We start from the raw sequence: 59,482 nt of genomic DNA on the forward strand, positions 1-59,482 counted from the left end.
AAACACTGCTTATTACCCTTGAGATCATTGCTTAAATGTCTCCTGAACATTTCAGTCAACATACACCTCCTTCATAACTCATGGCCCAGAAAGTCAATATATTCATTTAACAGCATGTCTTAATCTGTATGTACCCAATGTATGCTCTGTATGTACCCAAGAATTACTAAGACTTCAGCATTGAAAAATAGCTAGTTTTCTAACAAGGAACTCTCACCTCCAGAAGTGTTATCATCCAATCAAAGGCTACCCTCTCTCCACCCTACTCCCATCACTTCCTCCAACTAATTTCCTAATAGTAAAAAAAAAAAATTGCACCTGATGAATTGCAAAGGTGTGGGGTTACTTTTTATTATTGTTGCTTCATTCATCTATTTTTTCTTAGTTTTAAAAAGTAGATTTTAATTTAAATTCCATTAACAATTTAAAGGATTAGCTATATAAATAATAGCAAAACAAATTATTTAAAAGTTTAAAAAGATGATTATATATGATTATGCATATAATTATGTTTCCTTTATTTATTATTAAAAGAAGCTAAAGATGTATATATTAACTTCACCAATGAAATCTAAGTCTCAAAGCCCATTGGTATGGACTTCTCTTCTTATTGGTGGAGAGATACAAAATCCAAATATGCCTAAATTTGTGTGAGGAGTCAGTGAAGTTGGAAAAAATGGAAGAGAGGAGAGATTCAGTCCTTTGACTTTGAGTCTCTTCCGTCTCTTGTGTCCTGAAGTTACTTTGGGGGCTTTGAAAGAGATGAACAATATCAACTTCAGGCAATGAAGGAAGAATAACATTTGGGAAAGAGCCATCAAGAAAGGTGCTAACTTACAGTACTAAATGTACTTCTGGGAATTTCCCCTTTGGCTGAGATCTGGGACTCCTCTTGGTTGAACTGAGATACCTCTCTCCTAGTGGGAGATTTCCTTCACTCTATATTGTCTGGTATATATTCTCATATATATGTCTTCTCTGATACCTGTTTTGCTAATAGACTTAGATAGTGGACTTAGATAGTGGACTTTTGTTACTTGCTATGTGTCTTCTTTGTAAATCTCTTTGCCTCATTTCTTTCTTACCTAATCTTAATCATTGAATGGGCATTGCCTTAGTCAAACTAAAACCTGTTAAAGACTTTAGATCCAAGGTCTTCCATTGCATCCAGGACTATCTCCAGTCATGCTGATCCATATCTGGCTACTAGACCCAGATGGCTCCAGAGGAGAAATTGAGGTTGGTGACTCTGCACAGCTCCCCCTCTTCCCAATCTCTCACTCACACACTTAAATCCAATTCATTTGCATGTCATGGGCTTCTTTAAAAATAAAGTACAGGGGCCAGCTAGGTGGCGTAGTGGATAAAGCACAGGCCTTGGAGTCAGGAGTACCTGGGTTCAAATCCGGTCTCAGACACTTAATAATTACCTAGCTGTGTGGCCTTGGGCAAGCCATTTAACCCCATTTGCCTTGCAAAAACCTTAAATAAATAAATAAATAAATAGATAAATAGATAAATAAATAAATAAAAATAAAGTACAAAAAAAACAACAAATAGTATGTGGTGGTAAGGAATTAAGCTCTGGATATGAACTTAGGTTCTCCTTTCCCCTGATAACCATATCCCCTAGATTAATATTATTTAAGGGAACAGATACATAGAAATCTATTCTGGTATCCCCCCCACACACACATACTCTCTGAGAAGAACATAATGGTTAAGCTCCTGGCTCCAACCTCCTGCTTAAATTCCTGACAGAAATTAAAGTCTTTCTTGGAGAAAAGTTGAGAGAGAGAAAAGACTAGAGAAGTCTATTCTACCTTCTCTCAAGTTATGCAATGACATTTCCATGATACATGTTGGGACAATGTAGTCACATCTAAGTAGTAATAAAGTTGCTCTATATATTTAGAATGAATTTTATTCCTGCTAGTGCTGTCTTTATTTACATTGTGTTAGTCAATGTGTATCCTACTCTTGTGCTTAGGTTTTCTAAACTGCATAAATTCAGATATCTTCCCCCTATTTCTTTCATTCTTAATATTCATCATTTTTTACAATATATTCATGTATAGTAATTTATTCAGTCATTCCAAATCATCAAGCTCATAGTTTGTTTCAATTTTTTTTAAACTATTAGAAATGATGTTGCTAGGAATCTCTTTGTAGAGATAGGTCATTTCAATTAGCCAATCCATCAATCAACAACCCTTATGTTATGAAGTACTTATGTTCCAGGCCATGTGCTAAGCTCTGAGGATAGAAAGAAGGCAAAAAAAAAAAAGCAGTACATGCCCTCAAGGAATGTAATTTTAATGAGAAGACAGTATGTAAATTAGGCATATACAAGAGCTAAGCAGAATAAATGAAGGTAATCTAAAATCAGGAGTCATTAGCAGTTAAGAATATGAGGAAAGGTCTTCTACAGGAGGTAGGATTTAATACCAGTTTTGAAGGAAGCCTGGTAATCCAAAGGACAGAGGTAAGGGAGTAGAGTTTGAATCCTGTCATCTAATCAACAACTCCAAGTTTCCTCTTGCCCAAGAAGAACCTCTAGCTTCCAGGTGGCTTGAGTAGTATGGAGCAGAGTGAGGAGAGAGGGAAAGCTCAGTAAACATGGCCCAAGACCCAGAGTTATTAAGTAGGCACATTGAAAAGAGATGAAGAAAGGAGCAAAGTGAAAAACAGACAAAGAAGAAGTCTTTGGAATTGGTTTTATGCCCATATGCTTTAGGCTCTCTTTTTCAGGATAAGATCAATCTCTTACTATGGTTACAAACCAAGAATATTTCTGAAAATTTTGGGGGAAAAAGATAAAATCATTTTGAGAAGTATGTGAGTTTCCTGAGCAGCCACCAATGTAACTTGTCGCAACAACTGCAATAGATATGAAAAACTTTTAAGCTGTGAAAATGCCTTAAGTTGAAACACGACTTGGCCAATTAAGGGATACTTCCATTGGTTTAAAAGCATATTACCCAATGTTTCTTGCTATTGTTCTCATATAATAAAGGTAAGTCCAATAACTGGAATAATTTACCAAGAGAGAATATAAGATCTCCCTTTCAGAAAACATCCTAAGACTTGAACTATAAACTATAAACTAATTAAAAGGGAAGAAAAACGTACCAAGAGGGCAATTTAAATGATGACAACAATTGTGTAAAGTAAAATAAAATTGAAAGACTTCACAAATCTGATTAATGCAGTGGTCAATCATGACTCCAGAAGACTGATGATGAAACATAATTCAGTTCTCAGTATAAAAATATGAATATAGAATGAGATATCTATTCAACCAGTACACTGATATTTTTTCTTTGTATTTATTTGATTCAACTCTGGGTTCTCTTGGAAGTGGGAGCAAACATTGAAAAATCATAATGATATTTTTAAAAAAGAAAAGATCATCAATTAAATACTATAAAAAATTATAAGAATGAGAGAGAGACAGAGACAGAGAGAGCCTATTCTCAGAGATACATAACTAGGAACACTTCTATCATAACCTATTAAACATACTGGAATAGTGTTCATACCTTTTGACCCAGAGATCTCACTACCCAAAGAAATTATGGCATCTATTTAAAAAACCATGAGTACATAAATATTAATAGCAACATAGTTTTTAATAACAAAAAGCTTAAAGCAAAATATACATCCAACAATTGAAAGATATCTGAACAGTGGCATATAAATGTGATGTAATTTTTTTTTCTGTTGAAAGATTTTTATTTATTTTGAGTTTTACAAATTTACTCTTATTTTTGCTTCCCTCCCCCCACCCCCCAGAAGGCAGTCTGTTAGTCTTTACATTGTTTCTATGATATACATTGATCTAAGTTGAATGTGATAAGAGAGAAATCATATCCTTAAGGAAGAAAAATAAAGTATAAGAGATAGAAAAATTACATAGTAAGATAACAGGTTTTTTCCTAAATTGAAGGTAATAGTCTTTGGTCTTTGTTCAAACTCCACAATTCTTTCTCTGGATACAGATGGTATTCTCCATCGCAGATAGCCCAAAACTGTCCCTGATTGTTTCACTGATGGAGTGAGCAAGTCCATCAAGGATGATGATCACCCCCCTGTTGCTGTTAGGGTGTATAATGTTTTTCTGCTTCTGCTCATCTCACTCAGCAGTTCATACAAATCTTTCCATGCTTCCCTGAATTCCCATCCTTCCTTTTGTCTTTTTTTTGGATAATATGACTTTATTTATACATTACTAAAATATTCTTATTTAAGAGTAAACATAATACCTCCTCCCCCACAAAAATATAGAACCTCATGGTAAAAAAAAGTAAAAGAAAGAGGAAAAAAATGTGTTTCAGTCTGTGTTCTGATACCATCAGCTCTGTCTTGGGTAGTTTACATTCTTTATCATAAGTCCATCACAAAAGTTGCTTCCATATTTTTCCACAGTTGCTGTTGCTGATTGCAATTCTCTCCATTCATTCTTCCCCATTACCATATTATATTTTCTCTCTTCTTTCACTCTGTCCCTCTTCTAAAATGTACTGTAGGGTAGCTGAGTGGTGCAGTGGAAAAAGGACCAGCCCTGGGGCCAAGAGGTCCCAAGCCCACATACCACCCTCAGAGACCCAGCAACCACCCAGTCCAATAATCCTGGACAGGCCACTCAATCCCAGTACCTTGCAAAAAGTAAAAAAGAAAATGTGTTATATCAGACTATTCTCTCCTATGATCTACCCTCTCTTCTATCACCCACATCCCCCCCTTCCCCCTGTCCCCCTTCTCTCTTTTTTACTCTAGATGTCTATACCCTATTGAGTATGCATGCCATTTCCTCTCTGAGCCATTTCTAATGAGAGTGGTTTCTCTCACCCCCTTGCCTTCCCCCTTCCATATCATTACAAAAGCTCATTTCAAAAAAAAATATATCTTTTATATGAAATATCTTAGCCTATTCCATCTCTTCTTTCTCTTACTCCCAGTACATTTCCCTTTTAGCCATTGACTACATTTTTACAATATATCTTCAAATTCAGCTCTCTCCTGTGCTTCATCTATAAAAGCTCCTTCTACCTGCTCTATTAAATAATAAGGTTCAGATTAATATTATAAGTATCATTTTCTATGCAGAAATACATGCAGTTCATCATTATTAAGCCCCTCATAATTTACCCTTCTCCTGCACTCTCTATGTTTCACCTGGATCCTATACTTGAAGGGCAAACTTTCTATTCAGCTCTGGTCATTTCAACAGGAACATTTGAAATTCCCCTGTTTCATTGAAAGTCAATCTTTTCCCCTGGAAGAGGATGTTCAGTTTTGCTGTGTAGTTGATTCTCGGTTGCATTCCAAGCATTTTTGCCTTCCAGAATATTATATTCCAAGCCTTACGAGCCCTTAATGTAGTTGCTGCTAAGCCCTGTCTGATCCTGACTGCAGCTCTGTGATTTTTGAATTGTGTCCTTATCACTGCTTGTAATATTTTTCTTTGACTTGGGAGTTCTGGAACTTGGCTATAATATTTCTGGAGCTTGTTTTTTTGGATTTTTTTTATGGAGGAGATGGGTAGATTCTCTCAATTTCTATTTTGCCCTCTGCTTCTAGGATATCAGAGCAATTTTCCTGTAGGACTTCTTTAAAAATGAGGTCAAGGCTCTTTTCCTGATCATGACTTTCAGGTATCCCAATAATTTTAAAATCATCTTTCATGGATCTGTTTTCCAGATCAGTTGTTTTTTCAATGAGATGTTTCACATTTTCTTCTAATATTTCATTCTTTTTGTGTTGAAGTATTGTATCTTGATTTCTCATAAAATCATCAGCTTCCTTTAGCTCCATTCTACATCTGAAGGATTTGTTTTCCTCAGAGACCTTTCTCATCTCCTTTTCTGTCTGGCCAGTTCTGCTTTTTGAAGTATTCTTCTCCTCAATAACTTTTTGAACTGTTTTATCCATTTGACCTAAACTGGTTTTTAACATGTCACTGTCTTCAGCAGTTTTTGGATCTCCTTGACTAAGCTGCTGGCTTCATTTTCATGTTTTTTCTGCATTTCTCTCCTTTCTTTTCCCAATTTTTCTTATATCTCCCATACTTAATTTTCAAAATCTTTTTTGAGCTCTGTCATAGCCTGAGCCCAACTTCCTTTTTTTGGAGCCTTTAGATGCAGAAGCTTCTTATTTCTTCATCTTCATATTGAATATTTTGATCCTCCTTGGAATCATAGACAAAGTATTTGTCAATGGTCGGGTTCCTTTTTTGTTTTGCTTACTCATTTCCCTAGCCTGTGCCTGGTTTTGGGGTGCATCCTGAGCTTTGGAGTTTTATTGGGACACCCCCACATGGACCTCAGTGTGTGAGGCTCTGACTGCTCTCCTGGTCTGTGAATGACCACAAGTGCACCCCTCTGCCACAGGGCTGGGGGGGAGGTCCCTGTTCTATGGGGGGTCTAGATTGCCATCAGGATCTGAATGTGGTCAGAGTCCTGGAGACCTGTTCTAGGGACAGAGGGCAGACCTAAGAAGTCTCCCTCCTCTCCCTTACCTTTGGTGGGCTGAGCACTCAGCTGCCTAGAGGCTCCTGTTTGCTGGCTCCACAGGGCCTGCTTCCATTTCCTAGATCTGGGCTGCCAGTACCGCATGAGTGTGCTGACTGCCGTAACCAGGCTCAGGGCCTGGGCTTTGCGCTTATTCTGACAGAGGAGGTCTCCCTGCTGATCTTCCAAGTTGTGCTTGGTTCTCCCTGGGGTACAGGTCAGGAAATGGCTTCTGCTGCCAGGAGCCAAGGCTCCCAGCTGCCCTGGGGCTGGCTGTTCCCAGGAGGCTGAAGTTTCTTCACTCTGGCAGGGGCTGCCCCTGTAACCCTATGGAACAGAGTTTTCCACTATTTTCCAGGTTAACTTGGGCTGAAGAATTGCCTCACTGGATCTTTTTGTGGGTTCTGTCTCTCAAAAATTTAGTTAGATACATAATTTTAAGATTTTGGGAATATTTTGGAGAGAGCACCTAGGAGAAGTTCTTCTCCTGGCCTCCATCTTGGCTCTGCCCCTCTGCCTAATCGTGATGTAATATTATTACACAAAAAGGAGTAGCTTTTATGATGATATCAGTGAAGCACTGGAAGATTTGTATGAAATGTGCAAAATGAAAAAAACAGGGCCAAAAGAAGAATATACACAACCCATTCTCAAAGCATAGGGAAAGAAATATTTAGTTTCCACTATAGTCTTTCTTTTCTTCAAAAATTTGCCAGACCCAATAAATATAAAATATAAATATAAAAAGATAAATATAGAAAGGACATAGATATTATATACAGTAGATTAAATACAATATACAATGACCATACTCAAATAGACCTCACATGAACTTCATTATTTGTGTGCTGTTCTTCCTAAAATTCAGTATGCTGCCCTGTGTTGGTATAAACCTTGTGGTAGCATTATCCTTCATTCTCAAAGAGGACCAAAATGACATCACTTTTTTGGAGTCAAGGTACTATGTGTCCCACTGCGGCTGATCAGACCAATTTGAGCTCAGAAGACTATACCACAAGTTAGGCAGAAATAATACACATCACACATTTCTTTTGAAATATTGCAATATTCTTTTGCTCATAGAGCACAGCACCTTCTTTGATGTGGACACTACATACTGGGTGGTCCTGTGCATGTGTCTACCATCTCTCACAATGCATTCCAAACTTCTTCAAAGAGACCCTCAGGTGTCTGTTTATTGCTTCTTCTGACTTCTATGTGAGTACTTGTCCTGTGTGAGCTCTTCATAAAATAGTCTGTTAGGCAAACATGAATTTGGCAATTGAACATTGTAACCTTCCCATTAGAGTTGCAGTAACCCTCTTTGCAGTAGGGTTTAAATGTTTGGCATTTTAGAAGTATAGAAGCAGAGCCAAGATGGCGGAGAGAAGCCAGGAAGTTCCCTGAGCTTTTCCCAGTTTCCCTCTGAAACAATTTTAAATGAAGCCTCTAAATAGACTCTGGAAAGACAGAACTCACAAAAAGATGGAGTGAAACAATTTTCCAGCTCAAGAAATCTTGGAGGGACTTCTGGAAAAATCTGTCTTACTTGGGTCAAAGGAAAGCAAAGTCAGTCATGGAATTCAAATAAATTAACACCTGATTCGCTGCCCTATTGACCATTTTAACTATACATAAAGATATACTGAAAGGTAGTTTAATATTTCATGCATTTAATACTCAAGAACAATAACAGAGTTACACAAAACTAGATTACATCATATCACTCACAGTAAGCAAACATATCTTTATGGAGTGAAAGCAGCCACATGACCACAGTAGTCAATGTTAGAACATATGCAGAACCAAAACTCATTCTACTTATTCTAACTCTTACTTCCATGGCTTTCAAAATGAGTGATGAGATAATCCTTGAAATCCCTATTTCCATTGGTTCATTTCGTCCCAGTTTCCTATTGATTTCACCATTCAAGGGAACACCAGTGCACTCATAATATCTCAGGGGCATTTTTAGACCAAACACAAAGTGGAAACAAATGACAACTTGTCACCCCTTTGTTGTCTGGCACTTTTTCTCTTTACATTATGTTTGTTTACTGAAGTAACAAAAACAAGGGAATTAAAATGTTATATTTCATCAAAGGTATAACGAATTTTATGAAATGAATAAGCAACTATTACAAGCATAGCATTATCAATTTTTTTCACCTATAAACTCTTCTGAAAGCTTAGAAAATTCTGTTGCACAGATGAATATCAAAAAAGAGCAAGAATATAAATTTGTGATTTATAAATTTGGCAGCTACCCAGGTGCCCACCTAAGAAAGGACCTTGATTATAAGTGCCATTTAAACAACCGGTTTGCCAAGCTCAACAGAAAATTAGGTATCAGTTCTGCTGAACCAGTGCAAACCAGCTGAATTCCATACCTAAGCACAGCCCAGTGCGAAGCCAGTGGGAGACTGATCCATAGATCAGAAGCCAGATCAGAAGCCCTTGGGTCCTGGCTAAGAAGACCAGCATTCAGAAAGCTAGAATTGAGGACCCCAGTCCCAAATCAGATGGCATTTTGTGACCTCTAGAGTGCCAGTGCAACAGTCTGGACAAAGTTTGACTACACTAAGCACAGGAAGCAAGCTGCCAGCATATAAGAACCCAGTGTGGAAAGGCAGTGACCAGACCCATGGCTTCCAGTAGAAGCTTGAGGCTATGACCCTGTCTTCCAGAGCAGAGATCAACTTTAAAAAATGAACCAAAATCCTCCAAAAGCCCTAACCATAGAAAGCTGCAACAGGAAAAAAGCAAAATGCAATCTCATAAGAGGAAAGAGTGGTAAAATGCCTACATATAAAGTCTAAAGTAATTGATGTCAAATCTAAAAAGTCCTCTTGGAAGAGCTCAAAAAGGATTTTAAAAATTAAGTAAGAGAGGTAGAAGAAAAATTGGACTAAAGCACAAAAATTGTCTGAAGAAAACAACTACTTAAAAAATAGAATTGATCAAATGACTTAGATAGTGGACTTTTGTTACTTGCTATGTGTCTTCTTTGTAAATCTCTTTGCCTCATTTCTTTCTTACCTAATCTTAATCATTGAATGGGTATTGCCTTAGTCAAACTAAAACCTGTTAAAGACTTTAGATCCAAGGTCTTCCATTGCATCCAGGACTATCTCCAGTCATGCTGATCCATATCTGGCTACTAGACCCAGATGGCTCCAGAGGAGAAATTGAGGTTGGTGACTCTGCACAGCTCCCCCTCTTCCCAATCTCTCACTCACACACTTAAATCCAATTCATTTGCATGTCATGGGCTTCTTTAAAAATAAAGTACAGGGGCCAGCTAGGTGGCGTAGTGGATAAAGCACAGGCCTTGGAGTCAGGAGTACCTGGGTTCAAATCCGGTCTCAGACACTTAATAATTACCTAGCTGTGTGGCCTTGGGCAAGCCATTTAACCCCATTTGCCTTGCAAAAACCTTAAATAAATAAATAAATAAATAGATAAATAGATAAATAAATAAATAAAAATAAAGTACAAAAAAAAACAACAAATAGTATGTGGTGGTAAGGAATTAAGCTCTGGATATGAACTTAGGTTCTCCTTTCCCCTGATAACCATATCCCCTAGATTAATATTATTTAAGGGAACAGATACATAGAAATCTATTCTGGTATCCCCCCCACCACACATACTCTCTGAGAAGAAACATAATGGTTAAGCTCCTGGCTCCAACCTCCTGCTTAAATTCCTGACAGAAATTAAAGTCTTTCTTGGAGAAAAGTTGAGAGAGAGAAAAGACTAGAGAAGTCTATTCTACCTTCTCTCAAGTTATGCAATGACATTTCCATGATACATGTTGGGACAACGTAGTCACATCTAAGTAGTAATAAAGTTGCTCTATATATTTAGAATGAATTTTATTCCTGCTAGTGCTGTCTTTATTTACATTGTGTTAGTCAATGTGTATCCTACTCTTGTGCTTAGGTTTTCTAAACTGCATAAATTCAGATATCTTCCCCCTATTTCTTTCATTCTTAATATTCATCATTTTTTACAATATATTCATGTATAGTAATTTATTCAGTCATTCCAAATCATCAAGCTCATAGTTTGTTTCAATTTTTTTTAAACTATTAGAAATGATGTTGCTAGGAATCTCTTTGTAGAGATAGGTCATTTCAATTAGCCAATCCATCAATCAACAACCCTTATGTTATGAAGTACTTATGTTCCAGGCCATGTGCTAAGCTCTGAGGATAGAAAGAAGGCAAAAAAAAAAAAAAGCAGTACATGCCCTCAAGGAATGTAATTTTAATGAGAAGACAGTATGTAAATTAGGCATATACAAGAGCTAAGCAGAATAAATGAAGGTAATCTAAAATCAGGAGTCATTAGCAGTTAAGAATATGAGGAAAGGTCTTCTACAGGAGGCAGGATTTAATACCAGTTTTGAAGGAAGCCTGGTAATCCAAAGGACAGAGGTAAGGGAGTAGAGTTTGAATCCTGTCATCTAATCAACAACTCCAAGTTTCCTCTTGCCCAAGAAGAACCTCTAGCTTCCAGGTGGCTTGAGTAGTATGGAGCAGAGTGAGGAGAGAGGGAAAGCTCAGTAAACATGGCCCAAGACCCAGAGTTATTAAGTAGGCACATTGAAAAGAGATGAAGAAAGGAGCAAAGTGAAAAACAAACAAAGAAGAAGTCTTTGGAATTGGTTTTATGCCCATATGCTTTAGGCTCTCTTTTTCAGGATAAGATCAATCTCTTACTATGGTTACAAACCAAGAATATTTCTGAAAATTTTGGGGGAAAAAGATAAAATCATTTTGAGAAGTATGTGAGTTTCCTGAGCAGCCACCAATGTAACTTGTCGCAACAACTGCAATAGATATGAAAAACTTTTAAGCTGTGAAAATGCCTTAAGTTGAAACACGACTTGGCCAATTAAGGGATTCTTCCATTGGTTTAAAAGTATATTACCCAATGTTTCTTGCTATTGTTCTCATATAATAAAGGTAAGTCCAATAACTGGAATAATTTACCAAGAGAGAATATAAGATCTCCCTTTCAGAAAACATCCTAAGACTTGAACTATAAACTATAAACTAATTAAAAGGGAAGAAAAACGTACCAAGAGGGCAATTTAAATGATGACAACAATTGTGTAAAGTAAAATAAAATTGAAAGACTTCACAAATCTGATTAATGCAGTGGTCAATCATGACTCCAGAAGACTGATGATGAAACATAATTCAGTTCTCAGCATAAAAATATGAATATAGAATGAGATATCTATTCAACCAGTACACTGATATTTTTTCTTTGTATTTATTTGATTCAACTCTGGGTTCTCTTGGAAGTGGGAGCAAACATTGAAAAATCATAATGATATTTTTAAAAAAGAAAAGATCATCAATTAAATACTATAAAAAATTATAAGAATGAGAGAGAGACAGAGACAGAGAGAGCCTATTCTCAGAGATACATAACTAGGAACACTTCTATCATTACCTATTAAACGTACTGGAATAGTGTTCATACCTTTTGACCCAGAGATCTCATTACCCAAAGAAATTATGGCATCTATTTAAAAAACCATGAGTACATAAATATTAATAGCAACATAGTTTTTAATAACAAAAAGCTTAAAGCAAAATATACATCCAACAATTGAAAGATATCTGAACAGTGGCATATAAATGTGATGTAATTTTTTTTTCTGTTGAAAGATTTTTATTTATTTTGAGTTTTACAAATTTACTCTTATTTTTGCTTCCCTCCCCCCACCCCCCAGAAGGCAGTCTGTTAGTCTTTACATTGTTTCTATGATATACATTGATCTAAGTTGAATGTGATAAGAGAGAAATCATATCCTTAAGGAAGAAAAATAAAGTATAAGAGATAGAAAAATTACATAGTAAGATAACAGGTTTTTTCCTAAATTGAAGGTAATAGTCTTTGGTCTTTGTTCAAACTCCACAATTCTTTCTCTGGATACAGATGGTATTCTCCATCGCAGATAGCCCAAAACTGTCCCTGATTGTTTCACTGATGGAGTGAGCAAGTCCATCAAGGATGATGATCACCCCCCTGTTGCTGTTAGGGTGTATAATGTTTTTCTGCTTCTGCTCATCTCACTCAGCAGTTCATACAAATCTTTCCATGCTTCCCTGAATTCCCATCCTTCCTTTTGTCTTTTTTTTGGATAATATGACTTTATTTATACATTACTAAAATATTCTTATTTAAGAGTAAACATAATACCTCCTCCCCCACAAAAATATAGAACCTCATGGTAAAAAAAAGTAAAAGAAAGAGGAAAAAAATGTGTTTCAGTCTGTGTTCTGATGCCATCAGCTCTGTCTTGGGTAGTTTACATTCTTTATCATAAGTCCATCACAGAAGTTGCTTCCATATTTTTCCACAGTTGCTGTTGCTGATTGCAATTCTCTCCATTCATTCTTCCCCATTACCATATTATATTTTCTCTCTTCTTTCACTCTGTCCCTCTTCTAAAATGTACTGTAGGGTAGCTGAGTGGTGCAGTGGAAAAAGGACCAGCCCTGGGGCCAAGAGGTCCCAAGCCCACATACCACCCTCAGAGACCCAGCAACCACCCAGTCCAATAATCCTGGACAGGCCACTCAATCCCAGTACCTTGCAAAAAGTAAAAAAGAAAATGTGTTATATCAGACTATTCTCTCCTATGATCTACCCTCTCTTCTATCACCCACATCCCCCCCTTCCCCCTGTCCCCCTTCTCTCTTTTTTACTCTAGATGTCTATACCCTATTGAGTATGCATGCCATTTCCTCTCTGAGCCATTTCTAATGAGAGTGGTTTCTCTCACCCCCTTGCCTTCCCCCTTCCATATCATTACAAAAGCTCATTTCAAAAAAAAATATATCTTTTATATGAAATATCTTAGCCTATTCCATCTCTTCTTTCTCTTACTCCCAGTACATTTCCCTTTTAGCCATTGACTACATTTTTACAATATATCTTCAAATTCAGCTCTCTCCTGTGCTTCATCTATAAAAGCTCCTTCTACCTGCTCTATTAAATAATAAGGTTCAGATTAATATTATAAGTATCATTTTCTATGCAGAAATACATGCAGTTCATCATTATTAAGCCCCTCATAATTTACCCTTCTCCTGCACTCTCTATGTTTCACCTGGATCCTATACTTGAAGGGCAAACTTTCTATTCAGCTCTGGTCATTTCAACAGGAACATTTGAAATTCCCCTGTTTCATTGAAAGTCAATCTTTTCCCCTGGAAGAGGATGTTCAGTTTTGCTGTGTAGTTGATTCTCGGTTGCATTCCAAGCATTTTTGCCTTCCAGAATATTATATTCCAAGCCTTACGAGCCCTTAATGTAGTTGCTGCTAAGCCCTGTCTGATCCTGACTGCAGCTCTGTGATTTTTGAATTGTGTCCTTATCACTGCTTGTAATATTTTTCTTTGACTTGGGAGTTCTGGAACTTGGCTATAATATTTCTGGAGCTTGTTTTTTTGGATTTTTTTTATGGAGGAGATGGGTAGATTCTCTCAATTTCTATTTTGCCCTCTGCTTCTAGGATATCAGAGCAATTTTCCTGTAGGACTTCTTTAAAAATGAGGTCAAGGCTCTTTTCCTGATCATGACTTTCAGGTATCCCAATAATTTTAAAATCATCTTTCATGGATCTGTTTTCCAGATCAGTTGTTTTTTCAATGAGATGTTTCACATTTTCTTCTAATATTTCATTCTTTTTGTGTTGAAGTATTGTATCTTGATTTCTCATAAAATCATCAGCTTCCTTTAGCTCCATTCTACATCTGAAGGATTTGTTTTCCTCAGAGACCTTTCTCATCTCCTTTTCTGTCTGGCCAGTTCTGCTTTTTGAAGTATTCTTCTCCTCAATAACTTTTTGAACTGTTTTATCCATTTGACCTAAACTGGTTTTTAACATGTCACTGTCTTCAGCAGTTTTTGGATCTCCTTGACTAAGCTGCTGGCTTCATTTTCATGTTTTTTCTGCATTTCTCTCCTTTCTTTTCCCAATTTTTCTTATATCTCCCATACTTAATTTTCAAAATCTTTTTTGAGCTCTGTCATAGCCTGAGCCCAACTTCCTTTTTTTGGAGCCTTTAGATGCAGAAGCTTCTTATTTCTTCATCTTCATATTGCATATTTTGATCCTCCTTGGAATCATAGACAAAGTATTTGTCAATGGTCGGGTTCCTTTTTTGTTTTGCTTACTCATTTCCCTAGCCTGTGCCTGGTTTTGGGGTACATCCTGAGCTTTTGAGTTTTATTGGGACACCCCCACATGGACCTCAGTGTGTGAGGCTCTGACTGCTCTCCTGGTCTGTGAATGACCACAAGTGCACCCCTCTGCCACAGGGCTGGGGGGGAGGTCCCTGTTCTATGGGGCGTCTAGATTGCCATCAGGATCTGAATGTGGTCAGAGTCCTGGAGACCTGTTCTAGGGACAGAGGGCAGACCTAAGAAGTCTCCCTCCTCTCCCTTACCTTTGGTGGGCTGAGCACTCAGCTGCCTAGAGGCTCCTGTTTGCTGGCTCCACAGGGCTTGCTTCCATTTCCTAGATCTGGGCTGCCAGTACCGCATGAGTGTGCTGACTGCCGTAACCAGGCTCAGGGCCTGGGCTTTGCGCTTATTCTGACAGAGGAGGTCTCCCTGCTGATCTTCCAAGTTGTGCTTGGTTCTCCCTGGGGTACAGGTCAGGAAATGGCTTCTGCTGCCAGGAGCCAAGGCTCCCAGCTGCCCTGGGGCTGGCTGTTCCCAGGAGGCTGAAGTTTCTTCACTCTGGCAGGGGCTGCCCCTGTAACCCTATGGAACAGAGTTTTCCACTATTTTCCAGGTTAACTTGGGCTGAAGAATTGCCTCACTGGATCTTTTTGTGGGTTCTGTCTCTCAAAAATTTAGTTAGATACATAATTTTAAGATTTTGGGAATATTTTGGAGAGAGCACCTAGGAGAAGTTCTTCTCCTGGCCTCCATCTTGGCTCTGCCCCTCTGCCTAATCGTGATGTAATATTATTACACAAAAAGGAGTAGCTTTTATGATGATATCAGTGAAGCACTGGAAGATTTGTATGAAATGTGCAAAATGAAAAAAACAGGGCCAAAAGAAGAATATACACAACCCATTCTCAAAGCATAGGGAAAGAAATATTTAGTTTCCACTATAGTCTTTCTTTTCTTCAAAAATTTGCCAGACCCAATAAATATAAAATATAAATATAAAAAGATAAATATAGAAAGGACATAGATATTATATACAGTAGATTAAATACAATATACAATGACCATACTCAAATAGACCTCACATGAACTTCATTATTTGTGTGCTGTTCTTCCTAAAATTCAGTATGCTGCCCTGTGTTGGTATAAACCTTGTGGTAGCATTATCCTTCATTCTCAAAGAGGACCAAAATGACATCACTTTTTTGGAGTCAAGGTACTATGTGTCCCACTGCGGCTGATCAGACCAATTTGAGCTCAGAAGACTATACCACAAGTTAGGCAGAAATAATACACATCACACATTTCTTTTGAAATATTGCAATATTCTTTTGCTCATAGAGCACAGCACCTTCTTTGATGTGGACACTACATACTGGGTGGTCCTGTGCATGTGTCTACCATCTCTCACAATGCATTCCAAACTTCTTCAAAGAGACCCTCAGGTGTCTGTTTATTGCTTCTTCTGACTTCTATGTGAGTACTTGTCCTGTGTGAGCTCTTCATAAAATAGTCTGTTAGGCAAACATGAATTTGGCAATTGAACATTGTAACCTTCCCATCAGAGTTGCAGTAACCCTCTTTGCAGTAGGGTTTAAATGTTTGGCATTTTAGAAGTATAGAAGCAGAGCCAAGATGGCGGAGAGAAGCCAGGAAGTTCCCTGAGCTTTTCCCAGTTTCCCTCTGAAACAATTTTAAATGAAGCCTCTAAATAGACTCTGGAAAGACAGAACTCACAAAAAGATGGAGTGAAACAATTTTCCAGCTCAAGAAATCTTGGAGGGACTTCTGGAAAAATCTGTCTTACTTGGGTCAAAGGAAAGCAAAGTCAGTCATGGAATTCAAATAAATTAACACCTGATTCGCTGCCCTATTGACCATTTTAACTATACATAAAGATATACTGAAAGGTAGTTTAATATTTCATGCATTTAATACTCAAGAACAATAACAGAGTTACACAAAACTAGATTACATCATATCACTCACAGTAAGCAAACATATCTTTATGGAGTGAAAGCAGCCACATGACCACAGTAGTCAATGTTAGAACATATGCAGAACCAAAACTCATTCTACTTATTCTAACTCTTACTTCCATGGCTTTCAAAATGAGTGATGAGATAATCCTTGAAATCCCTATTTCCATTGGTTCATTTCGTCCCAGTTTCCTATTGATTTCACCATTCAAGGGAACACCAGTGCACTCATAATATCTCAGGGGCATTTTTAGACCAAACACAAAGTGGAAACAAATGACAACTTGTCACCCCTTTGTTGTCTGGCACTTTTTCTCTTTACATTATGTTTGTTTACTGAAGTAACAAAAACAAGGGAATTAAAATGTTATATTTCATCAAAGGTATAACGAATTTTATGAAATGAATAAGCAACTATTACAAGCATAGCATTATCAATTTTTTTCACCTATAAACTCTTCTGAAAGCTTAGAAAATTCTGTTGCACAGATGAATATCAAAAAAGAGCAAGAATATAAATTTGTGATTTATAAATTTGGCAGCTACCCAGGTGCCCACCTAAGAAAGGACCTTGATTATAAGTGCCATTTAAACAACCGGTTTGCCAAGCTCAACAGAAAATTAGGTATCAGTTCTGCTGAACCAGTGCAAACCAGCTGAATTCCATACCTAAGCACAGCCCAGTGCGAAGCCAGTGGGAGAATGATCCATAGATCAGAAGCCAGATCAGAAGCCCTTGGGTCCTGGCTAAGAAGACCAGCATTCAGAAAGCTAGAATTGAGGACCCCAGTCCCAAATCAGATGGCATTTTGTGACCTCTAGAGTGCCAGTGCAACAGTCTGGACAAAGTTTGACTACACTAAGCACAGGAAGCAAGCTGCCAGCATATAAGAACCCAGTGTGGAAAGGCAGTGACCAGACCCATGGCTTCCAGTAGAAGCTTGAGGCTATGACCCTGTCTTCCAGAGCAGAGATCAACTTTAAAAAATGAACCAAAATCCTCCAAAAGCCCTAACCATAGAAAGCTGCAACAGGAAAAAAGCAAAATGCAATCTCATAAGAGGAAAGAGTGGTAAAATGCCTACATATAAAGTCTAAAGTAATTGATGTCAAATCTAAAAAGTCCTCTTGGAAGAGCTCAAAAAGGATTTTAAAAATTAAGTAAGAGAGGTAGAAGAAAAATTGGATAAAGCACAAAAATTGTCTGAAGAAAACAACTACTTAAAAAATAGAATTGATCAAATGGAAAAAATCCATTGAAGCAAATAATAACATTAAAAGTAGAACTGCTCAACTGGAAAAGGAGATACAAAAGCTAAGTGAAGAAAATAAATCCTTAAAAATTAGAACTAGGCAAGTGGAAACTAATAACTCTATATGACATCAGGAATCTTCAAACAAATTAAAAGGAAAAATATTAGAAATATTAGAAAATGTAAAGTATATCATAGCAAAAACAATCTGGAAGACAGTTCCAGGAGAAATAATTTAAGAATTATTGACTTTTCTGAAAGTCATGATCATGGGACTGCTAGGTGGCATAGTGGGGGGTGGCTAGGTGGCGTAGTGGATAAAGCACCGGTCCTGGAGTCAGGAGTACCTGGGTTCAAATCCGGTCTCAGACACTTAATAATTACGTAGCTTTGTGGCCTTGGGCAAGTCACTTAACCCCATTTGCCTTGCAAAAAAAAACCTAAAAAAAAGTCATGATCAGAAAAAAAATGATATCTTTTAAGAAATTATCAGGGAAAACTGTCCTAATATCCTAGAACAAGAGGGTAAAATAGTCCTTGAAAGTATCCACTGATCACCTCCTGAAAGAGATTTCAAAATAGAAACTCCAAGGAATATTAAAGCCAAATTCCCAAATTATCAACTCAAAATGAAAATACTGCAAGCAGCCAGAAAGAAACAATTCAAATACCAAGGAGCTACAGTCAGGATTATGTAGGAAATTAGCAGTTTCAATGTTAAAAGGATCAAAAGGCCTGGAATATGATATACAGGAAGGCAAAGGAGCTTGGATGACAACCAAGAAGCAACTATTCAGCCAAAAGGAGTGCAATCATTCAGGGGGAAAGAGGAATATTCAATGAAATAGGGAACTTTAAACATTTTCAATAAAAAGATCAGAGCTGAAAGAAAATTTAATCTTCTAGTATAAGATTTAAGAGATGCATAAAAACAGAAAAGAAAAAATGTACTATTCAATATGATTAAACTGTTTATCTCCCTACACAGGAAGATAACTCCTGAGAATTATATTTTCATTAAGACAGTTAGGAGTAAACTGAGAGGTTGCGATGTGATGATACTAAAAAAACAAGGCAGGAACAAAGGATTGTACTCAAAAAAGAATAGGGTAAATCATATCCCATGAAGAAGCACATAGGACCTGTTATAGTAGAGAGAAAGAAGGGAGGGGAGTCAGCACTATTGAATCTTTTTTTTTAGCTTTTTGCAAGGCAAATGAGGTTAAGTGGTTTGCCCAAGGCCACACAGCTAGGTAATTATTAAGTGTCTGAGACCGGATTTGAACCCAGGTACTCCTGACTCCTAGGTCGATGCTTTATCCACTACGCCACCTAGCCACCCCTAGCACTATTGAATCTTACTCTCAATGGATTTGGTTCAATGAAGGAATAACATACACTCCCAATTCGGTTTAGAAATTTCTTACCCTACAGGGGAAGTAAGAAAGGGAAAGAAAAGGGAAGAGAAGCTAATAGAAGGGAGAACAAAAGTAAGAAGGGAAAGGGGAAGGGGGGGATCGATAGAAGGGAGGGCAACTCAACAGAGGTGATAGTCTAAAGTACTGGTGAGGAGAGATAAGGAGAGAAAAATATATAAATTGAGAAAAATAGGGTGGAAGGAAATACACAGTTAGTAATGATAATTGTGAATTCAAATGGGATGAACTCTCCCATAAAACAGAAGTGGATAGCAGAGTAGTTTAAAAATCAGAATCCTACAATATGTTGTTTACAAGAAATACATTTGTACATTTGAAACAGAGAGATACACACAGTGTAAAGGTAAAAGACTGGAGTAAAATCTACTATTCGTCAGCCGAAGTAAAAAAAAAAACAGGGGTGGCAAATCTGATCTTAAAGCAAAAATAAATAAATAAATAAAAATTAATTTAAAGAGATAATGAAGAAAACTATATTTTGCTAAAGGAACCATATACAAAGATTACTATCAAAATTAACCATATATGCAAAAATGGTATAGCATTCAAATTCTTAGAGGAGAAGTTAAGTGAATTATAAGAAATTATAAGAAATAGACAGCAAAACCATACTATCAACGTCTCTCTCTCAAAATTAAGATAAATCTTACCAGAAAATAAACAATAAAGAAGTCTGAAACACAATTTTAGAAAAGCTAGATATGACAGACCTCTGGAGAAAATTTAATGGGAATAGAAATGAATACAGATACAGATAAGATGCAGACAGGCAGAAATAGTAAATAAATTTCAGATCATCATACAATAAAAATTACATGTAATGAGGGGTCATGGAAAGTTAGACTAAAAATTAATTTGAAACTAAATAACCTAATTCTAAAGAATGAATGGATCAAACAATAAATTATAGAAGCAATCGGTTAATTTCATCCAAGAGAATGACAATAATAAGGCAATATACCAAAACTTATGAAATACAGCCAAAACAATGGTAGAGAAATTGTATATCTTTATATGCTCAGATGAATAGAATAGACAAAGAAGAACTCAATGAATTGGGCTTACATCTTAAAAGGATAGAAAAAGAACACCTTAAAAATCCCCAATTAAATGCCAAATTAGAAATCCTGAAAAATCAAGAGAGATTAATGAAATTGAAAGTAAGAAAACTATTGAAGTAGTAAATAAAACTATGAGTTGTTTTTAAGGAAAAATAACCAAAATAGATACATTTTAATTAATTTTATTTTAAAAAAAGGAAGATGAAAACCAAATTAACAAGATTAAAGCTGAAAAAGGTGAATTCACCAACAAAAAAAGAAGAAAATAAAGCAATAATTCAGCACAATTTTGCTGAATTCTACCAATAAATCTGACAATCTTAAGTGAAATGGATGAAAATGTACAAAATTATAAACTGCCCAAATTAACAAAAAAGGAAATAAAAATTCTTTAATAACTTCATTTCAGAAAAAAGAAATCAAACAAGCCATCAATGAACTCCTTAAGAAAAAAATCTCCATGGCCAGATGAATTTTCAAGTGAGTTCTACTAAATATTTAAAGAACAATTAATTTCAATTTTTTATAAACTATTTGTAAAAATAGATGGAGTCCCTTGGCAAATTCCTTCTATAACACAAATAAGGTGCTAATACTTATCCATAAAGAGTCAACATTGAGAAAGAAAATTATAGACCAATTTCCCTAAAGAATCACAATGTAAAATTGATAAATAAAATATTAACCAACAGATTTTACAATTATCATTATGGATAATAATACTATTATTTTGTACTATAATACATTATGACTTTATGGGATTTATACCAGGAATGCAGGGATGGTTCAATATTAGGAAAACAATCAGATAATTGACCATATCAATAGCAAAACAAACAGAAATCATATGATTATCTCAATAGACAGTTTTTTTTGTTTGTTTTTTCAAAGCAATGGGTTTAAGTGATTTGCCCAAGGTAATTATTACGTATCTGAGACTGGATTTGAACTCAAGTCCTCCTGACTCCGGGGCTGATGATCTATCCACTGCACCACCTAGGCATCTCTCAATAGATGTCAAGTCGATAGAAAGGATCTCAGTCTCCAGTATCTTATTTTTGCAGGTGATCTTCAGAATCTTCCTAAGACAATTGAAATAGAAGCAATTCAGTTTCCTGGCATGGCACTAATAAATATACTGTTGAGTTTTCATAGACATACAGCAATGAGGTCAGCTCGATGGCTCTGAAAACTTTCTCAGTTTGGTGAGCAGTCTAATACCTGTTCTCTCCTACACTTTCCTTCAGAGATTTCCCCATTACTAAACTAGCTCTGGCAATGCATGTGTCAATCCTCATCATCTATGTATACCTCTCTGGAAGGTATACTGCCAAGATAAGTGAACCTATCCATAGAATTTATCATTTCTCCATTTTCTGTAACAGATGTTGGTGGGGTGCTGGCTGGTGAGAAACTATGTTATTTTGGTGTTAAATGATAGTTCAAATTTAGCATAAACTGCAGAGAATCTGTGGCATCTCAGCCTCAGAGGCTGCATTGAGTGCACAATTGTCCGTGAACAAAAAGTCCCACACCAATTCTCCTTCCACTTTAGTCTTGGCCTTATCAAGTTAAATATTTTACTTTCAATGTAGGAACTGACTTTGATGCCATTTTTGTCTTAATTGAAGGCATCTAGAAACATTGCTGAAAACATCAGTCTAAAAAGCATAAGAGTTCTACTTCACTCCTCTGGTGACTGGGAAAGCATGGGAGCTTCATTAGTGATCCAGAATCTATGCAAGCATGTCATCATGAAATGGATGAACAAAATAGATTAACTTTTCTGGGCAATCAAATTTTGCCAGAATTTTCCACAAGTCCTTACAACTTGCAAATATCAAAGATTTTTTGATCATTGTATAGAGACCTCTGTTATGCTCCTGCCAGTTCTGGAATTTTCAGGCATCATCTCTCTGCTGTTTTATTGCATTTAGGTAAATGTTGGTAATGAGAAGATCATATGATGCACAAATCTTCATTAATAAGTAACCTTTGCGGTTGCTATTTCCAACTCCATTCCTCCCAAGGAGGAATGCCATGTCTGGTGCCTATGCTTATATTAAAGTCACTCACCTGATCCTCTTTTGGCACATTGATGATGAAGGTCTCCAGGTTTTCAATTAATTTTTCTTTGACTTCATTAGGATTTGTCATGATGGGAGGACAGGAATTTTCCTGCAAGTGACAATTGTATTGTTATGAGTGAACTGTCATTCACTCTTTTAGCAGGCATAAGTTTGTTGGCTAGAGTAGTTTTGATTGCAAAATCTACACCAGCTTCATGGTGCTTCCCTTTACTGTGGTCACTCCAGAAAAACTCCAACTTCAGTAAGCTGACTTTATTGCCAGCCTTATTTCCCTAAGAACTGCTATTTGGATGTGATACCTGCTGAGTTTGCTCATAACAAGAGCTATTCATCTTTCAGATCTACTGGATTTTTTGTTCTTTATGAGCATGCACATATTCCATGTACTGATAGTAAGTGAAATGATCTTTGCAGAAGTTTTTGGACTTTTTTTGTTTCAACTACAAGATAGGATCCCTGTCACAATAAGTAGGCCAAAGTTGGGTCGAGCAGACAATTTTTAGGGCACCTTTTCAAGATCCTTCCTCATACCAGGAGGCAAGAAGTATAGTTCTGGAAAAAAAAAGACTGCTCAGACATCTAGGAAACTTCTAAATCCTATTGCTACTTGAGTCCAGTTAGAAGACCAGACTGTGGTACTAGAAATGTGCAGTGTTGTGATTAAAGCTCTTAAGGCATTCATTCTTCACTTGCCTATCACCACAGGACTTTGAGATAGGCAAAAATCATGAAATAGTATGAGCAATGTCTTTTGATTCGAACATAAATTGGATTTAAGTGAGGCAGTTGCATGAAATTGTTGCCCTAAATCTTTCTCCCAGAGTCCTTGAAGTCCAGTAGCAAGAAAAAAATCAAGATGACTAGTGATGGCTTGAGATGCAATGGATGACCTTAGTGTCTTTGATGTCTGATCACATTCTTCGCACTCTACATATCTGCTTCAGCTGCCTTTATGGTTCTCGGAACAAATTGTCCATTCCACCAGGAAAGTGTTCATGTGCTTGAGTTAGACACCTCATTAATTCACTGAAAAGTTTAAGAGTAACCCCTTGGTTACTCTCAACTTGGTTAGCCCATATGCTGAAATGGTTTGTCTGGGTGTGGCCACTGTGTGGCCACCAACTTCTAAGAATAACAGTTGAGAGTTAGGTGAATAAGCTAGAAACCAGAGGTGGAAAAATATCCCTGAAAAGGATTTAACAGCCCTCACACCAGAAGTCCTAGACTTCCCTGAGCATACTCTATACCATATAAAAACCTATATGCTATACAGATGACATCCTTGCTCATTATTCCTGGAGGAACCTATGTTAGCTAGTCTTTAGTCATATAGTCAAATTCTTTATGCTGTTAGTTGGGGTCATTTCTGAATACTGACTATTTTCTGTGAAAGAAAAGCTGTCTTTGGGTACAGTGGCCAAAGACTAAATTCTTTGTCTGTGTATAAATAAGGGCAATTGGAACTATCTACTGCCTCTATGTAATTAAATGTTGTTATTAATGCTACAAGTGACCTCCTACAAAGGAGAACCAAGAAGAAAGGGGGCTGTCTCCAAATAAAGTGACAGTCTTCCACCAGGAAAAAGCTTTCCTAAAGATCAAGGTAGTTCTCACAATCTTCTTCCATAAAAGTTTCAATTTCTTTTTCTTCTTCAGAATCTTGACCATGATCAAGTCCCATATGGTCTTCATCTTCAGGTCTCTGTCTGGTAGACAGTCTTCATGGAAATGGGTTTCTTGATTCTCCTCTATTCCATTTAATTAGTAGTCTTACTAATAACCTTATGAAAAACAAGTGCTTGAGATGCATGATCTTTATAGGATCTTGACTTTTTTCGAAGTTTTGTTTTAGATTCATCTTTCTAGGATGACATAGTTTCTCCTTGTGTTTTTTACAAGGACACCAAGATTTCAGAGTAGCATTTTATTCTATGACTGGAGTGCTTGATAAATTCAATCATGTACCATATAACTGTCCACACTCTATTATTCTGAGATTAAGGTAGGTCTTTTTTGGTTATTTTCTCAGCAATATGAAATGTTGATCAGGGGTCTCAAGACTTCCTCTATCCTTTTATATTCCAAAGAAAAGCTCAATAGAATCAAATTTCTCACCTAAGCGGCAATATTCAGGTTAAATTCTATGTCAAAAATATTTCATTACATTTATATATCACTATTTGGCCAGGCAACCTCCAATCATCAAGTTTATATTTTGTTTGTTTTAATAATTACATAATGGTGTTTTGAAGGGAGACTAGAATAAAACAAACAGGACAACTTTGAAAGTTACATGGTTGATATACAGGAAAAATGAGTAGTTTATAAAAACTTGCAATTTCATGTACAATTCTCTACTTTCAACTTTTAAATGTTGTGAAAAGTGCTCCTTTTAATTGATATTATTAAATTCAGAATGAAAATAAAGTTTAAAAATAAGGCTGCTATGAATATTTTGTTCCTATGGATACTTTATTGTAATCATTACCTCTCTGAAGTAAAAGCTCATTAATAGGAACTCTAAGTTAAAGCCTATTAGCACTACACCAGCATGTTAAAAAACATATGCAGGAGGGACAGCTAGGTGGCGCAGTGGATAGAACACCAGTCCTGGAGTCAAGAGAACCCAAGTTCAAATCTGATTTCAGACACTTAATACTTACTTAGCTGTGCAATGCAGAGTAGTGAATAGGATATTGGATTTGAAGTCAAGAAGCCAAGTGTTCAAATCTCACCTCAGACATTTATTTTCTTATATTACCTTAGATAAATCACTTAACTTCTCTAAGTGGACTTCTGGGGTGGGGGGGAAGCCAAGATGGCAGCATGAAGCTAACATGCTCTCAGAGCTTTTCCTTACCAAAAATAAATGAAGCCTCTATTCTGATATTCAAGCTACAGATTCCAACAAGAAAAAGAGAAGATTCAAAGAAGTCTTCAATGGTAGACATTGTGGAGGATCAGTGAAGTCTGTCTCTTTGGGGGAAAGGGGGAAAGTAAAGTCGAGAAGGGAGAGCAGGGAAAGCCACAGTGAAATCCAGATTCTTACAGTTTGACAACAGTAGAGGTCCTGGCAGTTAGATAGCAAGCTGGCGGGATTCCCAACCCCAAAGAAAGTCTGAACCTTGGGAACATCAGGGCAAAATCCAGGACTGGTTCAAGAACAGACCACTATTAAGTCAGAATCTGGACATAAAGAAGGAACAAATCTCTGCAAAGGCAAGGTCTGGATTGCATAGGCAGGCAACATCTTGGCCAACAACAAGCCAGGGATCAGACCCCAGCCCCAGAAAAAAAAAAAAAAAGCTTGGATTTGTACTTCCTGTACCGCAGGAGGAAAGCTAAAACAAAATTGAGCAAGAAAGCAAGAACAACACTCACTATAGAAAACTGTCCCATAAACTGTCCCATAAAAAGGAAACAGATAGCAGAATGGATTAAAAGCCAGAATCCTACAATATGTTGTTTACAAAAAAGCCATTTGAAGCAGAGAAATACACATGGGGTAAAGGTAAAAGATGAAGCAAAATATAATATGCCTCAACCAAAGTAAAAAAATAAGGGATCAGAAAAAGAGATCCTGATCTCAGATAAAGTAAAAGCAAAAATCAATCTCATTAAAAGGGATAAGGAAGGAAACTATATCTTGTTAAAAGGCACCATTGGTAATGAAGCTATATTGTTACTAAATATGCATGCACCTAGTGGTATAGCATCCAGATTCCTAGAGGAAAACTGAGTGAATTACAAGGAGACATAGAAAAACATTAATAATGGGAGACCTCAGTGTCTCTCTCTCTCTCTCTCCCTCAAATGGTCCTTTAGGTATAATTCCAAATTGTTCTCTAGAATGATTGGACCACTTCACACTCTACCAACAATGCATCAGTGAACCTATTTTAATATTTTTCTTCTAGCATTTGTCATTTACCTTTCCTATATTGTAAATCAATCTGAAAAATATGAGGTGTTATCAAAGAATTGCTTTAATTTGCATTTCTGTAATCAAAAGTGATTTCATATCCTTTGATCATTTATCATTTGGGGAATAACTCATATTCTTATAAAGTTGACTCCATTTTTTATATATTTGAGAAACATTGTAAACATTTTTCCTAGTTTTTGGCTTTCTCTATAATCTTGGCTGCATTGGTCTTATTTGTGCAAAACCTTTTTAATTTCATGTAACCAGAATGGTACATTTTACTTTCCATGATCCTCTCTTCCTCTCATTTGCTTATAAATTCATTCCTTATCCATAAATCTATCAGGTGAAAATTTCCATGCTCCCTTATTTGCTTATGATATCATCCTTTATGTCTAAAGAATTTACCCTTTTTTTACCTTATCTTCACATATTTACCTCATCTTCATATATATGCCATATCTTCATATGAAGTATTAGTCTGTACCTAGTTTTTCTCAAACAGTAATCTTTGGTAGATGATGATTTCTTTTTCCCAAAGCTTGGGTCTTTAAGTTTATCAAATGCTATATTACAAAAGTCATTTACTACTATGTAGTATGTACCTGATCTATTCCACTGGTCCACCATTCTATTTCTTAGCCAATATAAGGTTGTTTTGAAGATTGCTATTTTGCAATACAGTTTGAAATGTGTTACTGCTCTACTACCTTCCTTTATCTTTTTTTCATTGATTGCCTTGATGTTGCCTTTTGTTCTCTCTGATGAATTTTGTTATTATTTTTTCTAACTCCATAAAATATTTTTGATAGTTTGATTGGTATAGTACTAACTAAATCAAATTGGGCAGAAATGTAATTTTATTATATTGACTTGGCTTGCCTATGAGTAATTAATATTTCCCTAGTTGTTAATATGTTTTTATTTTTTGTGAAAAGTATTGCGTAACTGTGTTCATATAGCTTCTTGGTTTGTCTGGATAGGTAGTCTCCCAAGTATTTTGTCTTGTTTGTGTTTTTTAATGTAATTTTTCTTTTTATCTCTTCTTGCTAGACTTTGTTGGTAATATATAGACACGCTGGTGATTTATATGGGTTTATGGGGCAGCTAGGTGCTGCAGTGGATAGAGCACCAGCCCTTGAGTCAGGAGGACCTGAGTTCAAATCTGACCCCAGACAATTAATAATTACCTAGCTGTGTGACCCTGTTGCCTTGGGAAAAAAAGATTTATATGGGTTTATTTATATCCTATATCTTTAATAAAGTTGTATTAATCATTTCAATTCATTTTAGTTGATTCTCTAGGATCCCCTCTGTATCACATCATCTACAAGAGTAATGGTTTTGTTTCCTCTTTCATCATTTTTAGTACATAAATTTCTTTTTCTTGTCTTATTGCTATTGCTAGAATTTCTAATAAAATATTGAATAATAATGGCAGTAATGAACATCCTTGCCTCTCTCCTGTAAGACTTCTAACCTATCTACATTACAGTTTATGCTTGATATTGGTTTTAGATAGATACTACTTATCAGGGCAGCTAGGTGGCACAGTGCATAGAGCACCAGCCCTGGAGTTAGCAGGACCTGAATTCAAATCAGGTTTCAGACACATAATACTTGCCTAGCTGTGTGGCCTTGGGCAAGTCACTTAACCCCACTGCCTTAAATAAATAAAAATTAAATTAAATACTACTTATCACTTTAAGGAATTATTCCTACGTTTTATACTGGTTTTTTTTTTGTATTTAGTGTTATATTTTGTCAAAAGTTTTTTTATGCATCAGTTAAGATAATCATATGATTTTTTTGTTATTTTTGACAGTACTTTTCAGTGATATTCCACTTCAAGGTCAAAGACTTTAAGCATGTAAAAGGAAGTATGGAACACTTCAACTTTAATTCCCTAGCTAGAAAATATGATAGGTTTTATGTCACTGTTACTTCTCTGGTGATTCAAAGTGTAATAGAAAGAAAGATGTATGGTAGTTTTATGGAGGTTGTAACATATTACCAACAATGACTTGACCATAAAACACCATCCATGACATATATGATCTGAAGAAAAGAATTAAATATATAGAAAAAGCAAGCTATAGCAGATAGAAAGCCCAAGTGTCACAATGATATCTATCAAATAATAAAAGATTCAGAAGAAGGCCTTCATTTAGCCTATGAAGGGCTTATGTTAGCACAAGAATTATATAATATGAGAAAGCATGGATGGATAAGTAGCAGTACCAGCTCAGGGTTATCCACACTAATGAGATAACAGATTCTACGAAGCAACAAAATATTTTATATGCAATCCCAATTCATGTTTCTTCTTCTCCCTGCAATTTACATTTTTTAGCTTTATCTTATATTGGTGAATTTGTTCAAAAGTTCAAAGACCATTGGTAAACAGTGTAAGTATTGCTACCTCTAGGCAGAAAATTTTTTTGTTTTACTAAATAAAAAAAAATTGTTTTACTGTTATCTGGATAAAGAAAAAAGAAAAGAAATCATGATACAATCCAAACAATATCTCTTCCTCATATAGTATCATTCTGTTTTCTTATTATCACTATAAAACCTTAGTTCTCTGAAATCTACAAAGTATATTTTACAAACTATAAGATAGAGACTTTGACTTTTATTCCTGGTAAAATTCCAGAACATATAATTAAATAGATGTCTAATAATATATGGCAAAGAAAGCAGTGATCAATAGAATCCAGTATGACTTCATCAAGACTGAGTCATACCCAGACTCATCTCATTTCTTCTGGTAGATAAGGAACAAACTGCAAATATTGTATATCTAGATTTCAGTGAAGCATTTGACAAATTCTCTTGAACTTGAATAGTGAATTAGAGAGATGTGAACTAGACAATAGTACAGGTAAATGACCTGGAGTTTATTAAGTGATGAGATCCTAAGCTAATGGGTTCATTTCAATTTGGAAGAAGGTTTCTTATAGAGTAACCTTGTTTCTACCCTTAACTTTGTGCCATTTCTATCAATGTCTTGAAGGCATGTTTTTCAAATTTGTAAATAACACAAATCAGGGAGGGTTAGTTAACATACAGGATGACATAGCCAGAATCCAAAAATATCTCAACAAGTCTAGAAAAAATGGGCTGAATTTCATTGGAAAAATGAAAACTGCTATATTTAGGTTTTAAAAAATCAACTTCACAAGTTCAAGACGAAGGAGACATGACTTAGATGACAAACTATCTGAAAAAAATTTGAAAGTTTTAGTGAATTGCAAAATGCCTTGAGAAGACTTAATGATAAAGCATGCTTCCTTCTTCATGGCAGAGAGGTGATGGACTAGAAATTCCCAAACAGATGTACATTTATAGACATACCTAATGTGTTGGTCAGTTTTTTAAATTAATTTTTATTAAAGATATTATTTGAGTTTTACAATTTTCCCCCCATCTTGCTTCCCCCCCCCCCCCCACACACATAAAGCACTCTGTCAGTCTTTACTTTGTTTCCATGTTGCACTTTGATCCAAATTGGGTGTGATGAGAGAGAATCATATCCTTAAAAAAGAGAAGTCTAAGAGGTGACAAGATCAGACAATAAGATATTTGGGTTTTTTTCTAAATTAAAGGGAATAGTCCTTGAACTTTGTTCAAACTCCACAGCTCCTTATTTGGATACAGATGGCACTCTCCTTTGCAGCCAGCCCAAAATTGTTCCTGATTGTTGCACTGATGGAATGAGCGAGACCTGCAAGGTTGAACATCACTCCCATGTTGCTGTTAAGGTGTGCAGTGTTTTTTTGGTTCTACTCATCTCACTCAGCATCAGTTCATGCAAATCCCTCCAGGCTTCCCTGAAATCCCATCCCTCCTGGTTTCTAATAGAACAATAATGTTCCATGACATACATATACCACAGTTTGCTTTGCCATTCCCCAATTGAAGGACATTTACTTGATTTCCAATTCTTCGCCACCACAAACAGGGCTGCTATAAATATTTTTGTACAAATAATATTTTTACCCATTTTCCTCATCTCTTCAGGGTATAGACCCAGTAGTGGTATTGCTGGGTCAAAGGGTATGCACATCTTTGTTGCCCTTTGGGCATAGTTCCAAATAGCTCTCCAGAAGGGTTGGATGAGTTCACAGCTCCACCAACAGTGTAATAGTGTCCCAGATTTCCCACAACCCTTCCAACAATGATCATTATCCTTCCTGGTCATATTGGCCAATATGAGAGGTGTGAGGTGGTACCTCAGAGAAGCTTTAATTTGCATTTCTCTAATAATTAATGATTTAGAGCATTTTTTCATATGGCTATGGATTGCTTTGATCTCATCTGTAAATTGCCTTTACATATCCTTTGACCATTTGTCAATTGGAGAATGACGTTTTTGTTTTAAAAATATTACTCAGTTCTCTGTATATTTTAGAAATGAGTCCTTTGCCAGAATCATTAGTTGTAAAGACTGTTTCCCAATTTACTACATTTCCTTTGATCTTCGTTACATTGGTTTTATCTGTGCAAAAGCTTTTTAATTTAATGTAATTGAAATCATCTAATTGGTTTTTGGTGATGTTCTCCAACTCTTCCTTAGTCATAAACTGCTCCCCTTTCCATAGATCTGACAGGTAAACTAATCCTTGATCTTCTAATTTGCTTATAGTATTGTTTATTTATGTCTAAGTCCTGTAACCATTTGGATCTTATCTTGGTAAAGGGTGTGAGGTGTTGGTCTAATCTAAGTTTCTTCCATACTAACTTCCAATTGTCCCAGCAGTTTTTATCAAAGAGGGAGTTTTTATCCCAGTGGCCGGACTCTTTGGGTTTATCAAACAGCAGATTACTGTAATCATCTCCTGCTTTTACACCTGGTCTATTCCACTGGTCCACCACTCTATTTCTTAGCCAATACCAAACAGTTTTCATGACTGATGCTTTATAATATAATTTTAGATCAGGTAGTGCTAAGCCACCTTCTTTTGCACTTTTTTTTCATTAAGCTCCTGGCAATTCTTGACTTTTTATTTCTCCATATGAATTTACTTACAATTTTTTCTAACTCATTAAAGTAATCTTTTGGAATTTTGATTGGTAGGGCACTACACAGATAGTTCAGTTTTGGCAGAATTGTCATTTTTATTATATTAGCTCTACCTATCCATGAGCAGTTGATATTTGCCCAGTTATTTAAATCTGATTTAATTTATGTGAGAAGTGTTTTATAATTGTTTTCAAAAAGATTCTGAGTCTGTCTTGGCAAATAGACTCCCAAGCATTTTATATTGTCTGAAGTTACTTTGAATGGTAGTTCTCTTTCTAGCTCTTCCTGCTGTATCTTGTTAGACATATATAGAAAAGTTGAGTATTTATGAGGGTTTATTTTATAACCTGCAACTTTGCTAAAATTGCTAAATGTTTCCAGTAGTTTTTTGGATTATTTCTTGGGATTCTCTAGGTAGAGCATCATGTCATCTGCAAAGAGTGAGAGTTTTGCCTCTTCCTTCCCAATTCTAATTCCTTCAATTTCTTTTTCTTCTCTAATTGCTGATGCTAACATTTCTAATACAATATAGAATAGTAGTGGTGATAATGGGTACCCTTGTTTCACCCCTGATCTTATTGAGAATGCCTCTAGCCTCTCCCCATTGAATATAATGCTTGTTGATGGTTTCAGATAGATACTGCTAATTATTTTAAGTAACATTCCATTTATTTCTACACTCTCTAGTGTTTTTAATAGGAATGGATGCTGTATTTTGTCAAAAGCTTTTTTGGCATCTATTGATATGATCATATGATTTCTGATGGGTTTGTTGTTGATATAATTGAGTATACTAACAGTTTTCCTAATATTGAACCAACCCTGCATTCCTGGAATAAATCCTACTTGATCATAATGTATTATCCTGGTGATGACTTGTTGTAATCATTTTGCTAAGATTTTATTTAGGATTTTTGCATCTATATTCATCAGGGAAATATGTCTATAATTTTCTTTCTGTGTTTTAACTCTTCCTGGTTTAGGTAACAGCACCATATTAGTTTCATAGAAATCAATCAAACAATTCAATTCAACAAACATTTATTGAAATCTACAATGTGCCATCCACTGGCGCTTCAAACATATATAAAAAATACAGTTCCCTTCTCCTTGAGGAGTTTATATCGTATAGAGTAAAAGCAACACATACATATATGTAGATAGAGATTAAGTAAAACTCCTTGTATTGTGATGGACCCAGATATGGCAAAAAAGGGTAAATTTTCACTCCTGCCAGAAAGGGAAGAAGGAAATTAGGACCATATTAGCCCCTTTAAATGTTATGGTCTCAAGGATAAGATCAAGTTAGAGATAACTTTTGTTGCTTTTCTCATTTCTTGGGGTATAGGGTATCCCAAGCTCTATATTCAACCAGTTCCACAATAAACACACAACATGAATAGTAAAGAAGTCCATTTATCCAAATCAGAGAAGGTATTCATAGGAGAGTATATATACTCAATATAGAGTGAAGAAGCTCTCCTACTGAAAGCATGATAACTCAGCTCAAGCGAGAGAGAGTCCTGGATCTTACACAAGGGGAAACCCACCAGTCTCTAGTATAGCAAGTTAGGAATATGGACATAATGTTGGCTTCCAGCTTCTCTCATGCCTTTTCAGAGTCTTTTTCTTCATCAACCTGAGATGGGAAGGACTCTTCCATCTTCTCTCTCAAAGTTGGAATTCAGGAGCACTCAAAATGACTCAGTGTTTAGAGTTTCAGAGAAGAAAATGTTTGGATTGTCCTAAAACATATTGGTTCCCAAGGGGGACTGACAAAGGCTCACTATATCTTGCCTCTTTCCAAATCTACCTCACCCTTCATACTGGGCAAGATCTTTATCTCCATCAATAAGGAGAGTGCCATTCCAAAGGGCTTTGAGATAGGGGTTACATTTATATATTTGTTAAGGAAGAGGTGGTGGTGATGATGATGATGTTTTGTCCTTCATTCTCAAAGAAGACCATAACATCAGGGAAATGATGCCTTGACAAACATGAATTGGATTTGAGAGAGGGGGTGTTGTGTTAAGTCACCTGTCCCACTGGGGTGTTGTGCTAAGTCACCAGTCTCACTTTCTCCTTCAGAGTCATCTGGGTCCAGTAGCCAAATATGAATCAGGACAGGGGGAGATGGGTTAAGTGACTTGTCCAAGGTCACACAGCTAGTAAGGGATAAGTGTCTGAGGTTGGATTCAAACTCCTATCCTGACTCCAAGGCCAGTGCTCTATTCTCTGTACCATCTAGTTGCTCCAGAAAGAAGATGGAAACAGTAACAACTAGAACAACAAGATAAAGAAGGAAAGGTCTCTTTAGGAGATAGAATTTGAACTGTGTTTGAAAGAAAATTAGTGATGCTATTAAGAAAAGGTAAAGAATTTAGGTTTTCAGATGCAAAAACCTAAAGTAGGAAATAGAATTTCATGTCTAGGGAACAGTAATTTGTCTAATTTTGTAGAAATGAAGGGAAATAACATGAAATTCTGGAAAAAATATATTGGAGATAGAATATAAAGAGCTTTAAAAGCCAGATAGAACGATTTTAATTTTATTCTAGTTACAATAGGGTAGCATTTTGAGCAAGGGAGTAACATAGTCAAACATGTTATACTAACACCAGTTTGGTAGCAATATGGAGAGTATATTAGAGAGGGAAGTGCAGTAGTAAGATGAGAAATACTAAGAATTAGAACTAGGGTAGAGGTTATGTGAATAGAAGGAGGGGAATAGATGTGAACTATATTGTGGAGGTAGAATATATACGACTTGTCAACTTACTTGGATATGAGGCAGAGATGATGTAGTGGGAAAAGTTGAGGATGGCTTCAGCATTGTGAACCTGAAAGATAGCAGGGATAAGAGGGGTGGGGTTTGACAAAAATAAATAAATAGGAAAATGGTATAGATTTTGGTGAGAAGAGAGTGAATTCTGTTTTGAACAGGTTGAGTGTGAGTTGGAAATGTCCATCTGGCAGAGGATAACAAGCTAAAGCCACAACTAGCAGTACTACATCAGAGAACACATTACTCCTCACTTTAGAAGTAATTTTCAAATAGGAAAGATGGAACTCTGCCTAACTCTTTCCATGAAACCAATATGGTGCTGTTACCTAAACCAGGAAGAATTAAAACACAGAAAGAAAATTATAGACATATTTCCCTGATGAATATAGATGCAAAAATCCTAAATAAAATCTTAGCAAAATGATTACAACAAGTTATCACTAGGATAATACATTATGATCAAGTAGGATTTATTCCAGGAATACAGGGTTGGTTCAATATTAGGAAAACTGTTAGTATACTTAATTATATCAATAACAAACCTATCAGAAATCATATGATCATATCAATAGATACTGAAAAATCTTTTGGCAAAATACAGAATCCATTCCTATTAAAAACACTAGAGAGTATAGGAATAAATGGAATGTTCCTTAAAATAATTAGTAGTATCTATCTGAAACCATCAACAAGTATTATATTCAATGGGGAGAGGCTAGAGGCATTCCCAATAAGATCAGGGGTGAAACAAGGGTACCCATTATCACCACTACTATTCTATATTGTATTAGAAATGTTAGCATCAGCAATTAGAGAAGAAAAAGAAATTGAAGGAATTAGAATTGGGAAGGAAGAGGCAAAACTCTCACTCTTTGCAGATGACATGATGCTCTACCTAGAGAATCCCAAGAAATAATCCAAAAAACTACTGGAAACAATTAGCAATTTTAGCAAATTTGCAGGTTATAAAATAAACCCTCATAAATACTCAACTTTTCTATATATGTCTAACAAGATACAGCAGGAAGAGCTAGAAAGAGAAATACCATTCAAAGTAACCTCAGACAATATAAAATACTTGGGAGTCTATTTGCCAAGACAGACTCAGAATCTTTTTGAAAACAATTATAAAACACTTCTCACATAAATTAAATCAGATTTAAATAACTGGGCAAATATCAACTGCTCATGGATAGGTAGAGCTAATATAATAAAAATGACAATTCTGCCAAAACTGAACTATCTGTGTAGTGCCCTACCAATCAAAATTCCAAAAGATTACTTTAATGAGTTAGAAAAAATTGTAAGTAAATTCATATGGAGAAATAAAAAGTCAAGAATTGCCAGGAGCTTAATGAAAAAAAAGTGCAAAAGAAGGTGGCTTAGCACTACCTGATCTAAAATTATATTATGAAGCATCAGTCATGAAAACTGTTTGGTATTGGCTAAGAAATAGAGTGGTGGACCAGTGGAATAGACCAGGTGTAACAGCAGGAGATGATTACAGTAATCTGCTGTTTGATAAACCCAAAGAGTCCGGCCACTGGGATAAAAACTCCCTCTTTGATAAAAACTGCTGGGATAATTGGAAGTTAGTATGGAAGAAACTTAGATTAGACCAACACCTCACACCCTTTACCAAGATAAGATCCAAATGGTTACAGGACTTAGACATAAATAAACAATACTATAAGCAAATTAGAAGATCAAGGATTAGTTTACCTGTCAGATCTATGGAAAGGGGAGCAGTTTATGACTAAGGAAGAGTTGGAGAACATCACCAAAAACCAATTAGATGATTTCAATTACATTAAATTAAAAAGCTTTTGCACAGATAAAACCAATGTAATGAAGATCAAAGGAAATGTAGTAAATTGGGAAACAGTCTTTACAACTAATGATTCTGGCAAAGGACTCATTTCTAAAATATACAGAGAACTGAGTAATATTTTTAAAACAAAAACGTCATTCCCCAATTGACAAATGGTCAAAGGATATGTAAAGGCAATTTACAGATGAGATCAAAGCAATCCATAGCCATATGAAAAAGTGCTCTAAATCATTAATTATTAGAGAAATGCAAATTAAAGCTTCTCTGAGGTACCACCTCACACCTCTCATATTGGCCAATATGACCAGGAAGGATAATGATCATTGTTGGAAGGGTTGTGGGAAATCTGGGACACTATTACACTGTTGGTGGAGCTGTGAACTCATCCAACCCTTCTGGAGAGCTATTTGGAACTATGCCCAAAGGGCAACAAAGATGTACATACCTTTTGACCCAGCAATACCACTACTGGGTCTATACCCTGAAGAGATGATGAAAAAGGGTAAAAACATTACTTGTACAAAAATATTTATAGCAGCCCTGTTTGTGGTGGTGAACAATTGGAAATCAAGTAAATGTCCTTCAATTGGGGAATGGTTTAGCAAACTGTGGTATATGTATGTCATGGAACACTATTGTTCTATTAGAAACCAGGAGGGATGGGATTTCAGGGAAGCCTGGAGGGATTTGCATGAACTGATGCTGAGTGAGATGAGCAGAACCAGAAAAACACTGCACACCCTAACAGCAACATGGGAGTGATGTTCAACCTTGCAGGTCTCGCTCATTCCATCAATGCAACAATCGGGAACAATTTTGTGCTGTTTGCAAAGGAGATTGCCATCTGTATCCAGATAAGGAGCTGTGGAATTTGAACAAAGTGCAAGGACTGTTCCCTTTAATTTAGAAAAAAACAGATATCTCATTGTCTGATCTTGTTACCTCTTAGACTTCTCTTTTCCTCTTTAAGGATATGATTTCTCTCTCATCACACCCAATTTACATCAAGGTACAACATGGAAATAAAGTAAAGATTGACAGAGTGCTTTCCGTGGGGGGGGGGGGAGGGAAGCAAGATGGGGGGCAGAATCGCAAAATTCAAATAATATCTTTAATAAAAATAAATTTAAAATAGAAGTCATTTTCATACAGATCATAACTAAGGCCATATGAGATGTTGAAATTACTGAGAGGGAGTCTATAGAGAGAGAAGAGATAATGGTTATCTTCAAGTATCTGAAAGACAATTTTATGGAAGAGGAGTTAGACTTGGTCTGCTTGGCCCTAAAGAGCAGAACTAGGAAAATTAGGTAAAAGTCACAAGAAATTCAGATTTCAATTCAACATAAGGAAGAATTTCCTAATAATTATACCTTGCCCAAAGGTAAAAGAGTATAGTAGTTTCCAATCATTCAAAGTCTTAAAGTCAAGATTAACCGTCCACTTGTTATGAATGTCGTAAAGGGGATTCTGAGTCACATAAAGGTTGGACTAGAAACTAGGGGCTACCCAAATAGAAAATAGCAGAGGCAGGATTTGAATTTGTTTTTCTAACACCAGATCTCACCCCCTTTCATTTTTATGGCACTGCCTCTGTAGAGAAATGATATCTACATATACTTTGAACTGCTATGCTATTATTTCCATTTTTAAAAATTATTATTGCATAAATAGGATGGTGACTTGAAGCAGAGTAACCTAGAAGTAGAGAACTAACCTCAGAGTATGGAAGATCTGGGTTCAAGGCCCATAATAGTTATGAAACCCTAATCAAGTCTTTCCATGCTCCTAGGAAACTCCCTAAGACTTTAAGATACAGAGATTGTGCCAATATGCATTAGTATAGTAAGTTTCTCCCAACAATGATGATATAGTCTCTGTGAAAGTACAATATGAAGGGAAAAAAATTAAAGAAAATCTCTCCAATTTTGGTTGTTGCCTAGTTTTAAGTTCTTTCTTGTTCATAGTGGAAGCCAATTGCACAAAAACTCAGAGCTGTCTAGAAACTGACATTGTTTTCTCAGACTCTGGCAAACGAAAACTATATCAAAGCACTGGGTAAATTAAAGAAAACAGTAGCAGTGACAAAGCAAATGCAAAAGACATCAAAGTAATATGTTATTTGTGCTTATTTTAGAAAATATACTGAATCAAATGGATGTGAAGAAATAGCACATTAAGTATAAAAAAAGGCTTGGGGGGGTGAGAAATCTTGATGGAAAATGGCAAAGTCTAGAATGTTGACTGCATGGAGGGGTTGGGAAGGGCAGGTAAAAGAAGAAAGAGGAGATAATTAGAAATGAATGAAATGACCTAACTGACATACTGAGATAATTAGATCACTGAATTCAAAGTATTAATAAGATGAAAATGGGGCCTTGGTTTGACATGAAAAATATATAGGCTAGAAGGAAGTGCCAGTGAGTTTTTCCTTGGAATTAGTCTATAATAAGCAGTCCAAAAACAACTATACCTCAGCTTTTGTAATGAGCTGAGACTCACCATCTCCCAATCTTTGATAAGGACCCATCCATGAAACTAAATTACCACCAAATCCATTGGAGTCAGTGAAGTCTGTGTTATTGTTGTGTCTTTTGTTGCAAGCTCATAAAGGGCAGATACTGTGTCTATTTAATTTATTTTGTAAAGGTATCATATCCTTAAATGTTTTAATGATGGTAACAAAATATTGTGTGATATATAAAATAATGAACTAATACATCAATATAATGCTGTCGACTTCTGACTCTTTCCATGTACATTATGTTTTTTTAAAAGCTATTTACACTTCTTGCCTCCCCTTTCTCACCATCCACTTACTTCTAGATCACTTTTAACCTGGCTTCCATCCCCATCATTCCATTGATAAAACTCTCTCCAAGGTCACCAAAGAATGATTTGTTTATTGGTAAGTGTAATGGCACTTTCCTAGTCCTTGACTTCTCTTCAGTATTGAGCTCTTCTGACAGTCTATTTCATCCATATATTTTCTCTTCTCTAGGTTTTTATGTTATTGATCTCTCATTGTTCTCTTTCCAATATTTTAAGCAATTTTTCACAGCCTCATTTACTGAATTATTATTCATGTGCTGACTTAATGAATGACTCTTACTAGGTCTCTGTCCTGGGCCCTCTTTCTCCTTTCTCTCTAGGTCAGAGGTTCTTACTCTGAGTTCCATGGAATCTTAATGAAGCCATGGATAGATTCCAAGGGATTCATAAATTTGAGTGAGAAAAAAATTGTATTTATTCGAACCTAATTGGTTTCCTTTATAATTCTGTGCATTGTGTTCTATGCACTTAAAATCATTATTCTGAGAAAGGATCCATTGGCTTCACCAGTCAAAGTGAGGAAAGGAGTCCATGAGAGAGTTAAAAAAAAAAGCCCTGTCCTAGGTTGTCTCATCAGTTTCCAGGAATACAATTGTCATTTTTCTTTAGATAACAACTCAAATCTTCACATCTAGTCTTCCTTTCCCTCTTGAGCCTCACTCCTGCACCACCAATTGCCTTTTGGGTACCTCCACTTGTATATCTTATAAACATCTCAAACTCAGTATCAAAACAGAATATATAGACATATATATATATATATATATATATATATATATATATACACACATAAGTGTGTGTGTATAAAACCTAATAATCACCCTTTCTTTTAACTTTCTATTAAACATTTTTTTCTAGCCAATCTCAAATCCTTAAAGTGGCGTCTACAGGACTCCATGACTAGATTCCAAAGGGTCTATGAACTCAGATGGGGGAAAAGTTAATCTTTATTTTCCATTTATATCTAACTGAAATTTAACATCTCCTTTAATTATGCAGACAGTCAACCAAAGCAAAGTAGAATTGTCAGTATCCATCAATAAAAATCACAGATATTTACACATTACATTAGTTGTTTCAGAAGTCTCAAAATATTATTTATGCTCATCACTAATTCAAAGATATAATAGTTTTTAGAATCACTGCAAAATGCATGTGATAGCAGTTCTCTTGTCTACACACTATTTCAACATAATTAGGTTCCTTTGTAATTCTCTGTATTTGGGGGGGGATTGCATTTAAAAACATTATTTTGAGAAGGGGCTTCACCAAACTGCCAGAGGACTTTGTGGCAACAACTGAAAAGTACCCTCAGTTTAAAAACCTATATTAAAGGGGAATCTATCCACCCCCCCACCCCCAGGAAGATTCCAAAAGTATAATTACTTTCAGACAGATATCATCATTAGAAAGTTCTTCCTTACATAGAAGCAAAATCTACTTTTCTGCAGCCTATTTCCATTGTTGCCAGTTAAACACTTTAGGTCCAAAATGGCACAAATCTAATCCCTAGTGGGCAGCTGATAGAGAGTTGGATTTAGGTCCAAAAGTCCAGAGTTCAAATCCAACCTCAGGTACTTTACTAGCTGTATAAACTGGGTCAAGATATTTAACTTCTCTGAGCCAGAGTTTCATAATTTGTTTTTAAAAGGTTGGGGTGGGGAGAGAGAGGGATTATCTCTCAAGGTTATTGTGAGAATAAAATGAGATATTTGTTAAGTACTTTTCAAAATGTAAAGTGCTAAATAGATGCTAGCTATTATCTATCTTCTGCCCAATAGCACCCTTGCCTTGGGACTCCCTGGGCTCAAACTAATATCATTTTACTGTCCTGTTCCCACACCTATTACTGCATAGTGATGACTATGGATTGGCTTACTCATGGTTCTTTCATCCCTTAAATGGACATTAACACTGCATTGGAACCCTAGTTCCAATTTTTTCTTGTCTGGTGTCCCAAGTTTGTCTTGTCTATTGACAATCTTTCATTCCCTTGCTTAAACTAGGCCTCTCTCCATTATAAATTAGATGAGCACCTCAACTTGATTTTGAAGATGGAAAAGAATTTCAATAGGAAGAGAATGAGTGAATAGGGCTGTCTATTACAAATTAATAATTCAAGATATTGTCTGGGATCCCAAATCTGTGTCTAGAGAGGATGAAGTGTAGTGTTTGAAGGAGAGTAGGATGAAAGAAGACTGGAAAGGAAGACCAGAGATTATCAAGGGTCTTTGTATTTTATTTGGTAGACAATGAGGAACCACTTAATATTTTTGAATAGTGGAGTGACTTGATCAAATCTATATATTTGAAAGCTTACTTTGGCAATGGTATGAAGGGTGGATAGAGATCAAAGAGTCAAGAAGACCAATAAATTAGGTTATTATAATAGTGTAGGTGAAAGGTGGGACAGTTAAGGGGCTGAAAGACTCATCTCAAGGAGTTCAAATCTGGTCTTAGGACCCTACAAGCTGCATAAGTCACTTAACCCTGTTTGCTTCAGTTTCCTCATCTGTAGAAGATGGAGAAGGAAATGACAGCCTCTTCCAGTATCTTTTCCAAGAATACTCCAAATGGAGTATGAATAAACAACTAATTTATTCCATTGATCCATTGCTCTATTTCTTAGCCAGTACCAGATTGTTTTAATGACTACCACTTTGAAATACAGTTTGAAATTTGGTACTGTTGGCTGTCTTTCTTTACATTTCTTTTTCATTGGTTGCCTTGATATTCTTGACCTTTTGTTCTGACAAATGAATTTTTAAATTATTTTTTCTAGCTCTATAAAATAATTCTTAGATAGTTTGATTGGTGTGGCACTAAGTAAATTAATTTAGGTAAAATTGTCATTTTTTGTTATATTGGCTCAATCTACCCATGAGCAATTTCTCTAGTTGTCTAGATCTATTTTATTTGTGAAAGTATTTTGTGATTGTGTTCATACTTGGGAGTCTACCTGCCAAGACAACCCCAAGTGCTCTATCTCTTGTTGCTGGACTTTACTGATTTTAAATATATATATATTATATATATAATATATATATATAATGGTGAATTATATGGATTTATTTTATATCTTGCAACTAAAGTTATTCATTGTTCCAACTATTTTAGGTGATTCTTGAAGTAAACTATCAAATAATCTGGGAAGAGGGATATTTTTGTTTAATTTCCTATTTTTACTCCTGCAATTTCTTTCTCTTGCTTTATTGTTATAGCTAGCATTTCCAATACAATATTGAATAACAGCAGTGATAATGGACATCCTGGCTTCCCCCATGGGGAGGGCATTCACTATACATACATTCATATACACTAGACAATACATTTCCCCTTAGAAATATTATTGCAGTACTCTTTCTTTCTGTACTTCACTAATATCAGAAGTTTGAATCCTTAGAGGATGTTTACTACAATTACTACTCCTAGTGTTGTAGAAGTAATTCTGAGGGGATCCATTTCTACCACTACTTATTATAAATCATCAGTTTGCTTTCCACTTATTATCAACCAGTAACCTCAATCAGTTTTTAGCTAAGGTATTTAATGAGATGATGTAGCAAGAACAATAGGGAGGCACTCTTGCCTTGCATACCCCAAGGGCCTTGGGTAAGGTGGGCTGAAATTTAAAGTCCAGTGGTACTGAAGCACTCAGGTAGAGAACACATGTAGCAAAAAAGTATCTCATGACCCCTTGCAATTGGAAGTTCTTTTCTTTCATAGAATTCTTTTGAAATTATCCTTTTTTGTAGAACTCTGCTGGACTACAAGGAATTATATCTCTGTGGATTCACAGCTGACATTTATCTATGGCATGAGAGGTCTTATTCCTTAAAGCTGCAACCATCCTCTAGTATCTATCTTTACACATCCATTTGCAAGGATTTTCTCTGTTATCAGTCACTATCACTCTGGTGGTCATTACTACCACCTTCATTTGCTAATGGATCCTCTTATGTGACCTCTGGACCTTTTGAACTCATGTAGTCATCTAGTTGAGAGGAGGAAGATGGGAGAGAGGAGGGAAACAAAAAAAGGAGAGGAAGATGTTAAAGATCTAAAACTGGATGGGGCATCAAAGGATATCCAAATCAATCCTCAGGTCCAAGAGTTAAAGTGATTTGCCCAAGTAAGGTACATAGGTAGCATTAACAGTAGGATTTGAACCATGAAATTTCCAAGTTAATGCTCTTTCTATGTTTTCATGTTCTTTCTAATGTTCACTAAATAAAAATCACAAATCCATAGCGTAGCATGGAAGGTTTAATTATTTTTTATTTTATGGTCAGATAAAGTTAAACTAAAATGGAAGAAGTCTGATATCTAAAGAAAGGGATCAAAAAAATTTTTTTAAGAGTGGGATCAAGTTTTTCTCATTATCTCTGGCTTGTTATGGCACCACTTAGGGAATTCTGGGGAAAATCTCTCAAATTAAGCTCAGGAATGGCTCACATAGAGTTTTCCTGACAAAGATTAGCAAGGTCTCTTTTAAAAAGGTACTCTATGTAAAACATAGATCCCTGATAGTACAGATATTTATTTTCTCCACTAACAAAGTAATACTTAATTTCGATAAAATACTGAAAATATGAAATAGTAAATTAAAACTCCTCTTATACTCTACTGAGAGATTAATACTGAAAACATGAAATTTTTGTGGGACAGCTCAACCAGTACTTATTTTGTTTTCACTTTGCCTCTGGGCAACTTCTTCTATCAAGTCAGGGCATGGCTTAGGTTCATTCTCAGGGCAGTGGTATTCTTCTCCAAGAGTCTGTATCAGAATCAACTTTGAAAAAGTCACAGGAAAGTTGGTAAAGTCCTTAGTCATACATTCAAAACAAAGGAAAAATAATTAATTTCTCCCTTTAAAGGGAGATGTAACCCTAGTCTAGCAGATCAAAGGTCAATTGTGTGCTTGGTTATTACCATTACCAAAGAGACTGGTAGAAGGAACTTAGTACAAAAGATGATATAATGTCTAATTTTTTAAGCCCCACTAGAAAAAAATCCTAGTTTACAAATATCAAATTATACTCAATTTCTGAATCACTGTCCACACTATTATTGTATAGATGAACTGGTCAACAGGCAAATCACTTGAGCATGTGCAGCTATCCTCTATCTGGTTCCAATCCATAACATGCAAATTTGGAAAAGTTTTCTCTTAGCTTGTACATTATGAACCTCTTATTGGATGCTGAGACAAAGGAGATAGTGACTCTGGGGCTTATGATAGGAAATAATGATGAGTTCCCTAATTGTCTACTAAACTGAAACTTGGTACGTAGACAAAAAAAGCAATCTATCCCTCTATTTCTTTTTTTTTCCTCTAGGGTAATTGAGCTAGGTAGGGAAGGAGCATCTGTTCCCTATTCTTCCTCCTAGTCATGATGGCCATGAATACCTTTATCTCTTTGTATTTGCTCCTGATCTTATCCTTCTGAGTTGGAAAGTTAGAAAACTTGTGAATTCCAAAAGGTCCAGTGATCCCAAAAGGTAGGAGAAATCAAAGATACAATATCCCTAGAGTAGTGGTGGCTGATGGCAGGGGAAGCAACTATGCTGGGAGTTAGAAAGTTAAGGACAGATGGCTATAAAAGGAAAGTCACCAGAGGAAGGTGGAAGCTATAGAGAACAGTTATTCCTTGTGACAAAGAGAAGTACCAATTAAAGACAAGAACAGAAACTGCCCTTGTAACAGTGGCCTACCCCATAAAGGGAGCTACATAAAGGGTGTTTGGAAGCAAAACAAGGCAAGAAGTATCTATTAATGTTTTTTTCAATGTGCAAGGGAGTGGGTCTTATGGAAGGATATTCTGGGTCACAGGGGTGATTAGATGTTCCAGGGTGAGGAGACCTCAAGACCTGATAGAAGTTCCAAGTTCCAAGTGACATCAGTTTAAGAAGGTCAAGAGCAGGTCTAGGAAAATTATTAAGGGACAAGGATTATTCCTTTATCACACATTCACTACCTAGGAATCTTATTACTATTATCATGGGAAACATTTTATGTAAACTGTTCTGGTTAGATAATTTTAGCAAATATTTTTGCTAAAACTATCAGCTGATTGTTAAGGATAAGCATGCCAATAGGGTCTCAGGAAATATATTAGAAGAAACCTCTCATAAGATTACCTCTAGAATCTGAGAGTAGTAGTCACTATCACAAGTGGGAATGCCAAATTAGAGGGGAGCAAAGATAGCCCTAAAGAAGATTCTACATTAAAACCAGTGTAACAAAAATCATGTTTTTCCTCACTTGACATCTACCACAAGTCCAACATTTTGAAGGATTGTTATAGAAGAGGATTAAGGGATTGGGGATAAGAAGAGTAAAAAGAACCCTGAGAGGAATCAAAAGAGTTGAGAAATATAGATCTAACCCTAGTGATTGCACATTTATTACTGGGATAGAACTAGGAAAGAGTATCTTGTTCTGAGGTCTGGAATCTGAGAGCATGGAAGGGACCCAGGAGAAGGTATAGGTTATATTATTAGGGGAGTAATTATCAAAAACCTTGATCTCTCTTTCACCACCACTATTGGAATCTATGCATCTATTGCCCAATCTAACTTCCTCTTTGCCCTCCAGCTTTCCAACTTCTCTATTCTTTTCACTTTGCCCTTGCTTCTGAGATTGCCAATAGAAATAATATCATCAATAGACCTCCAAAAGCCTACTTCAGTCACAAGGTGTACATGCTTTGTTTTTGCAAATATACATCATGGGTTAAAGAGGTTGCTGTGGGTTAATCTATAAAGCTAACCACCATTAATAGCATTACTTCTATGTGGAAATGTGCTTTATGTGCCAAAACAACTGACAAGCCAGAACTCAAACTGTGTGCAAATTAGGAACTTCCTGCATCTTTCTTTAGTTTGGTTTTGTTTCTTGTTGTACCAACTTTTTTTTAACTGGCCTCAAGATTCTTTTTGTGTAGAGAACTCCTAGTGAGCAAATTCTCTCTATCAATGCAGGTTAAAAACTGCTCTGCAACTTCTCATCCTAGAAAGCTGTTTAGGGACTATTTAAAAAGCTGCTTGGATGCACAAAGACATTATGTAGCACAGGGTTACCTAATCAGGATGTAGTTGTAGATGGGACCTGAATTCAGCCCTTCTTTATTCTGAAGCCAAGCTGCTTCCATTGCAGCTGTTAGATTATAATGCTGCACCCGGTCAAAAAGGATCAGTTTGTAAACACAGTGGCTGAAAAATCAAGTTAGGATTTCAAGAATCACATCCAACAAAATCTTAGAATTTTTGTAAAATATACATAGCTTATACCATGCAATACTTTTTGAGCCTTTATCCTTTTCAGATCATTACCTAAAGTTTGAATCAAAAGATCTAAAGACAAATCATTTAGCCCAATCTCCTCACTTTACAGATAAGAAAACGGAGGCACAAAGAGATAAAGGGATTTTCCCAAGTCATTGATCTATCTGACAGAGCTAAGATCTGAACCTAAATCTGATTTCAAATCACATAACTTTGCACTATAAAAAGTCACCTCTGTGGCTCTGGGAAGTAGGAATTATGAGGAGGGAATGAAATTCTGTGGGGCTGAAAACTCTGGGACAAACTATTTTGACATCGAGCAACTCTGCAAACCCCCTCCCTGTTGTATGTATCAGCCTTTAGCTTCAGTTGACCACTTTGGTGAGGGGGTCAACTCTCAGGGTAAATACTACATCCCTGAGAAAGGAACTTCCTCAATCTCTGCAGAGAAGGAGAGGAAGGATAGAGGTGGAGTAAACCTGCAAAATTGATTTGCAATTCCTGGACTGTCTTGGGAAGTGTTTACCAAAGTTATTTTTAGATAGCCGTGTTACCAATTAGACTTCTCAGACAAAAGAAATGCCAAAAGCCCAGCAGTGGAAACTCTAGGTCTGTAACTAGGAAAAAATGTTTTTATTTGGACAGAGAAAGTATGAAGCGCTCATTTATGAAGCAAAGTTAAACTTGGCTTCCATGAGGAGGAAGAGGTTGTGGAAACTGCTCATTTGGATTTAATTTAGATATACACAAGGTCCGTGGTTAGTCATGAATCATATTCCAAACTAAGGTACTTGAGAGTTATGCACATGTAAATTCTCAACTCTGGACTAGCCTGGGATATTTGAGCACAATAAATAAACAAGCTGGAAAACTCTCACTCAGAAGGGTTTTCCAGCCCAGGTGATAGTCATTTTACAGAGGTCCAAAATGGGAACAATAATCAGATTTTTTTTAACCTGGGACAAAAATAGTTGAACTCTAGCAAGGTGGAGTTGGGGGGAGAGAAGCCAGTACTACACAGGAATCTGACTAGATGCTATGTGAGGGACTAGTCTGGTTCTATTCTCCATGGGGTTTGGGAGAGAAAAAGAAGGTTGCAACAACAAAGAGAATCACACAGCAGCCCAAACCAGGGAGAACTGTGAGACAAAGCTCAAGGATGGAGGCTGCCCTGGCTCAGATGCTTCCCCCGTTGCAGTGGATTGAAGCCCTGTTTTCTAGTTAGAGTTCTAGATCATAACCTCAAAAAAGCTCTACATTGATGAACCTTGCTGCCCACAAGAACTTGAGACACAAAGAGTCTGTGTAAACTTCTATGTGTTTATCATGTTTCAGTGGTTGGAGCTGCCTGGAAATAGCAAAAATGTAACCATGGGTTCACATCCTCACAACTCATCACCAAGGAGCTTTTTTATAACAATGATACCATCACATCATTTTGGGCATTTTTTTATAGACTCACAAAGTCTCAGAGTGGGAAGGGATTTCAGAAGACATCTAATGCAACAGGAATCTGAAAAATACTCCCCATTGTAATATCGCCATTGGCTGATCATCCTACCTTCCCCTGAGTGCCTCAAGGGATTAGCATTCTAACTGTCTTCTAAGAAAGCTATCCCACTTATGGACAGTTACAATCGATAGGAGGCCTTTGTTTATATCAAGCTGAAATCTGACCTTCTAAAATTCTTCTTAGTTCTGTCCCTTGAGTCTAGAAAATAGATTCCAGTCCCTCTGCCTTAAAACAACTCTTCAAATTGAGCTATCATGTTCCCCTTAATCTAATAGTTTATTACAAAAGGACAATAGTTAGTCATGATGCTCTTGATGGACCACAATGGATTTTTATTTTTGTTGTTGTTATCCAGTTGTTTTCAGTTGTTGCTGAGTCTTCGTCACCCCATTCTTTAGGCCGAATATCTCTGGTTCTTCCAGCTAATCTTCACGTGGCATGACACCAGTACCTTTTTGCATATTCCTCCTCTAGATAATGTTCAGGTTATCAATGTCTATACCAAAAGTCAGTGACCCAAACCAAACATAAAATTAAGCAAGACAAAAATCCCTCAAACCATCAACTCCCTAGATTTGGGCATCATGGTTTTCTCTTTGTAGCTTAAAGTTGCATGTACCTTTGATTGGTAAGGTTCATTGTTAGTTCATCTCAAGTTGCCAATTCACCGAATATCTCAGCTCTTTTTCAATCAAATTATTGTCCAGTAATCAATTCCTCATCTAGCTTTTACTTGTGAAGACTTTTTTTAAAAAAATACCTTAAGGGTCTTTTTAAATAATTGAATCCTAAAACTTGAAACTTTGTGTTTACCCTAATTGAATTGCTTCCAATTAGCTTTGACCCAATACTCTAACATGTCAAGACGTTTCTAGATGCTTACTTTTTCATTCAACATGTTAACTAGGGCAGCTAGGTGGCGAAGTGGATAAAGCACCAGCCCTGGAGTCAGGAGTACCTGGGTTCAAATCCGGTCTCAGATGCTTAATAATTACCTAGCTGTGTGGCCTTGGGCAAGCCACTTAACCCCATTTGCCTTGCAAAAAAAAAACAAACCTAAAACCCTAAAAAACATGTTAACTATTCATTAATTTTGTGTCATATATAGAATTAGGAAACATGTCATATATGCCCTCAAGTCATTAACAAAAAGAATAGTAACAGAAGAGAATTAAGTACTACACTACATTCAATTTATATTGGAACATTTAATGACTAATCTTTTGTTCCTGTCTTTTACACAATTCCAAATCTACCTAATTGAACTATTATCTAGCTGGAATTCTATCTTTTCTACAATGATAGTTATTCAGTTGTTTTATTTGTATCACTTTGTGATCCCATTTGGGGATTTCTTGGCGGAGATATTGAAGTGGTTTGCCAGTTTCCTCTCCTGTTCATTTTACAGATGAGGAAAGAGAGGTCCAAAGAGTTAAATGTCTTGCCCAGGGTCATACAGCTAGTAAATGTCCAACACCAGATTTGAACTCAAGGTTCTTCCTGATGAATCTTCCTACAAGCTGTGCCACCTAAACTACTTCTTTTTCTGAATGTTTACTTATCATTCCTCTAATAAATTCTAGATTCTTGTTAGGAAATGAAGTCAAGTTAATTGACCTTTAACTTCAGACTTTTTCTTCCATTTTGTAAACCAATTCTGTGGTGCCTCTCTCAAATTCCACAACCACCCTTAGATCACTATCTTCTGCCTTTCTTTGTATGCCCAATATTCAGCACAGTGCTTAGCATATATGGTTGTTTAAAAAATGTTTATGCCATATAGCAGATTGGAGAGATAGTTGTAATAGCTTGCCTCAGAATCCAGAAGGTTCAAATCCTTCCTCTGACACATACTAGCTGTGAGACCCTGGGCAAGTCATCTAACCCAGGAAATTCTCTGAGATGATATACTGTGAATCAGGTGTTTATCTGCATTAGTAGATGGAGTCTCTTCACTGGGAGTTCTCTTTATCATTGATTTGCCCTAAAGGGAAATCACTTGATCAGTTTGAAAGATGGTTAGAATGGAAAATTAAAAGGTGGAGGGGACCAATTAGGAGACCATAGCAATATTCTAGGTAAGAACTGATGAGGATCTGAACTCCTGTAGGAATAGAGAGAAAGGGCTAGGTCTGAAGGATGCTGTGAAGGTAGAGAAAGCAAGATCTGACAACTGATTAGATAAAAGGGTTGAGATCATGAACACAGACAGCAGGATGTACTTTCATCAGAAACAAGTAAAACTGGAAGAGGAGAGGGTTTGAGGGAAAAGATAATGAGTTTGGTTTTGAATCTGATGGGTTTGAGATGTCTCCAGGACATCAAGTTGGAAATGACTAATAGGCAGTTGATGATGTGAGACTGAAGTTAAGGGAAGAGAGTGGAGATGGAGATTTATATTTGTGAGTTATCTGCACAGAGATGATAATTAAAACAATGAAAACTGATGAGGTTACCAAGGGAGATAATGTAGAAAAAGAAAAATATTCAAGACAAAGCTTTGGGGATACCCAGAATTAGAATTATTAGAACTAGTAAAGAAGTAATCCAAAAAGGTAGGTAGAGAGTCAGAGGACATATTATCACAAGAGAATAACAAGGAGAAAAATTCTTTTCAATAATATCAATTAGAGCAGATAGGACAAGAAAGATGAGGAATAAGACAAGACCATCAGATTTGGCAATTAAGAGATTATTGATGGTTTTAGAGAGAGTAGTTTCAAGTTGAGTGATGAGGTCAGAAACCAGATTAAAAAGCATTGTAGAGTGTAGGTGAAGAAATGAAATGGAGATAATCAGAGCTTTTCCTAGAACTCTGGCTGAATGATAGGGTGTTAGTTTGAATGGATGGTAAAAATCTAGTGCTAGTTAAGGGTGGAGGAGAGATGACACATAAATGGACCAAAAGAAAGAAGTGAAAGATAAGAAAGAAGAAATGACTTAGAGAACAATTAGATAGTATATATGTGACACTAGTATATGAACAAAAAGATAAATATATGTATAGCAAAATAATAAAACAAAAGTAATTCAGAAATGTGCTATAACATATATGTATCAGCATATGCTAATATGCAATTATATATGGCATACATTACTTGGAGTAAAATGCTAATACTGTAGTCTAATAATTTGTAATCACTTTTGCTTCTCTTGTAATATGATAAGTTGATTTGGTGACAGGTCAGAAAGTTCTAGCTTTTATCTTAATGTTATACTGACTTTCCTACACCATAACTGAGAGGATTGATGGTATGGGTTCATAATCATCATTAATATTACATATATAGGTCTACATTCCTAAACTCATTGAGAAACTAGCTATCAGTGTGCTCAAGATTTTCACAGATTATCTTTGTATTCTAAAGTTGTTGCTTTAACGTGGGGGTGATGATCAACCTTAATGGACTTGCTCACTTCATCAACACAATAATCAGGGACAATTTAAGAGTACCTGTGATGGAGAATACCATCTGTACCCAGAGAAGGAATTGTGGAGTTTAAACAAAGATCACAATCTATTACCTTCAATTTTTAAAATAGTGTCTTATGTACTTCATAATTTTGCTATCTCTAATATTTTATTTTCTCCTCAAGGATATGATTTCTCTCAACACATTCAATTTCAATCAATGCATAGCATGGAAACAATGTAAAGACTATCAGACTGCCTTCTGTGGGGGGATGCTGGAAGGGAAGGGAGAGTGGAGGAAAAATTATAAAATTCAAAATCTTACCAAAAATGATAGGTAGAAACTGCTATTGTATTTAATTGGAAAACAAATAAAATATTTTAAAAAATAATCAGAAAATCATATCAATAAACAGTTGGTATATTTTTAAAAAATAAAATAAAGTTGCTGCTTTCCCTATTTAATTTCAAGACAAGAATTATATTGCCTTTGGGTTCTACCTTCCCCCACACATACACACTTACAATCTATACTCTTCTTCAGTTTTAGGAAAGGTAGTTGTGTTACAATTTATGGTATCCCTTGAAACATCACTTTCTAAACAATTGTATAGTACTTTGCACATCAGGGAGATAGTCTCTTCTTAGAGTCCAGGAATCTGGACTCTCTTCCTTTTCTTCTTTATCAGTGTGTTTTGTTTTTATATCACATACATTTTTAGATTACTACCACTTTGTAAAAGGTGTCTTATAATAAAATAAAACAAGTAAAACTGATATTACAGTGACTTCATTTGAAAGTTTAGACATTTGACATCTATAGGTAGCACTCTATGATGCTCTAAATTAAAAAAATAAATAGAAATCTATTTTCTCTTGTTCTTTTTCTCTCTTCAACCCCATAAAAAAGAAAAAATAAATGTCATACCAAATATGTGTAGAAAAGCAAAACAAATTTCTCCAATGAATATATACATATATATATAAAATGAATAACATGTTTCAATCATTGGTCCTCTAAAATCACAAATTATATTAATATTTCTAAAAGTTTTAAAAGTTATTGGGTTTTACAGTGTGGTTGCAACTGAATAAACTGTAGTAATTGTTCTCTTGGTTCTGCTTATTTCATTCTTAATTAATTTATAAAAATTTTTTAAATATTTCATTTTTATAATATTGATCGTTCTGATTCTTCTCACTTCACTCTGCATCAGTTCATGTGAATCTTTACAAGTCTTTTTAAAATCATCTATTCCTGGGGAAGCTAGGTGGTGCAGTGGATAGAGCACCAGCCCTGGAATCAGGAGTACCTGGGTTCAAATCTAACCTCAGACACTTAATAATCGCCTAGTTGTGTGACCTTGGGCAAGTCACTTAACCCCATTTCCTAAAATAAATAAAATTTTAAAAGAATTTTAAATCTATTCCTCAAATTCTTGTTGAATTAACATTCCTACTGTATCTAAGTTTCTGAAGAAATGCACTCTAGAAGAATTTAAACATAGAGACTTCTGGCTCACATGACCAAAGAGATGGGGGGACTAGACATTTTTCTCCAACACTTACAGCTTTTCATATCTCTCCAAAAGAGAAATTGTTCAAAAAATTTTGATTTTTAGCTGTCTCCACAATGCAGGATACCAAGAATCCAATCAAGATTAAAATCTGATGAAATAACAACAAAGAAGGTTAATAATTCTCCTCCAACATCTATCTATCATGCTCTGGCAACATTAGTATACAAACTAATTCATAAACTTTTAACCAAACTCAATTCCAGAGGGCCCCTATCATCTCCAAGATCAAATATTAAAATATAATTTTAACATTCAAAGTCCTTCATAACCTACTCTTACCCACCCATGTTTTTAAGCTTCTTATACCTTACTCTTCCCATGTATTCTTTAATTCAGTGACATTGGCTTCCTTTCTGTTCCTTTCACAAGACACTGTCTCCCCTATTCCCAGATATTTTCTCTGTCTCCAATGTCTGGAACTCTCCCTCTTACTCTTTACTATCTGGGACTATTCAAGTCCCAGCTAAAATTTCACCTTGTACAAGAAGCCTTTCCCAATCCTTTTTAATTCTAACATCTTCCCTCTGTTGATTATGTCCCATTTATCCTGTTTGTGCATTGCTATTTACATGTTGTCTCCTCCAATAGACTCATTGAGAGCAACCTTTCTTTGTATCCTCAGCTTTTAACACAGAACCTGAAAAACAAACAAAAACCAACAACACATATAGCTCCTAGCTCAAGTCCATGCTACTGATTTCAATCTCCATTGGCAACTACTTTTCTACATAATCCATTGCCTTTCTTAGATGTACCATTCCATTGTGGTCTCCCTCTGATGTAAGTCACTCCAGCTGTGTTTTTTCTCTGATGCTGGGACTGGAAAAGTACCATCTCTACCTGTTCTAGAGATTAAAAGCTCTCTTCAAATACTTTGGGTTGTTACTATTCAGAAGCTGAGGAGTTCTTCTGTTTGAGGCCTCTTTCAGCAGTGTGTCACACTTGATTTGAAAGTGACAGACCATGGACCACAACTACTAGTTATCTATTCTTTTTGGAAAGTCACACCTTGCCCAGGGTCAAAAGTCCATCATGGACTTAGAGTCAGAAGGAAACTAATCAAACACCCTTATTTTACAGATAAAGAAACTGAGTTGTGATATCTCTCCAAAGTGTGGCACACTTTTCTCCTCTAAATCTTCCCTTGCTTCCATATTGATGGAGATGTGGAGTGGGGAGGAAGCCTCAGGTCCAGATTCTGACTCTTTTTAGGTAAGGTGAACTATGCATCATCCCCTGTTTGTGCTTCTGCTCTTTGGAGAAGAGCCATCAATTCAAGGATTACCATATCACCTCATTTATTATTTTACATTCCTGGGGTACCATAAAAACAGTTTAATTTAACAAGCATTAAGTATTCACTATGTACAAAGTCCTTTGGAGATACAAAAATAAGACCAAAATGATATATACTGTGAATGTCCATTTGTCATTGAGGCTCTACTGCAGGACCTACAGGGGCTGAAGTGTTAAACCACTCCCTCTTCTATATCCAGATATGGGTTCAGTGCTGGAAAGCCTAAGCTCTTAAGAAGAGGAGCTTCCATTTTTCACAGACATTGAGTTATTAAATCTTTCACCATCCTAGGGATGATTTTAAGTCCATAAAATTAGATTTTTGTTCAAAAGTTGAGTGATTTTCCAAAAGAAGGGAAGTTAAAAATATACTCAATATACAATATGAAATGGGAATGGGACAGGTAATTTATTCCCACACATAAAAAGAAAATTTTAACAATATCGACAGACTATATTAACAGGATTCAGTGAAAATTTATAACTACTGTTAACAATATGTTGGAAGGATAACATTTAATTATCTGAAGCAAAGTGTGGGAGTACTGATTAGGCATTTTACATTTCACCTTGGCTCTGTACTATCACTCCACCCAAACCCATCCTTCTATGAACTTTTTACTCAGCCACTTCCCTAATCGACCATTCTAGGAAATGTACCACAACTGTTCCGGTAAGTTCTATCACAACTGTACTCTTAGACTTTCTGACCTTTTGAACTTACAGGTTTCCAGGCCTGGACACATTTATCTGAATGTTGTTGCTTGATTACCTATTCAGGAAAGGAAACAAAATTGGCACAGACCCCAGGTGTAAACTCATCTAGTTAAGGGGCCAAGATACCCTTCCTTTCCCACCCCCCAGTAGTCTCATCATGCAGCCAAGGAGGGTACATGATGTATAAGCAATGAGGCATCAGTTTTTCCAGTTCAATAGCCAGTTTAGGCTACTTTCTGTAGGTGCAAGCTCTTCATTATTGAATCAAAAGGAGTCAAAAGTAGAACCAAAAATTTTCATACAGTGACCTGGAACCAGTGAGGGCAGCTCTAAGCATTCTCTATTATGGGAAAATAGAGAAGGGAATGGCCTCTACTATACCAGTGATAATGTAGGTCTATATAATAATTTATAAAGTACTTTCATAAATGTGATTTCACAAGGCTCTCATAACAATCTATGATATAGCTCATGCAAATATCAAGTCCATTTTACAGTGAGGATTCAAAAGCTTAGAGAGATTAAATAATTTTTCCTAATTCTCACAATTCCTCCATAGCAGGTTCTGAAGTCGAATCTAGGTCTGTCTGATTCAGGTACATTTATCTTTCTTCAGTAGCATCCTGTCCTTCAAGTGTCCACAAGTAACAAAAAGACACAAACAGCACTATGAGCTACTCAGATTAGCTACTCAGCTAATCAACACCTCTAACTAGTCCAAAATGGCTAGATGAAGGAAGCCCTAGGCAAAATTGTGAAGTCAAAGTTGATCTTTGTGTTTCAGATCTTTATTTTCTCCTTAATCCTCCTTTCTTTCTTAGATTCTTCTCCTGAAAACTACCTTACTTTACATTCACACTCATATGCTCTCTTTTCCCCCTTCTGTATAAAACCTGCTCTCTGGAAAGAACAGGTTTGTTCTCATATTGTAAATTTAAATTAACCCATTTGTCTCTCCTAAACTTTGCAATTAAGTCTTATCTCTATGATATAATAGGCTCTTCTGCTAAATAAATTTCAGGAATTAGTGGCACAGATATCATGAGAAAGAGTAACTACAAGCCATGGACCCCCAAGCAGGGTCAGACTAGCTCTTCCTGGAGTTTCATGAGCAAATGGATATTGCAAATAGGGGATGGCCAACGTCTTAGTTATATTATTATGGTTTTTTCATTGGGATAGAGTACTACTGATAAGAAAACTCCCACTAAGCATGCAGATGGAAACTATTCTACAAAATTCCAGAGTCAGAGAGTTCCTTGGATTCATTCAGTCCAAATATCTTGCCCAGGGTCTCATAGCCAGTATATGACAGAGAGAATTTGAACCCAGGACTTTCCAATTCTCTATCCATTGTGCCATACTGCCTCTCACTTTGATATGTGCCATGAAGAAGCAGCATAGTGTTGGCTAGTGGTGTCAAATTCCAAAAGATATAGGAGCTACTAAACTATATGGAATGATTCCTGTATATTAACTTAATTTTTAAATGTAATGTTTTATGTATATATATATACATATATATATACATACATATATATAAAATTGCATTTTTATTTATCTTGTTAATTGGGGGTTAAACAAAGGCTATATGTTTGACACCTCTGGTATAGAACTGTAAGTCAGGAAGACCTGAGTTCAAATTCTGCCTCAGTCAATTACTAGCTACATGAATATGATCTCATTTATAAAAGAAAATTAATGAACTTTAAAATCCTTCTCAGATCTAAATCTATTTTCATATGATATGGCATCATGTGATATGAAGTTATAGGATATAATATGATACTGTATATGTATGTTTGTGTATGTGTGTGTGTGTGTGTGTGTGTGTGTGTGTGTGTGTGTATGTGAAGGCAGTTTGGTATAATGGAGATCCACCCTTGGAACCAGGATGACCTGGAATCAATACATACTGGTTTTGTGACCCTGCTAGAAAACCATTTGATCTCTTATTGTTCAGGGAAATTCTCTTAAGAATTTAAATTGCATCACAAATGCCTCTGCATTGGGACAGGGAATTTCTTCTTGGTTTCCTCTACCTAAGAAATGGTGAAATTACACGGTCCAGATACACACACACACACACACACACACACACACAAACAAACAATTAATACATTAGGTTTTTTGGTGTGTGTGTGTGTGTGTGTGTGTGTGTGTGTATAAAACATAAATTGTTTGCTTTATATTTAGAAATCATCACCCTCTCTCCTTTCAATAAGCACCATTTCTTCCCCAAGCAGAACTCACTCTTCAACTTCTTGGCATTCAAATAGCTCTACAGCTATTGCCATCTTGTGGCATTTGTGAACTGCTGCGTTTTGCCTTTTTTACCCATGGTGGGAAAATAATTCAAAAACTAATAAATATATCTTTTATAATAGTAATGTGAAGGAATGGGGTAGGGGCTGTTGCAGAAACATTAGCATAAATCCAATTTTTAAAATATTGTTTAACTTGTCAGAAAGGCTAAATATTTAGCAAGTAGAGTCAAGGAAAGGGAATTTTTCCTATCTCTGTTTTTAAGTGAAAAATAAAATAAAAAATCATTATCATTGCCAACAATAACACATACACAGACACACAGACACACAGACACACAGACACAGACACACAGACACACACACACACACACACACACACACACACACACACACACACTTCCAGGTATCCAGATATCAGGATTTATTAGCTTTTTTTTTGTTCTTCTGGTTTCTACTTGAACTCTTTGGTCCTCTAATCTGCCCCTTCAATGAAAGACAGATGTCAGGAACAACCTCAGATATGTTATCATCACCTGTGAGAATAGCTAGCTGCCAAGCAAAACTGGAAGATCCAGAATAAACATGGAAAATTAATCTTTGTCTTTTCACTGGGGCTGCTCAGGGACTTATCCATCAGGGAACAAATCTTCCCTCAATCCTATGTAAGTTATGGGTATAAAAAATGGTTTTTCTATTTCTGTTGCAATTTTCAAAGAAGTTCAAAAATTTTCTGACTATCATTTGTACATGTTACTTTTTTTGGCTTATTGTCATCCAATTATAAAAACTTTTAAAACCTTTCTTTAAAATGTTAACAATGCACCCTCCCCTTCTTGACATCTCCTAAACCTTCTTCTGCATTTGGGGTTAGTGATTTATTCAGGCAACACAACCCCCAAACTGAGTTTAGTCAGAATTCAGCATTTAGCAGAGCAAGATGGAACAGAATTGTTATCCTTTTCTTTTGACTGAGCACAAAGCCATCAAATTACATGGCACATGGTAGAAGATGTGGATGGAATGGAATAAGCATTTATTCTCTATATATCCCCATTACGTCATGCTGTCTTCATACATACACATACAATATCTTATCATATCCTATAACTTCATATCCTATAATATCATATTTTATGAAAATAGATTTAGATCTGGGAATAAACACTCTATAAATGTTATCTCATTTAATCCAGCCTTAGACACTTGTTTGTGGCCTTGGACAAATCACTTAATTTCTATCTGCCTCAGTTTCTTTAATTGTAAAATGAACACTACCTCACATTATCTCACTGTTGTGAGATAATAAAGAGTTTAGCATAGTATGTGAATTAAATAAATGCTTTTCCCTTTCTCTTCCTTGATCCTTACAAAACCTCTTGTGAGGTAGTTACTATCATTGTTCTCATTTAACAATTGAGACAGACCAAGTTTAAGTGACTTGCTCAGAGGCTAAGTTTGAACTCAAGTCTTCTTGATTCCATATCTAGTAGCCTATTAATTATGCCACCTAGCAATGCCAGAAAAAAACTATAAACCTCCAAACCCTGATTTCTACATCTTATCTGATTGACAACTTTAAATAGGATCTTCTGAGTTGGGCATCATAAATGAACAATGAAGGGGTTGACTGTTCTATAAGTTCCCTTCCATCTCTAAAATCTATAAGGTGATGGATATTATAGAAATAGACAATTATTCCTATTATAATAGGGCAGGGACAAAGCTAGCTCACTACGTGGGCACTTTGGGCCTGACAAATCCTTACCTGCTTCCCACTCAGTGTTGAAAGATTAAAGCCCTTTGGAAATAATGAAGCAATTGATTGGCCACTGTGCAGGGAGAGCCAGTGATTCGAACAACCTGCTCTCTGTTGTTTCTTCTCTTTCCTGCAGTGTAATGTGAAAGTAGCCTTCAAATCAATGATGTAGGGATAGAAGATGGGGCTGGTTGCTCTTTCCCCTCTTCACTTATATATGTCCAACTTTGGCCAATAGCCCAATATCAGCTTGGAATGCTCTACCACAGGTCTATCACATAACACCTAGAGCAGAGAGATTCAACTTGGTGAGAGCCTACAATTCTAACTTTTCACTTTGTATTTCTTTGTCTGATCATAGGTGATAAAACAGCAGCACTAAGATGGAATTGTCCAATATTGGAAGCAATTTCCCGAGTTAGGTTGAAGATCCTATATCTTTCAGTTGGAATTGACTGTAGGTAAGGGGAGTTTCTGTTGCAAAGAAAAATGATAAAATGTTGAACCAAGTCCCATCTTGGCTTTCTAGAAATTGTAGATCAATAACTATTTGGGCAGTACAAAGATGGATTGATCAATAAATCAATCAACATTTATTAAGTGCCTACTCTGTGATGGATTGTCTTAGAAAGATTCTGAAGATCACCTGATAGGATAAGATACCAGACACTTCCTAAAGCTAAACTGCCAAGCTTTCAAACATTACTACA

The 59,482-nt window shown here is 36.1% G+C and overlaps 1 long non-coding RNA gene across 1 annotated transcript; it reads right to left on the minus strand.

Annotated features, from left to right (window-relative positions):
- Positions 1 to 20,877: 20,877 nt before the first annotated feature.
- Positions 20,878 to 34,424, minus strand: LOC141493911 (uncharacterized). The gene is made up of 3 exons (XR_012470351.1): positions 34,276 to 34,424; positions 22,532 to 22,633; positions 20,878 to 21,537 (listed from the first exon to the last, which is right to left on the minus strand). It is a non-coding gene; the product is annotated as an uncharacterized LOC141493911 (long non-coding RNA).
- Between the last annotated feature and the right edge of the window lie 25,058 nt (positions 34,425 to 59,482).

This window comes from Macrotis lagotis, chromosome 7, assembly GCF_037893015.1.
Source record: "Macrotis lagotis isolate mMagLag1 chromosome 7, bilby.v1.9.chrom.fasta, whole genome shotgun sequence".
NCBI lineage: Eukaryota > Metazoa > Chordata > Mammalia > Peramelemorphia > Peramelidae > Macrotis > Macrotis lagotis.